Source organism: Eleutherodactylus coqui, chromosome 7 (genome assembly GCF_035609145.1).
Source record: "Eleutherodactylus coqui strain aEleCoq1 chromosome 7, aEleCoq1.hap1, whole genome shotgun sequence".
Lineage (NCBI taxonomy): Eukaryota > Metazoa > Chordata > Amphibia > Anura > Eleutherodactylidae > Eleutherodactylus > Eleutherodactylus coqui.
In genome coordinates, this window is record NC_089843.1 from 72,513,038 (window position 1) to 72,585,126 (window position 72,089).

Below are 72,089 nucleotides of genomic sequence, written 5' to 3' on the forward strand. Positions count from 1 at the left end.
AGTCCCCTACAGGGACATTAAAAATGTAAACAATAGAGATGAGCGAACGTACTCGTCCGAGCTTGATACTCGTTCGAGTATTAGCGTGTTCGAGATGCTCGTTACTCGTAACGAGTACCACGCGATGTTCGGGTTACTTTCACTTTCATCTCTGAGACGTTAGCGCGCTTTTCTGGCCAATTGAAAGACAGGGAAGGCATTACAACTTCCCCCTGCGACGTTCAAGCCCTATACCACCCCCCTGCAGTGAGTGGCTGGCGAGATCAGGTGTCACCCGAGTATAAAAATCGGCCCCTCCCGCGGCTCGCCACAGATGCATTCTGACAGAGATCAGGGACAGTGCTATCTTGTTGGAGCTGCTATAGGGAGAGCGTTAGGAGTATTTTAGGCTTCAAGAACCCCAATGGTCCTTCTTAGGGCCACATCTAACTGTGTGCAGTACTGTGGAGGCTGCTTTTTGCAGTGTTGCACTTTTTTTTTTTTTGGTATATCGGCCGTGCAGAGCATTGCGCCCTGCAGTAATACTCCAGGGCCAGAAGTGCTTAGGCAGGGACAGAAGACATACTATTGATTGAATATAGGCAGTGGGCCTTTGCAAAAAAATTTGTGGGAAAAAATCTATTTGGCCTGCCTGTGACTGTGCTCAGTGTTCTGGGTCTGTCTGTGCTGGGTGTAGTAGTTCTACAAAATCATACGCAGCCAGCTAAGTGTTACAGCAGGCTTGCGCCAAATTATTTCCTGGCTCTGTCTGGGCTCTGAAATCACCGCTGTGTTGCAGTTCACAGTGCAACACTCTGCAGTTCTGTGACATACTCCAGGGACAGAAGTGCTTAGGCAGGGACAGAAGACATATTATTGATTGAATATAGGCAGTGGGCCTTTGCAAAAAAATTTGTGGGAAAAAATCTATTTGGCCTGCCTGTGACTGTGCTCAATGTTCTGGGTCTGTCTGTGCTGGGTGTAGTAGTTCTACAAAATCATACGCAGCCAGCTAAGTGTTACAGCAGGCTTGCGCCAAATTATTTCCTGGCTCTGTCTGGGCTCTGAAATCACCGCTGTGTTGCAGTTCACAGTGCAACACTCTGCAGTTCTGTGACATACTCCAGGGACAGAAGTGCTTAGGCAGGGACAGAAGACATATTATTGATTGAATATAGGCAGTGGGCCTTTGCAAAAAAATTTGTGGGAAAAAATCTATTTGGCCTGCCTGTGACTGTGCTCAGTGTTCTGGGTCTGTCTGTGCTGGGTGTAGTAGTTCTACAAATTCATACGCAGCCAGCTAAGTGTTACAGCAGGCTTGCGCAAAATTATTTCCTGGCTCTGTCTGGGCTGTGAAATCACTGCTGTATTGCAGTCCACAGTGCAACACTGTGCAGTTCTGTGACATACTCCAGGGACAGAAGTGCGTAGGCAGGGACAGAAGACATATTGATTGAATATAGGCAGTGGGCCTTTGCTAAAAAATTTGGGGCAAAAAATCTATTTGGCCTGCCTGTGACTGTGCTCAGTGTTCTGGGTCTGTCTGTGCTGGGTGTAGTAGTTCTACAAAATCAAACGGAGCCAGCTATGTGTTACAGCAGGCTTGCGCCAAATTATTTCCTGGCGTTCCGTAAGCGAAGTCAGCCTCCAACCACAGGCCAATAAGCGGCACATTTAAATACAGCGTTCTGTTTCTGCATTACTGGTAATACAGCATGCTGATGGGTAGGGGTAGGCCTAGAGGACGTGGACGCGGCCGAGGACGCGGAGGCCCAAGTCAGGGTGTGGGCACAGGCCGAGCTCCTGATCCAGGTGTATTGCAGCCGACTGCTGCGGGATTAGGAGAGAGGCACGTTTCTGGCGTCCCCACATTCATCGCACAATTAATGGGTCCACGCGGTAGACCTTTATTAGAAAATGAGCAGTGTGAGCAGGTCCTGTTGTGGATGGCAGAAAGTGCTTCCAGCAATCTATCGTCCACCCACAGTTCTGCGCCGTCCACTGCTGCAACTCTGAATCCTCTGGCTGCTGCTCCTCCTTCCTCCCAGCCTCCTCACTCCATGAAAATGACACATTCTGAGGAGCGGGCATACACCCAGGAACTGTTCTCGGGCCCATGCTCAGATTGGGCAGCAGTGGTTCCTCTCCCACCAGAGGAGTTTATCGTGACTGATGCCCAACCATTGGAAAGTTCCCGGGGTCCGGGGGATGAGGCTGGGGACTTCCGGCAACTGTCTCAAGACCTTTCAGTGGGTGAGGAGGCCGATGACGATGAGACACAGTTGTCTATCAGTGAGGTAGTAGGAAGGGCAGTAAGTCCGAGGGAGGAGCGCACAGAGGATTCAGAGGAAGAGCAGCAGGACAATGAGGTGACTGACCCCACCTGGTTTGCTACGCCTTTTGTCGCGCCAAGATCAGCCGGGGAGCCACCACCACCAGCCTCACCACCACCAGCATGCGCAGACATATGATGGCCAAGCACCCCACAAGGTGGGACGAAGGTCGTTCACCGCCTCCGGTTTGCACCGCTGCCTCTCCCCCTGTGCCCCAACCTGCCACTGAGATCCAACCCCGCTCTGAGGACACAGGCACTACCGTCTCCTGGCCTGCACCCACACCCTCACCTCCACTGTCCTCGGCCCCATCCACCAATGTCTGTCAGCGCAGCGTCCAGCCGTCGCTAGCGCAAGTGTTTGAGCGCAAGCGCAAGTACGCCGCCACGCACCCGCACGCTCAAGCGTTAAACGTGCACCTAGCCAAGTTTATCAGCATGGAGATGCTGCCGTATAGGGTTGTGGAAACGGAGTCCTTCAAAAGTATGAGGGCGGCGGCGGCCCCGCGCTACTCAGTTCCCAGTCGCCACTACTTTTCACGATGTGCCGTCCCAGCCCTGCACGACCACGTCTCCCGCAACATTGTACGCGCCCTCACCAACGCGGTTACTGCCAAGGTCCACTTAACAACGGACACGTGGACAAGCACAGGCGGGCAGGGCCACTATATCTCCCTGACGGCACATTGGGTGAATTTAGTGGAGGATGGGACAGAGTCAGAGCCTGGGACCGCTCACGTCCTACCCACCCCCAGAATTGCGGGCCCCAGCTCGGTGGTGGTATCTGTGGCGGTGTATGCTTCCTCCACTAAAGCACCCTCCTCCTCCTCCTCCTCCTCCAACGCAACCTCTGTCTCGCAATCAAGATGTGTCAGCAGCAGCAGCACGTCGCCAGCAGTCGGTGTCGCGCGGCGTGGCAGCACAGCGGTGGGCAAGCGTCAGCAGGCCGTGCTGAAACTACTCAGCTTAGGAGAGAAGAGGCACACGGCCCACGAACTGCTGCAGGGTTTGACAGAGCAGACCGACCGCTGGCTTGCGCCACTGAGCCTCCAACCGGGCATGGTCGTGTGTGACAACGGCCGTAACCTGGTGGCGGCTCTGCAGCTCGGCAGCCTCACGCACGTGCCATGCCTGGCCCACGTCTTTAATTTGGTGGTTCAGCGCTTTCTGAAAAGCTACCCACGCTTGTCAGACCTGCTCGGAAAGGTGCGCCGGCTCCGGCACATTTCCGCAAGTCCCACACGGATGCTGCCACCCTGCGCACCCTGCAACATCGGTTTAATCTGCCAGTGCACCGACTGCTGTGCGATGTGCCCACACGGTGGAACTCTACGCTCCACATGTTGGCCAGGCTCTATGAGCAGCGTAGAGCTATAGTGGAATACCAACTCCAACATGGGCGGCGCAGTGGGAGTCAGCCTCCTCAATTCTTTTCAGAAGAGTGGGCCTGGTTGGCAGACATCTGCCAGGTCCTTGGAAAGTTTGAGGAGTCTACCCAGGTGGTGAGCGGCGATGCTGCAATCATTAGCGTCACCATTCCTCTGCTATGCCTCTTGAGAAGTTCCCTGCAAAGCATAAAGGCAGACGCTTTGCGCTCGGAAACAGAGCCGGGGGAAGACAGTATGTCGCTGGATAGTCAGAGCACCCTCCTGTCTATATCTCAGCGTGGTGAGGAGGAGGAGGAGGAAGATGAGGAGGAGGGGGAAGAGACAGCTTGGCCCACTGCTGAGGGTACACATGCTGCTTGCCTGTCATCCTTTCAGCGTGTATGGCCTGAGGAGGAGGAGGATCCTGAAAGTGATCTTCCTAGTGAGGACAGCCATGTGTTGCGTACAGATACCCAGGCACACATGGCTGACTTCATGTTAGGATGCCTTTCTCATGACCCTCGCGTTACACGCATTCTGGCCACTACGGATTACTGGGTGTTCACACTGCTCGACCCACGGTATAAGGAGAACCTTTCCACTCTCATACCCGAAGAGGAAAGGGGTTCGAGAGTGTTGCTATACCACAGGACCCTGGCGGACAAACTGATGGTAAAATTCCCATACGACAGCGCTAGTGGCCTAAGGCGCAGTTCCGAGGGTCAGGTAGCAGGGGAGGCGCAGAGATCAGGCAGCATGTACAGCACAGGCAGGGCAACACTCTCCAAGGCCCTTGACAGCTTTATGGCTCCCCAGCAAGACTGTGTCACCGCTCCCCAGTCACGGCTGAGTCGGCGGGAGCACTGTAAAAGGATGGTGAGGGAGTACGTAGCCCCTACAACTACTGGGTGTCGAAGCTGGACACGTGGCCTGAACTCGCGCTGTATGCCCTGGAGGTGCTTGCTTGTCCTGCGGCTAGCGTCTTGTCAGAGAGGGTGTTTAGTGCGGCTGGGGGAATCATCACAGATAAGTGTACCCGCCTGTCAACCGACAGTGCCGACAGGCTTACACTCATCAAGATGAACAAAGCCTGGATTTCCCCAGACTTCTCTTCTCCACCAGCGGACAGCAGCGATACCTAAACAATACGTAGGCTGCACCCGTGGATGGAAGCATCGTTCTCTATCCCCATCAAAAACCGGGACCTTTTTGCTTCATCAATCTGTGTATAATATTCCTCCTCCTCCTCCTGCTCCTCCTCCTGAAACCTCACATAATTACGCCGAACGGGCAATTTTTCTTAGGCCCACAAGGCTCAGTCATATAATTTTTCTAAACAATTTTTAGACGTTTCAATGCTCATTAAAGCGTTGAAACTTTCACCTCAACCAATTTTTATTTTAACTGGGCTGCCTCCTGGCCTAGTTACCAATTAAGCCACATTAACCAAAGCGATTAATGGGTTTCACCTGCCCTCTTGGTTGGGCATGGGCAATTTTTCTGAGGTACATTAGTACTGTTGGTACACCAATTTTTGGGGGCCCTCGCCTACAGTGTAATCAAATTAATTTTTAGCCCACCTGCATTACAGCTGACGTTACATCAGCTGCGTTGGGCACTGCAATGGGATGTATTTATGTACCGCCGGTGGGTTCCGGGGAGCCACCCATGCTGTGGGTCCACAGGGAGTTGTAACTGCATCTGTCCACTTCTAAAGAACCCCAGTCTGACTGGGGCATGCAGTGTGGGCCGAAGCCCACTGCATTAAACATGAATTTATTACCTCAGCTGTGATGGGCAATGCAATGGGATATATTTATGTACCGCCGGTGGCTTCCTAGCACCCACCCATGCTGTCGATGCACACGGAGTTGTAACTACATGTGTCCACTTCTAAAGAACCCCAGTCTGACTGGGGCATGCAGTGTGGGCCGAAGCCCACCTGCATTAAACATGACATTATTACCTCAGCTGTGATGGGCACTGCAATGGGATATATTTATGTACCGCTGGTGGGTTCCAGGGAGCCACCCATGCTATGGGTCCACAGGGAGTTGTAACTGCATCTGTCCACTTCTAAAGAACCCCAGTCTGACTGGGGCATGCAGTGTGGGCCGAAGCCCACCTGCATTAAACATGACATTACCTCAGCTGTGATGGGCACTGCAATGGGATATATTTATGTACCGCCGGTGGCTTCCTGGCACCTACCCATGCTGTCGGTCCACACGGAGTTGTAACTACATGTGTCCACTTCTAAAGAACCCCAGTCTGACTGGGGCATGCAGTGTGGGCCGAAGCCCACCTGCATTAAACATGACATTATTACCTCAGCTGTGATGGGCAATGCAATGGGATATATTTATGTACCGCCGGTGGGTTCCAGGGAGCCACCCATGCTGTGGGTCCACAGGGAGTTGTAACTACATGTGTCCACTTCTAAAGAACCCCAATCTGACTGGGGCATGCAGTGTGGGCCGAAGCCCACCTGCATTAAACATGACACTACCTCAGCTGTGATGGGCAATGCAATGGGATATATTTATGTACCGCCGGTGGGTTCCAGGGAGCCACCCATGCTGTGGGTCCACAGGGAGTTGTAACTGCATCTGTCCATTTCTAAAGAACCCCAGTCTGACTGGGGCATGCAGTGTGGGCCGAAGCCCACCTGCATTAAACATGACATTACCTCAGCTGTGATGGGCACTGCAATGGGATATATTTATGTACCGCCGGTGGCTTCCTGGCACCCACCCATGCTGTCGGTCCACAGGGACTTCACAATAGGGAGTTGTACCTGCCTGTGTCTATGAATTAAAAACCTTGGTCCGGTTGGGGCATGCAGTGTGGGCCGAAGCCCACCTGCATTTAATCTGACGTTAGCTCTGCTGTCCAGGGCACTGCAATGGGATACATTTATGTACAGCTGGTGGGTTCCAGGGAGCCACCCATGCTGTGGGTGCACACGGAATTCCCATTGCGGAGTTGGACCTGCCTGTGACTATTTATAAAAAACCGCGGTCTGACTGGGACATGCAGACACCTTGACAGAATGAATAGTGTGTGGCACATAGGTTCCCCATTGCTATGCCCACGTGTGCAGCTCCAGATGGAGGTGGCACAGGATTGGATTTCTCATTGCTTCTGTACAGCATTGTGGACTATCGCCCCGCCCCTTTTAAAGAGGGTCGCTGCCGAGCCGTGCCAACCCTCTGCAGTGTGTGCCTGCGGTTCCTCTGGCAGACGCACTTATAAATAGACATGAGGGTGGCGTGGCATGAGGGCAGCTGAAGGCTGGGCAGGGACAGTTCGGTGTGCGCTGTGGACACTGCGTCGTGGGGGGGGGGGGGGGTTGGGCAGCATGTTACCTAGGAGAAGTGGCTGCGGAGTGTCATGCAGGCAGTGATTGTGCTTTGTTGGAGATAGTGTGGTGCTTAGCAAAGGTATGCATTGCTAATGAGGGCTTTTCAGAAGTAAAATTTGTTGGGAGGGGGGGGGGCCCACTCTTGCCGCTATTGTGGCTTAATAGTGGGACCTGGGAACTTGAGATGCAGCCCAACATGTAGCCCCTCTCCTGCCCTATCCGTTGCTGTGTCGTTCCCATCACTTTCTTGAATTGCCCAGATTTTCACAAACGAAAACCTTAGCGAGCATCAGCGATATACAAAAATGCTCGGGTCGCCCATTGACTTCAATGGGGTTCGTTATTCGAAACGAACCCTCGAGCATCGCGAAAAGTTCGTCTCGAGTAACGAGCACCCGAGTATTTTGGTGCTCGCTCATCTCTAGTAAAAAATAAAATAAAATTTAAAAAAAATCATAAAATGTAAAAAAAATTGTGCGCACTTTCAATTCAGCGATTCAGCCTCACCCTGTGGTGCAAATATAATTGGCTATTTGTAGCCCTCCATTTTATTGTTATCATTTATTCATTTGTATTAATAAATTGTATTGTATCAACCCACTTGTCCTTCTTTAAAGCCGTATCCAAACTAGTTGCCTTTCCAGTTGGCAAAACACGCCCACGTACATATCACTTAGGAAATTAGTGGCTTTCAGTCAACCATTGATTTAGTTCACCTCAAAATCATAGTTGTAGATCTACCATATAACCGTATTCTAAATATCTGCCATGACCTATAGGTTTGGGGGTCCGAAGGATGCCATTAGATTTATAGTGCAACTATACATTTCAAGACGGTGGAAACTGTTTACCGGCCTTTTCATTAGATTGCTTTTGCTATCTTTATTGACACTATACGGTAAGAAATTTCATATGCGAGCTGTTATCGTGTAAACCATAATTCATTATAACCTTTCCCCTTTCAAAGGACGAATATAGTTAATTAAACCATATCTCAGACTAGACAATGAGTGAGTAACAGCTATGATTAATGGCTTGTGTGTTTATTGTCACTTCACAAACGCAGCCACTTCAGTCATATTTTAGGGTTTGTTTTGGCTTGTCAGTCGTTAACGCCGTTTTTTTAATGACTATATCGTCTCTGGTTAACAAGTTGCCATCAGAGCTGGACATTCACAAATTATTGGAGCGCTAATTAGTTTCTGAATAATTGTTGATCCGGCTGCAACACTGAATGTGACATTTATCAAAAATACAACATATCTCCCTCCTGAAATTCACTGACCACCGACCATGTTGATTTGGTTCAAAGGGAAGTAAAATGCAAATGCTGATGTTTTTATTCCCTTTAATTAGCTGTATGTGTAACCCTTCCACTAATACACCTTATTTTTTTGCCTTGGTATGAACTAATGAAGAACTGCTCTGTTTGTCAAGACAGCAGTGTAATACTAATTTGTCTAAGGACTATTAGAGACAGAAGCAAAGTATTTGTGTACTGAGCTACTTAATATTTTATGAAAACAGTGATAAATTTTGCTTTAGCCTTTTTCCGTTCACTGCGAGTCTCTAATTAGACCTTACTAAGTATTTATAAGGAGTCTGCTACTATTAAACTTTGAAATGAATTCCGATAGGGGTGCATAATACGGGTTTAGGAACTACATTTTAGGAATTTCTTGAAGTAATAAGTACTACTAATAAGTATTAGTTTATGTAATGTATAGTATATACTGTACATCATTAAAATAAAACATTGCTACAGGTTTATTCAGGGGTTTCTGGACTAGGGACGATGTCTACTCTCTATGCCATAATAGAACATAGGGACAAAGGATGTCTTTGTGAGACAACACTTTTAATAGTTGTATGAGATTAGAAAAAAGTTTCTGCTTATTCTCTCAAGCTTGCATGTGTATTTCACTGGTAGAGGAGTATATTTCCAGCAGAAATAAAGGATGGGGCATGTTGCTTACTGACATACCAGATCCCTCTTTCTACTAGCATTTGCCATCAGGAGAAGTGGAACCACACGGCAGGACAGATAGCTGGCACAGAGGTGAAGAGTGAGCAAAATGCAGTGACTTGGTACAAGGAGTGGGAATAGGCCTTACCGTGAACTCAGATGGACTAGGTGTCCCTGTCCTGGAGATACTCCTGAAGGTGGGGAGGTCCAGGCCGCCTTACCTAACCCTAACTCTTAGACCTCCCTACCTACCTGGCGAGGATGGGAATTCAGGGTCACATGTACCGAGCCGCGCAGATATGCAGGGGTGCACGTAAGGTGGAAACGGAGATAATCCTGTGCAGAGATTCCAGATACAGGGAGTAGACATACAACCAAAATCCAGCAGCAAAGCATACAGGGAACTGGGAAGACACCAAGAAACAGCATAAACTAGTAAAGGTTACATAGAGAACTGAATACAGACGAGAAGACTGCACCAGCAGCTTGAATGCAGTCATACAGGAAATGACAACACCAGAGCACCCTGGGAATGGTCTGAGGGGTTTAATAGGAGGATAATTGGAAATTACTTTCAGCTGAATGGAGAAATCAGACAACGTAACCGTGTAGATGCTGGAATAAAGTGAAGCAGACTCAGGAGGCAGGACGATGCCCACGTCTACCAAACCTGACATTAGGACTTACGTTGTTTTGTATTGTTCTTCACTTTGAAGTACAAAAAGAGTACCATCCCTTATAATGAAAGTGTGCGCTGAAGTCGGATGCGTTTCTCTCGCGAGAGCAAGACTACAGTATATAAGGAAGGTTATGGGCCTACAGCCTGAGTAATGGTAGTGGTAGCTGGCCGAGGAGAAGTTAAGAGCTTGAGTGAGATACGCAAGTGGCTGTGGAAATTCCTCATTGGTCTCCAGCCCACATGATTGAAGATTAAGCCTCACATTCACATGGCAGAAAGTGAACCCTTTATGAGGGAATAAGGCTAAGCAACAAAATGCTGAGCAGGCAGGTAGAGAGAACTCCAAGAGAAAAGCTCCCTGCTTGCTCATCTGAGCCCTGGTTCGTCACATTGGCGCTGTTGCAATAATGTAAATTGCCAGTGTATGTGGTCATATGGGCATCTATGTATAAGAAGGACACTGCGCAACTAGAGCAGTTGTAGTGGAGGATGATCAAGGTAAGTGGTGAATGTAATAGTAAGAAAAGTTCTTGAAGCTGCAACTATTCAGTTTAGAAAAAAGACACCTTAATAGTGATGTACTCTATAACTGGGCGGTACAGAGATATTTCTTAGGATCTATTTAATAATAGGCCTGTAACCATGACAAGTGGTTACAACTATGAAAGTACTCTTTCCTGTAAGAGTAGTGAGACCTTGGAATTCACTAAATACATTCAAGAGGGACCTGGATGCCTTTTTTTGAAAAATATAATATTAAACATTGTGGCTACTAGATATCTGGAGACGAGACCTTGATCTTAGATATTTATGCTGATCGCCAGATGTGAAGCTGGGAAGGAATTTTCAACCTAACATTGGGGGCAACTGGCATTTGCCTCATGTTTTTTTTTTTTGGCCTTCCTCTGGGTCAGCACTGTAGAATTATAGGTTGAACTTGATGGACCTGTGCCTATTTTTCAACCTTATCAATTATGAAAGCATAACTCAGAATTCCTATGGTGCGCCACATAGCCAGGGATCACAAGACACATGTGGCTCCTGAATTACTGGTTGGGGAGCACTGCATTCTATCATTTGTTAATTCCACCCTTTATGTCTGATGTCTGTAGCAGTGAGATGTGTGTCCCCTGAACTGTTGCCCCTGTTTACCAGTGTGCGTCTGCTTCCTTGGTATTCTGTCTGTGTTAAGATGTGGAGGAGGTAATGATAGAGGAAGCATCTCTTAGAAGACCGTGGCAGTTGGTGATGAGCCATTCTGAGTGATGAGGAGCTCCTAGTGACACAGTGTGTAGTTAATCCCTGAGTACAGTTGTTTTTTCTTGACAGCACTATTGTTTCTTAGCTCTTTGTAGTGTGTGAGAATACCTGACCCCAGTTGTAGATGACTTACTTGGTTCATGTGCCCTGAAGTCTGTAAAAGCTTCCAAATAAAATAAGAACAAAGGCTATCTTGTTTGTGACCTTATCATATTCTCAGCAAACCCTGGTTACAAATAGCCAAAGCTGTAAAAAGGACTGTATCTACAATTCCAGTTGTCAAATGATAACTCCATGATGTATTAATTTGTGACCCCAGTGACTATATATGTATATTTTATATACATCTGCATTACTAGTCAAAAGTTTTAGAACACTTACATTTTTCCAGTTTCTCTTGATATTTACACAGTTTAATATCTCACATGTACTTTGAATTGAAAGCATAGAACAAATAAGTTAAAATGAATTAAAATAATCAATTACCTTTGGTTTACCAGATTGAATCTAGATTTTTGCCTGTTGAATCAAAGGTCACCAAAGAAGTGACTTCTAAACATTCATTTTTTCTCTCCCCCCCCCCCCCCCCCCGCAGGCCAATACGGATGGCCAAAGTCATAGCTTCATCAAGAGTCTTAGGAATGGAAAGCTGAATAATTAAATCCTTAATTTTATCAGATAGCCCAAAACAAAAATGGATTTTTAGCGCTGGCTCATTCTATTGGGTTTCTATGGCCTCCTGGTGCAACTCTTAACTTTCTAATTTTACTTCCAGCAAGAGAGATCCTATCAGGATCATCATATAGGAAGCCTAATGCAGAAAAACAAAATTGTCCACCAATGACAGTGCCTCAGAGGATGACCGTAAAGAAAAAGCCCAAGGTCCTCTTCTAAGCAAGAGTTAATAATCCCCACCCTTTGGGACTCAGCATCCCTTGTCCTCAGTTACCTGAGGACAAGGGACGCAGCTTAAAATACATTAACATTGTTCATGCAGTAGTCTGCCAAAATAAAGAGTGCCTTCTAGCTAATGGTAACCACTTTGAGCACCTAATGTAATTGTGGAAGTCAAGCATGATTTGCATATATCCTCTGATGTCTATATACATCTAGTAATAAAGCTTTTATGCAGATATTTTTCATGTTGTAGTGTGGATACATTTCTTAGACATATAGTACACACACAATGTCCTTCCTACTAACTGCACCGCTACCCTATGGTCTACATTTAATTAAAAAAAATGGATGAATTCATGCCCATTTTCCCCTATGTTAGATTTCTCAAAATGTTACAGGTCCTTGATCATTTTTGACAAATTATGACTTTTTACAAAGAATGTAGCCTAAATTAATAAATGTGGGCCAATATCTAAACAACATAAATGTTCTACTTCTACAGACCCTGATCATTTGTAAGGGCTCTAACAAGACTATTTTATCCAATATAGTAGTGCCTAATGTAATTTTTAAAAATTTATAACCTATTATATCCCATCACTATGTAAAAAATCTACCACATTGGATTTTGGTGACATTTGTACCTGCATTGACATTGGCCTAGAATATTACTGAACAAGTGCATTCAGTCTTGCTTAGACTACTGTATGTTTTCATTAATGTCTTCTAATAAGACGTAAAGCTCTCATGGTTCTTGAGCAATGTTCAAGTCATTATTCCCTATAATTATAAAACAAATACATATTAAAAGCTATATTGATCACTACTTGGGGAAAGACACTAGAAATATATGTATACATTGTAGATGACATGTCCTAGGCACTACAGCTCAACAGGAGAGCAGCACTGTGGTTATTAACCATGTCTGTGTGTAGAAAGAAGGATAATTATTACCATGCTTTGATACTACCTACTGACATTAGTCAAGTAAAAATGAAATATGTCAAAGAACACAACTAATTAATGAAACTTTTGACATTGACCGCGATTTATGTTCTTCTAAAATATGGCTAGATTGTAATAAGAGAACTCATTCATCAGTAATATAATGCAAAGTACCGTGTATGTTTGTAATATATCCTCTTTATTCCCATTACTAATGAAAATATGCTAAATTTATGTAATCCTTAGTGGGAATTGGAAAAAAAAAACGATTTCTTCTTCATATCTAATTCTCTTTTAAATGCCCTACTAAGCTTTCACAGTCTGTGATTTTCCGTGCCTTGTTCATTTTCACATGGGTAGAAAAACTAGGTAGAACTTATTAACTAACGGGTCTCTTGTGTAAGTGTGCCAAGGCTTAAAGATTCAGAAGGGATTGAAGTAGTGGGATGCCGCAGAGCAACAGCATGCCCTATCACTTTTACTATTCTGGCAATGACAAATTTCAGCTTCACATTTCTATGTCTTCATGCTCTTATCTTATAATAACATGTTTAGATCATACTGTTTTATAGTGTTTAGAACTTTTTCAAATGATATTACTTATAGCTATGGCTCCCAGGCATGATGTGTATTAACGCCAGCTTTCCCGTGCAATTGTAGCTGCATTAATTAATCTTCACAAGATGCACATTGTCCTTCTTAAGTCATACTGTGATCACAGGTCTGACTACAATATTTGCCCCAATGCCCCTGAGGACACCAGATTTACAGCAAAACGTGTCAGGAGAGAGGACTTTGGTTTCATGTTTTAATAACGACAAGTGGTTATGTGAACTGGATGACAAAGTGACGCAGACCGAAATGCACTTTACTTTATTCACGTCTAATATAGCAATTCCAATATAGAGATTGACAACAGCACACACCGTGCCTTCAATCATCAAAGGGAGGAAGTTCACTCAGGGTGAAATATGCATGCTCCTGACCCCGGTTCTGGATCCAAAGTACCAGTCCAATGTAGACCAAGAGATGTAAGCATGGAGCAGCACCCAGGGAAATTCTTTATACAGCAAACTTTATTATGCCCAGAGCATGGTGAACAACGTTTCGACCACGAGACACTGTGGTCTTTGTCAAGTCAATTAGACAAATGCACACACACATCCAAATGAACCCAGCGGACACACCCCCATCACCAATAAAAACGGACCTTACAAAAGTGATTAGCACAATGCAGGGACAATACACAAATAGACTAGTCGATTGGTAGGATCGGGAATGGATTCCAGGTGTATTAATCCTCACTTATTCCTGGGCAGACCCCCGCTGCCGTCTCGCATGTGTGTCAGCGTCCCATTGGGGATACTGCGCATGCGCAGGAGTCACCGATCATCCTGCGATATCCCCAGTGGTTACGTAGGCAGGGTAATCCCTCCCCGAATGTGATGTATGGTGCGCTTGCGCAGCTAGCCTATGGCCTATAGCAAGTACGCTCAGTCGTCCCTGAGGGCACATCGGCATGGCAACGGACGGCCGCCAGTGCATGCGCAATTCCCCCACTAACGCTACCATGAGCCTAATTGATGGCACCTGCGGGACTCGGCCCAAACAACTGTCTGGAGTCCTCATACCAAATTAACCCCATGACCACTGCATGAAAGTGTAATCCTCACAGGAATGAATGTAGCAGAGGTACATTCATTCCTGCGAGAGGCACAATGGGGTGACCTGGTGGGCATTCTAGGTTTTTATGTATTTTGGGCAAAGTGTAAAAATGTGGCATAATCGGATGAGAAGGTAAGAGGAAATCGTACAGATGTTTGTCAATTAAACCAGAAGGTAATGCATCTTCTAATGCGACCCTCAGTTCGTCCTTCGACTGACTGGTGGGGTTCTGTGATAGACGTTCATAGACCACCTCATCCTCTAATTGTGTCATAATTTCGTCATGATAGTATGACGTGTCTATTATCACGATCGCCCCACCCTTATCGGCCATACGAATTGTCAACTCCTCATCCTTGCTCAAAGCTTTGACCTCACGTAGTTCAGTCATATTAATGTTGGTTCTGTCTTTATGAGAGAAATGGCGAGATCTTAATTGAGATACATCACGATTCACCAACCTAGTAAACGTATCAACAGAATGGTCGGTATTGGGGGGCTGAAACGTACTGCTGTTGCGCAGGCCCACCTCCTCTGATGTGAACATCTCCAGGGACCGGGGCTGCGCATCAGCAGAAACGGTGCTATCAATGGTAGAATGATCGCCAAAATATGTCCTTAATTTCAACCTCCTGAAGAACAACTGACAATCGATGTCTAGCCGAAACCAATCAATGTTGGGTGCAGGTACAAAAGACAATCCCTTAGCTAGAGCCCATAATTGGGTCGGAGTCAATAACTTTGATGAAATATTCATAACTGATGTTTCGGTCATCTCCTCATCGCGGTGTTCAACCGGGTCTGGATTCTCCGTGTGCCTTTTCCTGGATCGGTGGTGTTTCCTTCCACCTTGCCTGCGTCTTCCCTTAACCGGTGGTGCATGTTGGGATTCCTTGATGGTCTTTGTCCTAAAAAAGAAGATGAAGAGTTGCCCCCACCATGGAGGGGCTCCCTTCTCCGCTGAATCCGATCCGGCCGAGAACCATCTGAGTCTTGGCCTCCCCCAACGGGGTCTCCTTTTGAAATTTCTCTTTGGGGTGGAACGGCCATGTTGGATCTCTTTGCTTTTCTGCCAGCTGTAAACGCAACCCGACCGGTAATCCTGTTCATGGCGTGTCCACTTGTTCCGTTTTGTGGATTCAACCTCGTCTTTGAACTTTTGTGAGGCAATCCTTATCCTTTCCGATTGTGCATTCCACTCAGCGTCTGATAACAGCATGGATTTCCTGCTCCAATGTAGTTATATTCGTGGAAGTCAGTGAGATCTCCTCCTGTAAAAACTCCAAGTTCAGCAAAATTAAATCAAATTCGAATTTGTTTGAGATGCAAATAAACTTCTGGAGAAATGCCTCATTGTCTGAAAATAGTGTAGGGCGAATATTCGGTCTCAGACCTCTAGGTATTCTATTCGCCGTAAAGTACTCTCGCAGAGTGATAGAATGAAGTTTCAAAGAGATCAAATGCTTGCTCATGCTTTCATACTTGTGTAAGTGTACCTTGACATCTCATGTCTAATATAGTGGTATATGACGTATTTTCATTTTATGCTGCCATCGTGCCAAGTTTCAAACTTTCAATTGGATTGCACAAGGAACACAACTCTATCTGGTCTTTAATTCACATTCATGCTCTTTAATGTAGACCAAGTATAACACAGCACATGGGGCCTCATAATAGCCTATAAGGCTAACAAACAATTTCTCGAAAATAGGACATGCAATATGCCGGGTCCGTAGAGATCGGACATTACAAGGACAGGTGTCCATGTGATGTCTGATGCCAGTTATGCCCAAGCTTCCCATGTGCATCCAGCCTTAGTCTATTGGGAAAGAAGATTTTCTAGGTGAAAATCCTCATCTGCCAGGCCTTTCTTCTTTATTACAACTAAAATCATTAGAAGTATCCAAAAGAGAATATTCCGCAAGACATTACACATTTACGTGCAATTACTGAGCAATTGCTGAAAGGAGATCACTTTGTTATCTTATGACTAATTAATCTCTTCACACATCGGTACAAGTGTATTGGTAACAACTCCAGTACATGCTGATGAGAATGATCAAACTTAGCATATAATCATTCTGCCGAAAGGTTTGCCAAGATTATTTAGTAATGTTCCTCCTCTGCACACTTGGAAGTGATTGTAAGATCCTGTATATGATTGCATATAAAGTGCTTTTTTCAATTATTGGTTTCCCACTTCCTTGCTAATGCTGGACGCTTAAATGATAACATTTTTTTTCTTTCTCACAAAGATGTCCATAGCTTGTAACGTTGGCACTGTTTCCATGTAGCAGGACTGAACTTGCTATTTAACTCCTTGGAAATGTACTAAATAACTCAACCACCTCTGCACAAAATATAAAAATACTTTTAAGAAAAGCTATGTCTTCCTCGGTCTAAGCCTAAAACTGTAAGAACTACATTGGGCATGAGCTACTGTACGAGCGCTTCTCTTCAATATTAGTGACAATGCTGGATCGGTTTTCAGGCACCCAACAACACATCTTCGGTTACTGCAAATTAATTGTCCTAATGGTGCAAAACACAGTACTATGAGATACCAATAGCGCCAACTATAAAGATGGAGCATGAGGGGCAATTGCTCTGGAAATGCGTCTTGATGCCTTCAGCATCTGCATCACTGAAAACAGAACTGTGTGAGTATACGAGTACATTCGTGATCTTTTTTCTTATGTACAACATAATAATAGTTGAGGCATGAGAACCATTTTGCCACGCCAATGTTTTCAATAGGGCCAGCGTCAGCATCACGATGCAAGGTTTCCCATTGAAAACAATAGTAGACACTCCACGATCCTGGGATAGCAACTTCCCCGAAGTGATGCAAGGAGGTTTTGATATAAAAAAGGCCTTTATCCACAGGGAAATCGCATGTTGATGAACGCAATAGCAGGCTGTGATTCACGGCCCAATATCCTAATCGCCTTAGCCTAAACAGGCTGCACTAGCGCATATAAGCTGGTGATGACGTCATCAGCTCCTTTGCTCAGGCAAACAAGAATCGTGCATTTCTCTTTGTGCATAAAAGGGCCAATATCCCATAAAATCATGTTAACTTCGACCAGGATGACGCCTGCTTTACTATTGACCCTGCTTGTGAGGATACAACAATCACCGCAGTGTACAATCCTTAATTTTTGGGTAACTATATGTTCTATTGTGAAATTCCTTTGGGTATGAAGATATTTTGCAGTTAAGGAAAAAAAGTACTCCTGCAGCTCATTAATCGTCAGGAGAAACTGCAATTCGTCATTGTAGACATATTTCTTCCACGAGGGAGAGAACCCACTTCTTTCATTCTCCTTGTTTAACTTGCAGTAACAGTCCCACACTGACCTCCATCGATTCTTCATGTCCTCTTATGCAATGAATGGAAATATTTATTGTAAAAAATTAGTCCTTTTTATAAAACAACAGTCATGTTAGTACAAAGATTGCTTGTGAATCATTGAAACATTCAAGCTAAAAGCTGATAGAAAAGCAAAACCCCATTTCTCGGTAAATCATAATGTGAATATACAATTTATTGCTGGTCAGCAGTGCATATTGCCGTTACCACAGAGGAAAGGCTGCAAACTAAAGTAAAAAGTTCCAAACTAAGTGACCTTTGACAGAACCATTCTTCATCCATGAAAACAAAAGCCTTACTACAAAATCCCAAGTGGCAATATTAGCATGAAACAATCAGCCTCACTGTATGGTAAAAAACAATATACTGTAGTCATTACTGTGGACAGTTCAGCCCTTTCTATAGAGAGTGATGTGCTGGTCATTACCGGTAGTGCTTGGTGTCTTTTGCTTGGGACAATGATGGGCATGAGCATTCATATGAAAGCTTGCTTGCCTATATCGGCCAATGCGAAAATGTTTGTGATCAGCCAACAGGTAAGCACTTGATTATTGGCTGCTTGCATTACGTAAGGTATGCTCACATAGAGGGAAATATTTTGGGATGCTGCAGCATTTCCGCATCTAAAACGAAGTCAATCTGCATCATCGGTGTGGAATTTGACTGGAAATCAACTGCGTTTCAGCAGCCACCTCACCTCCAAATTTTTCATGCTGCCTCTAGTGGCCTCTAGTGAGTGCAGCGCCCCTGATCAGGTAATGCCACTTCTGCACTTGTCCGTAAAGGCTGCCAGGTACCATGAGAAAGGCTGTACTGACAGCACAAAACATTGAGAGGTGATGGGCGCTGTGACAGCTGAAATTTCTACTCCAATTCTGCACCGATGGTGTGGATTTTGATCTGTTTTGGATGAAGAGATGCTGCGCAATTTCTGCCCCAAAGGAACACACCATTAGGGTGGACACCCACTGGCGTTTTTATTTCTTGCGTTGCGAGAGTGAGTGAAAACACTCGCCTCGCTGCACAAGAAAAACACTGCAATATCGCCAGTGTTTTCAATGGGGCCAGCGGCAGCAGCACTAGCCCTATTGAAAACATATAGGAGTATACTGCGGATTTCTGCCACAGCTGTCACAGCTGTTGCAGCTGTGGCAGAACTCCAGGATGCTATCCCATTGCTTTCAATGGGGTCGGCGCTGCTGCCGGCCCCATTGAAAGCAGTGTTTTTGTGGCAACCCCCTCAGGCCTTAGTCAGACGGGCGTTTTTTCACGCGATTTGCGGATCGCATGACGGATTCGCATCCGCAAATCGTGTGACCGGGGACCGAAAATCGCCCACAAATCTGCTCCTAGCCGCGTTTCATTAGAAACGGGCCGGAGCTGTCCAGCGCATTGCATTCAATGGAGCCGGCAATACAGCTGGCTCCATTGAAAGCAATGCGCTGCGGGCGAGTGTGGGATGAATTGTCGGGAAGGTCTTAAATATATAAGCCCTTCCCTGCAATTCATCCAGAAAAGTGTTGCCGGCAGCCCATTGCTTTCAATGGAGCCGGCTGTATTGCCGGCTCCATTGAATTCAATGGGCAAACATCGTTCTTCTCTGCCACAGCTGTTACAGCTGTGAAAGAGAAGAATGATTTGTCTTCTATATGTTCTCAATGGGGTCGGCGCTGCTGCCGCCAGCCCCATTGAGCACATATAGAGAAGAGAACAGGAATCGCAGCTGGCAGATAGGTGCGATCTGCGATTTCTGTTCTATAATTTATCGGAACAGCGCATAAAAAGCGCTCATGTGTCCGATACCATTGCAAAGCAATGGTTTTAAAAAATCGCCGGACGCATGCGTAAATCGGGCGAAAAAACGCCTGTCTGACTAAGGCCTCAGGATGATTTTCGGGGAAGGGCTTGAAATATAAGCCCTTCCCTGGAAATCATCCCTAGCTAGTTAAAAAAAAAAAATATTTACTCACCTCTCCACCGCTCAGACGTGTCCTCCAGCTGGATCCCCTGCACTGCTGTCCAGCTCTTTCAGCAGGCAGGGATTTAAAAGTCCCTGCCTTCTGAAAGGGCTGTGCCGATTGGCTGAGCACTCAGCCAATTACAGGCAGCGCTTAGCTATTCATGAATGCTGAAAGTGCTGAACAGCAGTGCGGGGGAAGAAGCCGGAGGACGCGTCTGAGCGGCGGGGGAGCGAGTAAATTTTTTTTTTTTTTTTTTTTTTTCAACCAGCTAGGGATGATATTTTTATTGTTTAACGGGATGCATATTTTTAGGCTATTTAAGAGAATAATTTATATTTTATATAGTCATATTGTTAGATGAAGTAATATTAATACAGGGAGGAATGTATGTAAAGTCCTCCCAAAGTAATCACCTATCTTCCATTCCCTGACCTCAGAATGGGGCAGTGGGCAGCTGCTGGCAGCTGTACCAGCTTCCTTCACTTCACTTTCAACTGGGCTGATGTCAAGTACAGGCATCAGCATGGTTCTAGACTACCTTAGCAGGACCACCATCAGAATGGTGGACAGTGCATCTATTAGCACACTGCGCCATAGTATTTACTGGGTACTGGTGTATCTTGTCAACACCGGAAGTATGGTTTGGGCTGCCTGAGCTAAAGCTAACACCAACAACACTTTTCATTAGCTGGCGGAAACACACCTTCTGGCCAGTCACACACACAACACTTCTCATTGGCTGCCAGAAACACAACTTCAGTTTGTAAGTTCCCTCTATATTTGTATGTTTCTTCCATGTATTCTGGTTTTCTTCCATACTCCAAAGAATTAGGGGAATTTAGATTGTAATCTCCAATGTAAGTGATGATGCAGCTCTGTACAGCTCCAAATGAGAAGAAGAAACAATGTCTTTACAGCGCAACCTATTTAAAGGTAGCAACCCTGCAAGGTAATGTGTGACCTCTTAACAGACCTAATAACAAGACAAAGGCAGAGTCTTCTTCAGAAGGAAAAAGATAATTATGTACAGGCTGTTTCAGGGTTTTCACAGCTCATCAGTTTACAGTAGGCTGCTGGATGAGAGGCGGATCAGAAGGCGTAATATTTCTCCTTAGGGAGGGCACCTAGTAGGTGTGAGGAGACTTATAAAGCAATGCATACTCCTCTGGGAAATTTATGCAAATTGGAAGATGGAACAATACCCTAAACAGTATGTATGTGGTTATCTTTTCCTTCTGGAGAACACTGGCTTATATTTCTAGTCATTGTTACAAGACTGTTAAGAGGTCAGACATTGACTTGCAGGAATGCTGCCTTCTTATAGGGGCACTGTTGAGAGGCATTGATCCATCTTCCTATTTGCATAAATTTCCCAGACTAGCATGCATGACCTTGTAAGTCTCCTCAATTGATGCTCACCCTAAGGAGAAACTGTACAGCTCAATACATGAAGTTATCTAGTAAGTACTATCAAACGTCACTTAGCATGTGAGACTGATGCACCCCAAGACTTGCCCCAGCAGGGAGACCTCAGGGCTCTTCAGCTCAGACGTCACTGTGGTTTTGGCTAAAATAACACACAACAAAAATGGCAATAAAACTGTAATTTTCACTATTATATCCCCATAACAATTTTACTAAAAATGAGCCTGAAAGTGTACAAAATAAAATGAGCACATTTAAAGGTGTTTTACTGTTCTTTGTCACCATTTCACCACATTTTCTTGAAGTGTAGTAGATAATGTGACAGATTGAAAATTGTTTGCTTCAGCTGCAATCTAGTCAGTGAATGCATGCATTGTATAATATAGGAGTGGTTGTGATTATATGACATTCATACAATAAATGTGCAAGCTTTCTCCACATAGGGGTCTCTATTAGCTCAGCATGATGCCAATAGAAAGTCAGCAAGAAGTAGCTTTGCATTTAGTTTTGCAGAAGTGAATTAATTTTCACATTCTCTGCCATGCAAGCTGTTTCTGCTGAGTCAGCTGTCTTCATCTATGTGACCTGGTTTTGTAATCCTTTTATTAATATTATGAAAATAGCTTTCCTCTACCATTTGAAGAGATCAATAGGAAACCACAGAACAGAAAATACATTAGCTCTCAGAGGTCTCTGTTAGGATTATTTGCATCAATACAAAATGAATTAATCATGGAGTCATTTGAATAATCAGTCACACGCTTGCATTCTGTCTTCGTTCATAGCTACGCTTCATTTCTTCTGTAGAGTCCTTTGTTCTTCGTGTCTACAACACATTGAGCAATGCCGATTTCAGAATTTGCCTTCTCGGACTTGTTTTGCCAGTTATCTATTAATTTATTTTTGAACTTTTATTTTTAGAGAGTTTTTGCCTTTCACTTTGTGTTTGTCAGATCCGAGTTCATGAGTCGTACCTGTTCTACAAGATATGAAGGTCGCAGAGAATGTCTGTTTGACTAAAAGCAATTGGGAGAATATATAAAAAAAATTGAGTAACGTTTTTGTTTTTCTTAGAGCTCGTTCACATCTGCGTTTTGGTTTATGGAAATGAATGCAAAGCATAGTTTTTTTTTTTTTTAACTGATCCATTTAAAGGGCGCTGTAGTTCTCATTCAGTTGTATGTTAACATTTGTAAAAAGATTCCAAAAAATATACTTACAACTGGACTCTCTGCACCAGAACTCTCTATGTGCTACAGAAATACTTATATCATTTTAAGGCTGTTTCCACAAGGGCAATACGATATGGATGCAAAAAAAATCGCATCGGTGGTCCAGTCAGCTCCGGCGCGTCTTGTTCACGGCCGTTGTCTTCAGGCATTTCGCCCTGGTCAGGGATTTGTAAATCCCCATCCTCCAGGAAGCGCTGCTTCTGAGCCATAGTGCTCAGCCACTCAGAGCCAGCGTTCGATAAACCAATTGCAGCCATTTCTTGAATCATTGAATGGCTGTGATTGATTTATCAAGCGCTGGCTCTGATTAGCTAAGCCATGGTGCTCGAGAGTCAACTAGAGGAAGCGCTTCCTGGAGGCGGGGATTTCCAAATTCCTGACCAGGGAGAAATGCCTGAAGGCAAAGACCAGGTACGGGTTAGAAGACGCCCTGCAGCTAACAGTGCTTCTTAGGTGATGTATGTGTTTGATTTTTTGATGTAGCTAGGGTGTATTTTAGTGCTTTTGCAGTAGGATTTCCTACTGTAAAAGTTGCATTGCGCCGCACGAAAACTGTGTTTTTGTGTGATGCGATGCAACACATAGGATGGCTCCATAGGGAAACATGGGCTATAAAAAAAAAACGCAAATAGCGGCTGTATAGTGCATACCGCGATTTTGTAGTCTCGCAATGTTGCAGGCTACAAAACATCCCTCGTGTGGAAGAACCCATAGGAAAGTATGGGCTCTAGATACATGTGATTTGTAGCACTGTTGCATTGCAACAGAATCGCCCATGTGGAAGCGGACTTAATACAATCCAAGTACAAAACCGGTTCAACGGCAAATTGTAAAAAATTGAAATGAAGATTAAACATTCAGAAAGTACATCAAATGTCTGCTTTCAACATAATGATCAACCATTGCACCCTCAAGATGGATGCAAGCTTGGAGATGATGTTCACATGCATGCCTACATATTGGACCTGAAAGATTATTGATTTCCTCCGCAATAGCAAGCTTCAATTCATTGACTGGTGAAATGGGATGAGTGGGGTAGTTCTATCAGTTTTAATGTGATGCAACTACTGTAAAAAACAAGTTGAAGAACAGTGCTCTGGATAAGGGGTGATTACATGGTTTATGCTTAGTAAGAGTTTTGACAAGTTTATGGGTCTAGCAACTCGATCAGTAATGTAAAAACAAAATGGCGCCTTGGCAATTACCTCTTCAGCAGTATGTGCAAAGTATTTGGCTTTATTTAATTACAAACAATTACAGGGAAGTTAAAAGGCAGATGTCACATGAGTATGAACCTCCTCGACCTTTGTTGGTAGTAATCACTAACTTGAACAAAAGTTTTGATGCAACTGCCAAAACATGACCAAAGTTGTGGACATGACCAAAACATGCAACCACCGAGGAACACAAGCAAAGTGTGGTGAATGAACTTTGGCAAGATGGTCAAAAAAATCTAAGCCTCAACGACGACTATGAAAGAAACTGAACATTTCAAAGCAGCCACTACTGAGGATTTTGACAGATTTACACTTATGACCCTAAACAAATGAAACCAGGATGACCCAGAAAGGAAGTTGCTGATACCTGGCTTGGAAAACGTGAAAGTCATGCAGAGTTGCAATGACGAGTGTGGTGGACTGATGAGGCCAAGTTCCATGTGTCCTGAGGCATTAACAGACACAACTGTGTTCATTGGTGACCTGAAAACCCAGGAGTGACAATTGAGATGGATAACAGAAGTCCAGGTGTGATGGTCGTATCAGGAAATTCGTATCAGGGATTGATAAGGATCTGTGTGACTGGAAACAGTCACTTGGATCAGCTTTAGCACACAGTTTATCCCATCATCCAGGACTGGGATATTTTCACCAACATTTAGTGTCAGCAGGATAAGGCCCCAACTTATTATGCACTCTGGGTTTATGACTGGCTAGATGAGATGTTTCCAGAGCATTGGATAGGCAGATGTGGGACAGTGAACTGATTATAACTAATTTCCTGGATTTTATCCCACCTGACCTTTTCTTTTGGGGCGTCCAGGAATAGTAATAATGTAATATAGGCCAAATATCTGATAGAAAGAGAACACATCCATGACATAATAATCAACAGCCATCAGTTTACTATAACAAGACCAAAGTGCCCACGACTCTACATCACTAAGAAGAGGCCATGTCTGGAAGTAGTTTATTAAAATGGGGTGACTGCTAATGCCAATTCAATATTTGAATTTATAATAACCTACTTCTGTTTTGTCTTACAGTGAAAAGACTCATAACGGTCATAGTATTTTAGCAAGCAAGGCTTAACTGTTATAACTCCAGTAAGAAAGCAAATGTAGGAGATGTCCACCATGGGTTGGTGATCTCAATAGGCTCATTTATGAGTTCTTTATGAGATTAGAGGGCTGTGTTTCAGGTGGGCATAACAACCAGATTCATCCACTGAAGGAGTTGGTGTTGACTGTTCAGGCACCACAGTTTGCAAGTATCTGTCGTGAGTCTCCTGCCGTGAACAGATCTAGAATCATAGAATGGTAGAGTTGGAAAGGATCTCCAGGGTCATTGGGTCCAAATCTCTGCTCAATGCATCTTATGACATCTGAGTAGCGGTATACTTTTCTGAAACAATGAAAGGAAAGCAAAAACCAAAAAAGTGAAGAAAAGGTGTTAAAAAATGGATCTGTTTACAATTTAACAAGACGGAAGGTAAATGACAATGAATGGAAAGCATAGCCTCCTTTAAAAAAAAAGGTTCCATTAAAAAGAAGGAAACTATGCTTTCTAATCATTTACATTTGCCTATCTGATCCATTGCAACAAAAAGGATCTTTTTTTAAATGGAAGCAGAGATGTGAACAAGCCCTTCTGTTTCTAGCCAGATAATCTGCAATCAATTTTAGGTTGCTGTTTAAGTGTTGTTTTCTTGCATCTATTTTGCGATGCTGTAAAGCCATTAATTTACATTGTCACATGGGTCCTAGTGCTACCGGTAGATGACCATATAAATATTTACATTTTCTAAAATTGAGTGTCGGTAAAGTTACCTTTATGAAGTGAAACTGTCATTCAGATAGTCACTCAGAAAAGTTGGTGAAGCATGTAAATTACAGTCATTTATTTGCTCACACCACACAGAGCGATGATTGTTAGTTGTTTACCGATATATCGTTCATAGAGGGAATCTCCATGCAAATTCCTTCACAAGCCGTTCAATTATGAACTGTGACTTTACATCAAATGATTTTTGATCAACCAGTCAGTGCCATATTGAACAACTATCGCTTGACGTTGCTCTTTCGAGCGATTGTAATGCCAATAGTCATCCCTTCCAGAGATATTTTATCAAAAAGGAGCATGACACAATCTTAAAGACACTAAACACGTCAGAATCAATAGATGTATACATTTCCCTGCATGACTTAAATATTGTACTACAACTTTGTTTCTGATAAATAATGATTCATTGAGGAAGTTATCCGAAAATGTTTTCGGAAATCTGCCCTCGATGGTTGGGAAGCATAGAAAAAGTCATACTCAACTCAATGATCCCCAACAACTCCCTGATCCTTCACTACACCATCTCCTGCAGCAGCATTAATAATGACACCCTGGCACAAGGTCATGTAAGCTACGAAGTTAATCACTAGCCAAAATGAGCCCCAGTGATTGGCTGCAGTGGTTGAACGCCCCTGTATTGGTAACATCACTGCTACAGCAAGAGGGAAAATTTCGGGACTTCTGCAGAATGTGAGCAGTGGAGGATCAGGTGAGGAATGACTTTTTTATGTTTTCATACCACGTTGGACATGTTTTAAAAAAATTAAGGTGGTTATTAACTTCTTAACGACAGTAACTGTTCAACAGGACTGAGGCATATGACTGACTGGTCTTGGCAAACCATAAACCACAACGTACGTTGTAATGTCATAGACTTATTCTTCATAGGCATATGGAACTATTCCACATAAAAGCTTGGTACAAACAAAATCTGAAGCATTGCACCACATTTGACAACTGTGAACACTTCTTTTCAATTAATTTATGAATGACCTTGCAAAGTAAAACTTCATTATCTGCAGATGATAGAAAGCTCTGAAGAGTATGGCTAATTTCACACGGCAGTATATTGCATCAGTATTTGTAAGCCACAACCAAAATCCGGTCCAAAATACAAAAGAGATGCAAATCTTTCCATTATATTTTTCCTCTATTTATGTTCCATTCCTGGTTTTGGCATACAAATACTGATGCAAATTACTGACTGAAATACCGCCATGTAAAAGTGGCCTAATTCGCAGAAAAGAGGATAACATTTTATTACAGAGGGATTTAGAGCACTAGAGTTGGAGACTTAGATGGAGAAGTGACAAGTAAAGTTTAATGTGGAAAAATGTAACAGTAAATTGCCTAAAACTGACATTTAAAGGGATTTGGAGTCATTGGTGGTTAGTAAACAAAACCTTGGTGATCGTCTGTTATTACAGGGTTATTACAGGCATTAGTGCCTCTACATTTTCCTTGGAGTATTACATGGGTCCCAAGAAACCATCTCTATTCTGTGTAATCGAAGGATGTACATAGTGGAAGCTTCCGCCTGATATAAATATGTCATAACTTGATTGGTCAACTCCTTTAACTTTAACAACAAGTTTTATTTTTTTCCACCTTTACTTACAGAGACCAATTAATATTTGCTTAGTTATGAATGAACCATAACAATAATGGTGCATCCACACGATACGGAAAAATCCGCATGCATAACATGCAGATTTTACAGCAAATTTCAGCCCTTTACATTGACAGGGATGAAAATCCACAATAAACGTTGACATGATGCTGATTTAAAAATCTGCACATTTGATTTAATTGGTTTTGTTTTCACTATCAGTATTCTCCCTTGGTAATAGTATGCGTGAGAAAAGATAGGATTTGCCCTACCTTTCTCGCACGTAATTTTACTGCATATGAGAAATACAGGGCAGGACCTATCTTCCCACACTTTTTTAAACTCACAGGCAATAGCACAGAGTATGCATAGTCCAAAAAAACCAAACCCTGGTTCATGTGCTAATACGTCCCATAGCGGCGACCTTATTAGCACATATGGCCATGTGTTTTTGCCCTAAGGTCAATTTCTGTATAGAAAAATTCCGCATAATGTGAATTAGCTTTGTTTCAGTGTTACTTACATGTCAAGTACTTAATCCACTTTGGATTGCACATGTACATTTCACACCATTTCATAGACTCATAGAACGGTAGAGTTCTATGCAGCAGCCCCAGCCCCATTGAAAACAATGGGATAGTATCGGCGTCCTCTGCCACAGCTGTGGCAAGGGATTCTTTTGTCCCCACTGCAGTTGCCTCATCACTGAACACCGTGACAGTGCTGTCACAGTGTTCAGTGATGAGGGGACTCCCCGCAGGGATTAACGGAACCCTCCGGAAGTCCCTTCATCCCTGCGGGGACTAAAGGGTTAACAGTGGGACATTTAAAAGGTGCTTCTAGCCCTGCTGTAAGCAGAGGGGAATCTATTCCATGCGTAGGAGTTTCCATTAACATCTGCTCCCATAGGAGTCAATGAAAACTCCTGCAAAATGCGCACCTATGTCCTATCTTTTTTAGGTGAGTGCTGTTTTGCGCTTCAAATTCTGCGCATATAGGAACCTATTGGTTCTTTTAGAAGCGTGCATTATGCGGTCGCAAAACACAGGCTTGTCTGAATGAGGCCTTAATCAGTTATTTAGCCTCTTAACAACACAATATATACAGCTACATCCTGGGTGTTCGGGATTTGTATGGAGGAAGATCAGGAGCTGATCCTGCTCCATACAATGTATGTGTCGTTTTTTTCTCAAAGCTGACATTTGCCCACAGCTGTCAACCCTGTAAATGCTATTGTACTTCTGAAAGCAACATTTAAATCCCCCAATCTGTTTTTTGGGTCCACGATCAGTTCCCCTGTGATGGCAGCCTGGGACCTTCTGAAGGCTTCCCCAGCAATGCCATGGCTAATTGCCCCTGAAACCATGCCTGTGGCCTGGCTTGATAGAATGCCTGTCAGATTGCAGTGTGATATAAGACTATGAGGACTAAAAGAAAGTGTAATAATGAGTTTAAGAAAGCTGTATTAATTATTAGAAAAAATAAGATTAAAACTTAAAACACCCTTTTCCCCATATTTTTAACAAAAAAGGACATATTTGATACTGCTGCATCTGTAAAAGTCTAGTCTATCAAAGTAACACATTATTTGTCCCAGACAGTGAACGCTGTCCAGAAAAAAAAATACACAACACCAGAATTGCATTTTTTTGGTCACCCTATCCCAAGAAAAATTGTGATAAAAAGCAATCAAAAAGTCGTATGTATTCTAGAGTAAAATGAATAAAAATTATGAGATGTTTTGCTAAAAATGCACCCTCACACAACTATGTTGATGGAAAAATAAAAACAGTTATTGCTGTCAGAATTATTTTATGTTTTCCAAGGTTATGGAGTAGTACAGCAAAAAAAAAAATAAATAAATAAATATATATATATATATATATAAATTTGACATCATTGTAATTGTACTGACCCATAGAATAAAGTTATGCCATTTTTGATGCAGTGTGGACACCATAAAAACAAGACCTCCTCCCCAAAAATGGTGGAATTATTTTTTCATTTCACTCCACTTGGAATTTTTTAAAAGTTTTTCAGTACATTAAATAGTACTATTTAAAAATACAATTCGCCCCGCAAAACACAAGCCCTCCTACAGCTATGTTGATGGATAAATAAAATAGTTATTAGTTTTGAAAGTAGGCAGGAAAAGCAAAAGCAACAATTAAAAAAGGTCTGTCCTTAAGGGGGTATTGTGTTGAAAACACCCCAAATAACTAAATCGGAGCAACATACAAGAGTTATTTTAGTCCATGTATCACCCTCTTACCTCTTTGGACACAGTCTTGTATTTTTTTATGATTTTGTGTAATTGGAACATAAGTTTGAATTTCCCTTTCCACAGTAATACAGAACTACCCGCAGAAAAAGCAAATAATAGGGAAGCAAGGCGAGCAGACAGATGTTTAAAATAGTAGTAATAATAATCAGTAAATGGAAGCACAAGTCATACCGGAACATTATCATGCAATATAACATTATGAAGGTCCTGAATAAAATCGCAGCCCTGTTCCTCATAGTCATTATATATGGGTTATTTAAACAGTACATGTTATTGTGCTCCATGGGGAACACTAAAGAGGTGTAACTATATAAAGGTCAAACAGATGAAAATATAGAGGGAGAGAAGGCTGAAAGCTGATCACCAGTGTTAAAGTATCTTATTTTCTACAACATTTATTTTGGATTATTAAAAGCCTTTGAAATGTCACCAAGTTAAATTTTTCTCACTTTTCCTTCTACCGTTAAAAAGCTCTTAAGAGCAACAGCACTCAGATTTTCGAAATAAATCAGTTTCTGGGAAAGCCAATAGGATTTAGTGCAACTTTTTTTCTTCCAAACTACTATACATTATTGTTATGGAGTATAACGGAGAGGAATTCTTCTCAGGACTGATTAATCTACAACCACAAACCACTAAATAATGTTCCTCATCAATGATGAACTGATGCCACAAATGATTCTGGACAGTTTGCCTCCTCTAGTAAAACCAATATTGTCCTCTCCTGTGTAAAACATTTATACTGTCAGATAAACCTTCAGACTCGCCGCTGTCTTCCCGCAACTTCATTCTGATTTGTTTTCATGTCATAAACATGCGGTTATTTATTAAACTGGACTTTTTAAGCTCTTGACAGGCACATAGAGATTGACTAAGAAGTCCTTATGCCCATAGTGTAGTTTAGTTAATAGGGTTTTCCCATAAATATACATGCTCATAAAAAATCTCTACTCTAAAAAATAAAAATATTTTTAATTTACTTTTTTTTAGAAATTTTGCGCTGTTCTTGAGATGCCTAATTACCGACACTTCATGCGGCCAAAACATAAATAGTCTAGTATGTGTAATCTTTATCCTGCTGCTCTCTTTGGATTCCTTGGTTGAGTCTATGTAGTTGGCCCCACTTTTTTCTCACCTGGGTGTCGCTTTCCCAACTTTGGCACCTGCTTGGAAAATAGATATCTGTCTGCTCCCGAGATACTCAACAACTTCAATAAACTTCTATGGGTTCCAATGACATCAGTGGAGCCCTTACCATATAGCATTAGGCCAGGCAAGTGCAGTGAAATGAGCTTTCCTCCCAGAGATGCCCACTTACTGCACATCCTATGTAGGACATCCCTCTACAGGAGCTGCAATATTAAATGATTAAATAATGGCCCAAGGTTCCTGGACAGTGCATTGAGGCCCTTGAGAGGAAAACCCAATCTCATAATAGGCGGGCCCTATTTGATCTATGATATGGGGATCCCTTTCTTTTTTGTACACCACTGGCAACTTGGACATGTCCTGACTAGAGATTAGCCTGTTTTTCACTTGGTTCTACTTTTTCCAATTCACTGTCTATTTTTATACGTTGTGTAAATCAAATTTCCAGGTTTAAGATTTATTCTATGAATGTTTAATGTGACCTGATATAGTGTGATACATAGATGAGCCTGCAGTGAGGGGTTTATTGCAAGGACAGGCATCTACATTGCGGCTCACCTCAGACCTCAGGAAGACCCATTGATCCAATTGGACCAGACCGATAATTTAAGGGTGGTCAACAATCAGCTATGGCATGACCAGCGATGATGTAACTTCCTTAATTGTTTTTCCTGTCACCCAAAGTGTGCATAGCACACTTGTTTTATACACTCTGATTCTTGTGGGACTTGACCCTGGGCTGCATCCCCACACCTGTGCCTTAAAGAGTTAGCGTAAAAAAATCACATCACACATAACTACATGGGTCAGGAAGGGTGTAGCTTCTCCTTACAGAGAGCACCTAGGAGGTGTGAGGAGACTTATAAGGCCATACATGCTCCCCTGGAAAATATACAAATGGAGGACTAAACAATGCATGGTTATCTTTTCCTTCTGGAGACGATTCTGTTTTTGGCTTATATTCCCAGGCACAATAACAAGGCATATTAGGGACCTTTCACGCAGCAGGACAGAATATACCTCCTTGCAGAATATGTAGCCCCCAAATCCACACTGCTAACATGTGGAATTTGGTACAGAATTGAAAATAGAAGTATCCTAACAGCAATTCTGCATCAGAGTGCTAAGGCAGCAGAAATGCAGTCCTAAGTGAAAGGTTGCAAGTTCAATCCTCACATGGTTCATGTTGACTCAGCCTTCCATCCTTCCAAGGTCGGTAAAATGAGTACCCAGCTTGGTGGGAGGGTAATAAATAAAATACTTGAAAGCACTACAGAATATTCTGTCCCTTAAAAGTTCTGACATTGACCTATAGGTGCTGCTATAGAGGCATTGCTCCTTCTTCCCATGTGCGTATTTCCTAGAGGAGCATATATAGCCTTATAAGCTCTAGGTATTTACCATACCCTTCCTGACCAATGTCTATAGGCCTCTCATTAACCATACCATAAATCTACTGCACGCTGATGAGGGGCAATTACCCTGAAATAGTCTGTGCATGGTTCTCTTTTCCTTCTAGAGAAGATACTGGCTTTGGCTCATAATAAGGTATGTTAAAACCAATAGATGGCTGTAGAGACATCAATGTTGGAACACAGCTGAGCCACCGACTACACCTCCATGCAAATTCTGAAAATCAAGTTTTGGCCAAGATACGATGGCCAACCAACCACCAAAGGTATTCTTGACGTATGCAGAGAGATTGACTGTGTTCCCTACCGCAGTACTGCTGTTTGAAAGCTGGGCAGCAGGAGTGTAATAGAGAAGATCCATGCAAATTTAAATAGGGATAAGATAGGCATTATCTTCTTAGTAGTCACATATACTTGTGTGTGTGTGTGTGTGTGGGGGGGGGGGGGGGTTGTGAAGCTAAATCATCAGGGTCACTCAAAGGGTCACTTTAAAAGAATTAGGCCAATCAATGTTCCTACTTGGTGAATTATGTGAAACAATTTCCCATCGCTGGTCAAAATATTTCTTCTGTAAAAAATTCAAAGGGCATGACCAGTTTAATAAGTACGGGAATGAGCGGAAACAAATTGCCATGTGATTTTCAATTTTTTTTACAACTGCAGAAAAGACTACACGGGAGCCCTTTCATTTTACTGACTGACCCTGCAGAGTATTATTTTTTTTGTAAGTCCATTTTTGTGTTAGAACTGAAAATTATCGCTTCATAGAGGAAATGGCATTATGAAAGCCACCAGATTTGTATTGTTGACATAGAACACATTGACCTGGCATAAATGCATGAAAAATGTTACAATTCAATGTACTGTATAGTAAGTAAGAGTCATTATCAGCGCTGTGTAATACAAAGCTTCTGCAATAGTAGCAGTCGCTGAAAGGCTCAGTTTAAGATCCATTAAAGATATTACTTACTAGTCCATTAATTTACATTAAGCAAATTAGATGTATTTAATACTAACTAAATATCTTGTTAAAATAACTTAATGAAATGGCTCGGTGAATAAGATTGATTTCTATGTGCTGCTTTCTCAGCGAATATCATTCCAGTTAATTCCTGCGTTGTAAAAACTAGATCTGTTCGCTATCACGGTCCTTCTTGGATAATAAGTTATATTGCGATCTTGATATTTTATTCTATTTTTTATTTTATTTTTAGAAGTTACAGTATTTAAAAATAATTTTGTCTAAATACTCTATACAGTAATTGAACAGAGTAAGGGTGAAGTCACACGAACGTACATCGGCTCAGTTTTTACGCTGAGCCGATATACGTTGTCCTCGTGTGCAGGGGGGGGAGGATGGAAGAGCCAGGAGAAGGAACTGAGCTCCCGTCCCCCTCTCCGCCCCTCTGCACTATTTGCAATGGGAAGAGGTGGGGCGGGGCTAAGTTCCGAGAATTAGCCCCGCCCCCGTCCCACCTCTCCCCATTGCAAATAGTGCAGAGGGGCGGAGAGGAGGCAGAGAGGGGGGCGGGAGCTCAGTTCCTGCTCCTGGCTCTTCCATCCCCCCCCCCCCTGCACACGAGGACAACGTATATCGGCTCGGCGTAAAAACCGATATACGTTCGTGTGACTTCACCCTAAATCAGATGTTACATTATTAACCCCTTAATGACCCGCCCCTTTTTTTTCATTTTTGTTTGTTTGTTCATCAACGTAGTTGTATATGGGCTTGTTTTTTACGGAACGAGTCATATTTTTCAATGATGCTATTTAATGTACCATATAATGTACGGAAAAACGTAGAAAAAAAGTGGAGTAAGATAAAAAAAAAAAGACATTCCGCCATCTTTCAGTGCGTCTTGTTTCTTACAACAAAAATGACATGATAACTTTATTCTATGGGGCAGTACGGTTAGTACGATACCAAACATATAGTTTGTTTTTTTTGCTGTACTACTTTTTTTGTTTTTTTAATTATTTTCTGCCGCCATCTTCTGCGCGCAACAGCTTATTTATTTTTTTATCAACGTAGTTGTATGAAAGCTCATTTTTTGCGGGATGCCCTGTAATTTACATTGGTACTATTTGGAATACATATAACTTTTTGATCACTTTTTATTGCATTTTTTTCAGAGAAACAGGGTGACTGAAAAAGTGCATTTCTGGCGTTCTATAACTTTTTTTTTTGGACGACGTTCACCGTGCGGGGTAAATAATGTGCTACTTTGATAGGACTTTAACGGATGGAACGATACCAAATATGAATTTTTGTTTCATGATTTAGATTTTTTTTTTATTATAGATATGGCAAAAGGGGGGTGATTTTAAACTTTTAACACTTTTTTTTTACAATTAGTAAAATTTTATTGATCTGATTTTTACCTTTATTTTTAGCCCCCCTTGGGGACTACAACTAGTGATGCTTTGATCACTCCTGCAGTATGATGTAATACCATAGCATTACATCATACTGTAATCTGGCAGGCAGTCTATCAAGCCGTCCCCACAGGGACGGCTTGCTAGATGGTCTGCTAAGGCAGCCCTGGGGCCTTTCAGAAGGCCTCCAGCTGCCATGACATCTGCATGGCTCCCTGCCATCTCATGCGGGGGGCGTACGGGACCCCTGAACATCATCAGGGATTTTGACAGCGGCATTTAAAGGGTTAATAGCCGTGATCACCCACAAGGCCGATTGCAGCTATTGCCTGTGGGTGTCAGCTGTAATAGGCAGCTGACGCCCATGCTGTATGAAGAGCGGTCGCCCCGCGATCTCTCTTCAAACATACCCCTACGCTGCATCATGTAAATGTACATCATATAGCAGGAAGGGTTTAAGCTTATAAAACAATTTAAACAATAGTAGTGAAGGCCCTGCTCATAAGGGCTTACAATCCATGAGGCAGTAGGGGTAACATGAGGTAAAAGTGCTTGTTCTGTAAAATAGCGCAGTCATCTTTTTCTAAATAGGGCAATACATAAAGAATGTGATAGCCTATCCCTAAAAGGATGTTTGTTTAAGGTAGGCTTAAAACTGTGAATATTGATTAACCTGACGGTCCAGGTTAACACGTTCCAAAGAACTGGTGCAGCTCAGGAAAAGTCTTGGACTGGGAGGTTTGGATTATGAAGGGATTTAGTCTAAGATCATTAGTACAACGGTGAACACAGGTAAGACGATAGACAGATGAGGAGGACATATAGGGTGATGCAGCACTGTGGAGAGCTTTATGGATGAGTACAAAATGTATTCTATATTCAACGGGAAACCAGGGCAGTGACCGGTGCAGAATACAGACTTCAGTGTAGCGACTGGACAGAAAGATGAGCTTGGCTGCATTCAGGATACTGTAGATTGGAGAGGGGAGTATTTAGTCAGGAAAAAACAGATTAGCGATGAGTTACAATAAGGAATGGAATGAATTAGGTCAATAATAAGTTTTTGCTGTTTCTGGAGATTTTTTTGAGAATGCAAGCAATTGAATATTGATAGTACAATTTGAGACTCTTTTCATGGCAACACTAGTAAACCATTTCTTCCCACATTCCAAAAATGTACTGATAAATTATGTTGCTTTCTATAGAATTAACCTCAGTATATATCTGTCTCATACAATGAGATCAGATAGAACCTCAATGAAGACAGGGATTGATGTGAATTGTAACACTATGTGAAAACAGTGGCATAACTATACGGGTACTGAGGTAGCAGTTGCCCTGGTAGACAGTAAAAGATAGCAGTATTATAGATGGCATGTGGTAGGTGGGGGTCCTGTTAAAGATTTTGTGCATTTGAGTTGTGCAGGAAGCTGCAGCTTAGGCCCATTCCCTTGAATAATGGAGATGTGTTATAGTTTCTTGCAACGAAAACCAACCCTGGCTTTGGGGAAAAGTTTTGTAGCAGTCAGAATGAAGAGAAGTTTGAAAAACAATGAAAAAGTTTAAGGAAAATTAATTAAAATAATAGTCTAGCCACATCATAAAATTGATGTCATATAATATCTTTACTCATACTTCCCAGAAGCAGAAGAAATGCTTAATATGCAGCATAGAGTCTGTTAAGATTGTCCGTCTATAGTTACATAAGCCCTATCTACTGTATCTCTGCATTGACTTTGCAAGCACTGTGTATTCCCTGTCCATGGTGCTTAAAGCATCTGGAGTCCACATAATTTATCCATGCCAAGTTGACATTTTTGATGTTAAAAAGAAGAAAGAAGGTTTCTAATGTAATGTTTCCTTAGGAAGAGCTCTACCTGTCACTGATTTGTCTTGCCCTGAAGAGATTAAATTTTTATGCTTTGAACATATGAAACTGCCCATGGCCATCACTGGAGAAAGCTGGATTTGTAGTGGTTTTTAATGCAATTAGCATCATTTAATTAACCCGTCCTTTGTTGCTGTGTTACACGGGAGATGGCACAAGATGAGTTCCATAAATAACTTGTTTGTAGCTTTAAATCTGAAGAAAACGATAGGTTGGCAACTCACTGAGCTGGGGATTGAGAGCAATGACTAGAGGCATAGAACATTTGTATTTTCATCTATTTACAAAGTGTGCTAATGGTTAAATCTTCCATCCTCTAGATGTAATGGATGACTTCATCCTATCTAAGGATCAATAGACATATTCTGCATATTTGGAGAATATACTGCTTGGATGTAACCTAACTAGAAAGTAGTAGGCAAACTAGTAAATGAACATAAGGGTCCATCTAAATTTAAAAACATAAACATCAAAGTGAGCATCAACTTAACCTTTAATAATACAGTTAAAAGAGAAACTCTGTCACAGTCTTATAATTTTCCTACCTGAGTGGGGTATCCGCCCTGACAGGAACGACCCCACTTTCCAACCTCTTCCTAAAAAACTCAACACTGTAATGTAGGAATTCGGGAGTAACCTAACTGGCAATGTATAAATACAGAAAGAAATCAATCCCAATACTGCAACCACCAATTCACAGATGTTTTTTTTCTTGTATAGTTGCTGCAGCTCTAAAGTGTTTCTCATACAATAGTGATCAAAACTGTGCACAATATTAAATGTGTGGTATGAGTAGTGTTTAACATAAAGATACAATGATGCTATCCTCAGTCACATCTAGGGTTGATTTGATGCATCCCATGTATCTATCTGCCTTGGTAGCAGCTAACTGGCATTTTGTGAAGGTATTTGGCACTCAGTATGGCGAAAAATAATATTCCAGTTCTTCTAAAGATATGACACTGATCAGTTCCTGCCTGCCAATATATTGAGGTGGCTCATCCCCGGTAATGCAGGGAAATAAAACCTCTGGTCAGGAAGTGCTTACATTAATAAGCAGTACATTTTGACATATTAATTCTATGTATAATTAGCCATTTATTGCCCTAGACTACTGCAGTATTTTGGCTTCCTATTGAGTCCTTGATTTGCAGATCATAATACAGAGCTAATGTAAATCTATGTATCTTTTCACATGGTTGTATTTTACACTGTTGTTTTTTTTTTAATGCAACGTGACCTATTTTTTGCCTTGCTGGTATTTTCTCTTAGGCAAATACAGATCAGTATTTGTGCAGCAAAAAGAGATGAAATACTGATGACATGCAGTTTTAATGTCATTTGTAACACATCTGTATTATGAACCTTTATTACATGTTACTAGAGATGAGCGAACGTACTCGGTAAAGCACTACTCGTCCGAGTAATGCGCTTTATCCGAGTACCTCCCCGCTCGTCCTGAAAGATTCAGGGAGCGCCGCTGCTGACAGGTGAGTTGCGGCGGGGAGCAGGGGAGAGCGGGCGGGAGAGAAGGAGAGAGAGATCTCCCCTCCGTTCCTCCCCGCTCTCCCCTGCAGCTCCCCGCTCCGCAGCGCGTCCCGAATCTTTCAGGACGAGCGGGGAGGTACTCGGATAAAGCGCATTACTCGGACGAGTAGTGCTTATCCGAGTACGTTCGCTCATCTCTACATGTTACAATATGCTCGTTAATCAGCCCTAGCGCTTGTTCACATGGGCATATTTGTGCAGCGTATTACGCACAGATCTTTTACATGCATAATAGGCTGTGTTGCATCCTCATGATTTACATTGGAGTAATCAGAAGAGCGTATTTTTGAAAAATGCATGGCATGACATGTTTTGGTGCACTTACATGTCAAAATAGGCTAGAAAAGGCAATGGAACTGCAGAAATATACAGGAAACCTGCATATTCACAGCGCATTTACATTGGAAAATAATGGGGTTTGTGGCTTTTTTTTTGTGCACGTATTTACGCACTATTTACGAAATTAAAAAAACACCAAAACCCTCGTGACACGCAATGACTACTGTGAGCTTCACTCTGTTAATACGCTGTGTATTTATGTATAGAAGCTGGCATACAACTGCGTGAACTCACCTAAAGCTATGGTAACATGCAACACATTAGGATTTTTTAGTGTAGAATTTGTGATCGTACTTTTCCAAAGCTCCATACTCGCTGTGAAAAACACATTCAGATTGGAGATAAGTCAAATTCACTGGGTATTAACCCTTTCCAATCCACTGTCTGACGTCTAAAGACATTCTGATTGAAGGCAGTACAGCTCCGATGTTGGAAGACGTCCAGCAGGGTATTTTTACTGTATATTACTGGCCGCTCTGTTGTCAGCATGTCAAATACCGCAGTACTGGCTCTAGCCGGAAGGTGGCGCCACTGTATAATGGCAGAAAGAGAAAACCTCCTAGGAAACCCTGAATACAAAATTGGATTGCAAAGGGTTAATCTCTAACACACTACAGACCTCCAAGCATCAACCCATAACCAACCTATGAATATTATCATCAATCACTCTGCTACTCTAGACCGCTGGAGATATTGGGTAACATTGGCTGAACCACTCTTTACCACTAGGGATATAAAAAGGCATACAACTGCTAAACCCAAACCCCCCTACATGTGTAAAGATCTGTGATGTAGTACTGCAGAAAGTTGGCAAAGTAAGTGTAATAGGGGGCCTTTTGCCATCTCGCCGAGGGCACTAACAAAATTGGAAACCCCCTTTAAAAATCTTCCGTATGCCCTTGATAGTGAAATGCTTTACAACTGGATTAAGGGATGCTAAGCCAAGGACGCCTCATGCATATGAAACAGATGTTAAAGTAAATTATTGACTAGAAGGTTTTGTCGTTCTTTGAAGAGGTTACCAAATTTCAGAGCAGAAAATGCAATGCTGTCCTAGAAAATGTGTCATTATCGAACTCTGCTAAACATACCTGCTGCACATAACAAACCGGGTATGATAAATCAATATATAGGAGTATATATACATAGATATAGAATTGTTTTATGGGAGTTCATGAATACGAAACACAACCATTAATAGCGTCTTCTAATTAACGCACTTTGTTGTAGACCTGCCGTCTTGCCTCGCATGGTTGTTATGCTGCTCTGCATATTTCTCAATCCCTTGAAAAAGCAATCTGTACAAATTTCTACATCTGTCATTTGGCAAGGTGCACTTTTGTACCTTCCTTAGCAGATTGCTTCCTTTCATTCTCAAGTATTAATAAAGTAAAAAGCGAAAACGGGAAATAAAAAACAGGTTATTTTTGGAACAAAAAATGAAATTGATTTGCTAAGAGTAAATAATATGCTGTTCCACTTTATCGAAAGGACAAAGATAATTGTTGTTTCTTTTAGTTCTCTTGCCATATGTACTTGCTATTATTTTTGTGCATGAGCAATGCAAGGACTGAGCAGTTCAGATGAACTTCATGCTCTTCTGTAGCTCGAATCCTGCTTAGCGCAAGAACAAAGGTGTGTGACGAGCCCGAAGACGGTGTATGGTATGTATATTTGCTGGAGTCAGTAAGAGTCTCGGTGCACATATGAAAAATGTATTGTGTGCTTTTGCTCTTTTCTTGTGATGTTGGTCGCCGAGACAGCTGAAAAAGACTGTTATATCAAGAAAGGCACTGCTGACCTCTACTGGTCTTTACTGCAAAGTCATGTGTGGCGTATCATCAAAGTGAAATAAAACTTGTACGATTCCGTATGAAATATACATTTCCATCTCCAGTCAGCTATTATCGCTGTACGTTTACAAGAGTGAATAGAATATAGTAAACTTCAGTTCTAAAAAGCTTCAAAATATTAAAATTAGGCAGAGTCAACAAACCTGCAATATAACCTTTAACGGGAATCGGTCAGCGAGGTTGAGCCCTATAAGCTAAGCTGAGTGAGAGGATGTAAGTTTTATACTTGCCTTCCACTGAATGTATTGAGCTGTGCGCTAAGTAGTCCTCCCATTCTACGCGTAGAATGGGAGGACTACTTAGTGCGTACCTCAGTGCATTGCACCAGTGGGTTTGAACGCTAACAAAGGGGGAACAGCAGGAAAAGTAAGTATAAAAGTTCCCCGAACTAAGCGGGTCAGCTACTTTAAGCCCATAAACTTAGCTTATAGGGCTCAAACTAGCTGACAGTCTCTTTAAGGTCTGATGTATATGTAGAGAGCACCAATCCTCTGGGTCCAGGCTGCAGTCCTTCTAAGTCTCATTCTTTCTACAATGTCTCTGCTTATAGGGTTTGTCTAATTAAAAACGAGAACATCTGCTGCAAGGTCTGGCTTCTAAGATATCCGGCAAACTACTTTCCATATAGTAGTTGCTGTTAGAGATGAGCGAACGTACTCGTCCGAGCTTGATACTCGTTCGAGTATTAGCGTGTTCAAGATGCTCGTTACTCGTAACGAGTACCACGCGATGTTCGAGTTACTTTCACTTTCATCTCTGAGACGTTAGCGCGCTGTTCTGGCCAATAGAAAGACAGGAAAGGCATTACAACTTCCCCCTGTGACGTTCAAGCCCTATACCACCCCCCTGCAGTGAGTGTCTGGCGAGATCAGGTGTCACCCGAGTATAAAAATCGGCCCCTCCCGCGGCTCGCCACAGATGCATTCTGACCTAGAGGAGGAAAAGTGCTGTTGGTGCCGGAGCCGCTATAGGGAGAGTGTTAGGAGTATTTTAGGCTTCAAGAACCCCAACGGTCCTTCTTAGGGCCACATCTAACTGTGTGCAATAGTGTGGAGGCTGCTTTTTGCAGTGTTGCACATTTTTTTTTTTTGTATATCGGCCGTGCAGAGCATTGCGCCCTGCAGTAATTATACATACTCCAGGGCCAGTAGTGGTGGTGAGGCAGGGACAGAAGACATATATTTATTGAATATAGGCAGTGGGCCTTTCCAAAAACATTTGGGGAAAAAAATCTATTTGGGCTGCCTGTGACTGTCCTCAGTGTACTGGGTCTCTGCTGGGGGTAGTTGTCCTAATTCATACGCAGCCAGCTAAGTGTTACAGCAGGCTTGCGCAAAATTATTTCCTGGCTCTGCTGTGTGTTCGGTAAGCGAAGTGAGCCTCCAACCACAGGCCAATAAGCGTCACATTTAATTACAGCGTTCTGTTTCTGCACTACTGGTAATACACCATGCTGAGGGGTAGGGGTAGGCCTATAGGACGTGGATGTGGGCGAGGACGCGGAGGCCCAAGTCAGGGTGTGGGCACAGGCCGAGCCAGTGCGGTGGCCAGGGGTAGAGGCAGGGCCAGACCGAATAATCCAACAACTGTTTCCCAAGGCACCCCCTCGCGCCATGCCACCCTGCAGAGGTCAAGGTGCTCTACGGTGTGGCAGTTTTTCACAGAAACGCCTGACGACCGACGAACAGTGGTGTGCAACCTTTGTCGCGCCAAGATCAGCTGGGGAGCCACCACCACCAGCATGCGCAGGCATATGATGGCCAAGCACCCCACAAGGTGGGACGAAGGCCGTTCACCGCCTCCAGTTTGCACCACTGCCTCTCCCCCTGTGCCCCAACCTGCCACTGAGATCCAACCCCCCTCTGAGGACACAGGCACTACCGTCTCCTGGCCTGCACCCACACCCTCACCTCCGCTGTCCTCGGCCCCATCCAGCAATGTCTCTCAGCGCAGCGTCCCGACGTCGCTAGCGCCAGTGTTTGAGTGCAAGCGCAAGTACGCCGCCACGCACCCGCACGCTGAAGCGTTAAACGTGCACATTGCCAAATTGATCAGCCTGGAGATGCTGCCGTATAGGCTTGTGGAAACGGAGGCTTTCAAAAGCATGATGGCAGCGGCGGCCCCGCGCTACTCGGTTCCCAGTTGCCACTACTTTTCCCAATGTGCCGTCCCAGTCCTGCACGACCACGTCTCCCGCAGCATTGTACGCGCCCTCACCAACCTGGTGGTGGCTCTGCAGCTCGGCAGCCTCAAGCACGTGCCATGCCTGGCCCACGTCTTTAATTTGGTGGTTCAGCGCTTTCTGAAAAGCTACCCACGCTTGTCAGACCTGCTCGGAAAGGTGCGCCGGCTCTGCACACATTTCCGCAAGTCCCACACGGACGCTGCCACCCTGCGCACCCTGCAACATCGGTTTAATCTGCCAGTGCACCGACTGCTGTGCGACGTGCCCACACGGTGGAACTCTACACTCCACATGTTGGCCAGGCTCTATGAGCAGCGTAGAGCTATAGTGGAATACCAACTCCAACATGGGCGGCATAGTGGGAGTCATCCTCCTCAATTCTTTACAGAAGAGTGGGCCTGGTTGGCAGACATCTGCCAGGTCCTTGGAAACTTTGAGGAGTCTACCCAGATGGTGAGCGGGGATGCTGCAATCATTAGCGTCACCATTCCTCTGCTATGCCTCTTGAGAAGTTCCCTGCAAAAGCATAAAGGCAGACGCTTTGCACTCGGAAACGGAGGCGTGGGAAGACAGTATGTCGCTGGATAGTCAGAGCACCCTCATGTCTATATCTCAGCGCGTTGAGGAGGAGGAGGGGGAGGAGCATGAGGAGGAGGGGGAAGAGACAGCTTGGCCCACTGCTGAGGGTACACATGCTGCTTGCCTGTCATCCTTTCAGCATGTATGGCCGGAGGAGGAGGAGGAGGATCCTGAAAGTGATCTTCCTAGTGAGGACAGTCATGTGTTGCGTACAGGTACCCTGGCACACATGGCTGACTTCATGTTAGGATGCCTTTCTCGTGACCCTCGCGTTTCACGCATTCTGGCCACTACGGATTACTGGGTGTACACACTGCTCAACCCACGGTATAAGGAGAACCTTTCCACTCTCATTCCCGAAGAGGAAAGGGGTTCGAGAATGATGCTATACCACAGGGCGCTGGTGGACAAACTGATGGTAAACTTCCCATCCGACAGCGCTAGTGGCCGAAGGCGCAGTTCCGAGGGCCAGGTAGCAGGGGAGGTGCGGAGATCGAGCAGCATGTACAGCCCAGGCAGTGCAACAGTCTTTAAGGGCCTGGACAGCTTTATGGCTCCCCAGCAAGACTGTGTCACCGCTCCCCAGTCAAGGCTGAGTTGGCGGGAGCACTGTAAAAGGATGGTGAGGGAGTACGTAGCCAATCGCACGACCGTCCTCGGTGACGCCTCTGCCCCCTACAACTACTGGGTGTTGAAGCTGGACACGTGGCCTGAACTCGCGCTGTATGCCCTGGAGGTGCTTGCTTGTCCTGCGGCTAGCGTCTTGTCAGAGAGGGTGTTTAGTGCGGCTGGGGGAATCATCACGGATAAGCGTACCCGCCTGTCAACCGACAGTGCCGAGAGGCTTACACTCATCAAGATGAACAAAGCCTGGATTTCCCCAGACTTCTCTTCTTCACCAGCGGACAGCAGCGATACCTAAACAATACGTAGGCTGCACCCGCGGATGGAAGCATTGTTCTCTATCACCATCAAAAACGTGGACCTTTTAGCTTCATCAATCTGTGTATAATATTCCTCCTCCTCCTGCTCCTCCTCCTGAAACCTCACGTAATCACGCCGAACGGGCAATTTTTCTTAGGCCCACAAGGCTCAGTCATATAATTTTTGTAAACAATTTTTATATGTTTCAATGCTCATTAAAGCGTTGAAACTTGCACCTGAACCAATTTTTATTTTAACTGGGCTGCCTCCAGGCCTAGTTACCAATAAAGCCACATTAACCAATTCACCAATTTTTTGGGGCCCTCGCCTACAGTGTAATCCAATTAATTTTTTGCTCACCTGCATTACAGCTGACGTTACATCAGCTGTGCTGGGCACTGCAATGGGATATATTTATGTACCGCCGGTGGGTTCCAGGGAGCCACCCATGCTGTGGGTGCACACGGAATTCCCATTGCGGAGTTGTACCTGCCTGTGACTATTTATAAAAAAAACGCGGTCTGACTGGGGCATGCAGACACCTTGACAGAATGAATAGTGTGTGGCACGTAGGTTCCCCATTGCTATGCCCACGTATGCAGCTCCTGATGGCGGTGGCACAGGATTATATTTCTCATTGCTTCTGTACAGCATTGTGGGCTGTCGCCCCGCCCCTTTTAAAGAGGGTTGCTGCCTATCCGTGCCAACCCTCTGCAGTGTGTGCCTGCGGTTCCTCCTCATGGCAGACGCACTTATAAATAGACATGAGGGTGGCGTGGCATGAGTGCAGCTGAAGGCTGCGCAGGGACACTTTGGTGTGCGCTGTGGACACTGCGTCGTGCGGGAAGGGGGGGTGTTGGGCAGCATGTAACCCAGGAGAAGTGGCAGCGGAGTGTCATGCAGGCAGTGATTGTGCTTTGTTGGAGGTAGTGTGGTGCTTAGCTAAGGTATGCATTGCTAATGAGGATTTTTCAGAAGTAAAAATTGTTGGGAAGTACTCGAAAATGGCGGTACTCGGGTGCGTAAGTACTCATTACGAGTACATTCGCTCATCTCTAGTGCTCGCTCATCTCTAGTTGCTGTGGATTACATGGGACAGCATTCAAATGAATTTACATCTAGACAGTGCATAGACCACCCAAGTCCACCACAGCAAGAGACGTTGCTCGCGGTGACTCTGCTTTTGCTTATGGAGCAGCTCAAGCGAGAGACCTTCCAGTATGATGTCCATATGCCCTAATAGGGGTTGCAATGGTGCTTACATTCTACAATAATACACTGTTATAATCTTTAAAGCCAGGAAATATGATTCTTACATTGATTTTTATATTAACTGTGTTACTCCAAAAGAAAAGTAACAAAGGTAACGAAAAACAATATTATATAAGGGAGTGATGGGCCGGCCGGATGGGGGTGGTAGTGTGGGCATCACATGTAAGGGCATGGAACTAGCAAGACTGACTTTGATGGTGGATTGTGCACCTGGGCTCTTCCCATAAAAATATATATATATACATTCCAGTAATAATGGGCTTCACCGGAGGGGACAACGTAATAACGAAGCAACACATTGTATTAATACTCGTAACTGGAAATTTACTCTCTTCTTTGGTTACCAGAGTTATTTTACTCATGCAGAACACAGATTCTCTCATATAGGGTGAGGAACCAGGGAGTCAAGGCAGCGGTTTGTCAGTGGAGTATTTGCAGTACTTCCAACTTTGAGGAGCAGGATGTGCAGATGGTGTCTCCAGTCTCCCTTTAGTCATCCTCTTAGAGGTATTCCACATCTACTTAAGGGTCAGGGATGATGAAGCTCGTGAGTCAGAAACTGTCGGCGGAGTATGCAGGGCCCATTCGCTGAGCGCCAGGAGGGAAGGACAGCAGAGTATATGTTGGACCTATCAGCAGAAGCGCTGGATAGCATGCTCTGGTCTCTTTCACTGTTCCTTCCTCTACAACCTGGAACAGGATGCTGGGTGTGACTTTGTGCAGGTCATGCTGTCCTAATTCCAACAGTTTACGAACCTAAAGGTACAGAAGTGCTCGGTAAATAGATTAAACAAAATTAGAACCATACCAATAAACTTGACAAGGGACATATTGTGCAGATGTTCCCACCCCTCGTCTGCTACAATTACACTGAAGAAAAAGTTACTTTATATTAGATCAAAGGGTGCCCTGTTGCTCGGACATCCAGTAATCAAGTATAGTCTTTGGGATACCCAACAGCTAGTGTTCAATTTCCCTGCAATACTTTAGTAGAGAAAATGAAGAAATACATGATTACGATTGAAGCATAGATATGTTGCATCCTGCAAAGCAAGAAATTCTCTCTGCCCTGCTTTTGTGGCTTCTTGTACCCTGAACATTAGGTTATGTCCCCTTCCCTAAAGTATGGGACCTCCACACATCCTGTCCTCTTGTCTGATTGCTTTTCCTCTGCTCCCTGGCTCCTCTTCATCCCTTCTCAGCAGCAGGGTGTTGTCTTTGAAGATAAGGAAAAATTACAGCACTATCTTAATGGGAACTTGCCATCAATTTTGAGTCCCATCAACTATGTTATGGGGCTCAAAGGTGAGGAAACAGGGAGCCCGGGGAGCTGTGTTTTATACACACCGGGTGCCCTTTTCCACTGCTGTGTCCCTGTTAAGTTGTCATGTGCACACAGTGTGACTCTTTCCAGAAGGTTTTGTGTGCATACTCTTCCATAGAGATGAATGGAAGATTGTGTGTGTGTGTGTGTGACAACTTCACGGGGGCCAGCACTGTAACAGGGCACCTGGTGAGTATGAAATACAGCCCCCTGTTCCCTTGCCTTTTAGCCTCATAACATAGTTTATGGAGCTTAAAGGTAAAGATAGGTTTCCTTTAAATCTTGCAATCGAAGGGCATGAAGGCAGCTGTACATAGACCAAGGTCTAAGGAAGTACAGAGGAATCATGATTCTTCCCATTTGTTATCTCACTTGTGGGAAGCCATGGCAGCATAAAACAACTATCATGTACAGAATTGGGTAAATAAACCTACTTCTTCCATATGGTGGCATCATCTGTTGAGCATTCAGAAGCTTATAGATGCTTTACTGTATAATTAATGAGCCCGGAAAACCTGTCCAATGCATTGGGGAACATTTATCAAGTCCGATGCAGTTATCCTGTTCATACTTCTGAAAATGCTTTGTTGTGTGTGCTGCACTCTCTTAGGACTCTCTCAGGACCAAGAGGCAGGTACTAAATAAGTGGGATCACGTAACAAGGCTGATAATATTGCAAAGGTACTGTCCCAGACTCCATGGCTCAATAGTGAGACCCACTGACTGGAGAGCAGGAGGTCCCTGGTTTGATTCTTGACGGTAGTACAGCTGACATCATCAGATAGTGCCAAGAGGCAGAAGAGGCTGGGTTACTGCCATGATGTCTTCCTTTGGAGGTATTACAGTGTAGCCTCTTGTACAGGAGGTGGGACATTTTCATATTGCACGCAGAAAATATAAAGTAAGAATTTCCTTTACTGCTAAATGTCTTTTTTTGGGTGCAAGCATGTGTGGGCTGCTTATGTTATATTGCATTACACTATCGTGGTGACTTTAAAACTAATTTTCGAGTGACAGACTCCCTGTAACATATACCGTCATTATATACAGAATCCCATGGCTAATTACGTATTGTGAAAATGTAGATTTTCTAAAATACAAATGCCAAGAAATGAATAAGCAGCCTTGCTACTATTTTGCAGAATAACCACCAAGCTAACTAGACCCACAGCATACACTTCATCTGCATCACATTTCTATTTCCTCACATCCTAGGAAATATTCCTGTGTTCATATTAACTAAACATGTCATGAAAGTGTTACATTTTGTCAAAATCCACACTTGAAGCATTACGGCAATCCAAAATCCCACAGAGAAGTATAAAACGTGACTTGAAACTTCAGTTAATGCAACGCTGGAGATTAAAATGTTGCAGCCCACAGAGAGAAAATCTACAGGAATTAATTCTTCAGTAATTTAGAGGGTTTATTACATTGGGATTTCTTCTCATATTAAGAATTGATAATCTGCTGGCAATTACAGTCATCACTTGTAGCGTTTGAAGAAAATTGTTGATCTGTGGGATGAATATTGCACACAAAGGGATTTTCTTCAGCTTTTGACCTCAGCAATAAGTCAAGAATTCTTCCAAATAAGAGACTTGATACTATTGACTTGTCCTTGCTTATCACCAAGGCGTTATAACCTGACATGTAAACAACTGCACCGGCTTGATAATGCTCTTGTAATACTGTTTTGCTCCTTCTTCGTACGTGCAGGACATCCTTATGCTCAGATGTGTTTTGACTTAGCGGTTTCAATATATAGCACAGCTCTCAGTCGAACATCAGCGAGAAAAATGATCCAGCAGACCTATTTAGGCAATGTCTTCTGTGGCCAGATACATTGCAAATATTAGATATCACATTGACCATTTTGTCTCTTTCTATTCTTTCGTCTGTCAAGTTTACAACCTTCAATACCACTTAAAAATCAGTATAACCTCTATTAAATGCTTTAATGCTATTTTTTATTTCCATGGCATTACAGCAACACCATTTCTCTAGCAAATTACCCAAATGTATGTGTAATATAATAGCTTCCCAAATTCTCGATGTCTTTTATTGTCAGTAACTCACTATTGAGTAGTTTACACAATGTCTGCTTCCTAAATAGGATGTCCTGTCAGGAGAGTAATTTCTTAAAGGAAATGTATAGTCAGAAAATGGCATTATTATAATCTAGTTTGTATTATTAACCCTTTGCAATCCAACTTTGGATTCAGGGTTTCGTAGGGGGCTTTCTCTTTCTGCCATTACACAATGTCGCCATCTGCTGGCTAGAGCCAGTACTGCGGTATGTGACATGCTGGAGAGGCCCCCGACAACAGAGCGGCCAGTAATCTACAGTATGAATACCCTGCCAGACATCTTCCGACATCGGAGCTGTACAGCCTTCAATCAGAATGTCTTTAGACGTCAGACAGTGGATTGGAAAGGGTTAAAGGGAATGTGTCATTAAAAAATAACTTATTGTTTAAATCAAGTAAGTTCAACATATTTTTAAGGACTTTAATTATTTTCAAAGTCACAATTTGCATTGACCACTAAGCCTAATAATAGTCTGAGACTTCTCGTTCTGTAGAGAGAACTTTTCAGCAGTCATCTCATTATCCTCACAGGCAGGATTACAATGAAATGTAACATATATAACAAGAGGGCATCCTCTACATCTAAAGGAAAGAAGGTTTCATCACCAACACAGAAGGGGGTTCTTTACTGCAAGAGCAATGAGACTGTGGAACTCTCTGCCTGAGGACGTGGTGATGCCAAAATCCATAGAGGAATTTAAGAGGGGACTAGACGTCTTTTTAGAGCACTGTGATATTACAGGATATAGACATTAAATAAACAGTGGGGTTGTTGATCTGAGTCTTGGAATCAGGTAGGAACTTTCAAACGTTGATCCAGGGATTATTCTGACTGCCATTATGGAGTCAGGAGGGAATTTTTTTCCCCCAAAATGGACTTCTGCCTCATTGGGGGGTTTTGCCTCTAGATCAACAAGGGGAGGGGGTGGAAACAGGCTGAACTATATGGACATTGCCTTCTTTAAGCTTAACATACTATGTTACTATGTAACAAGGGAGCGAGGGGCATGGATAGCAGCACATAGCAGTGGCTGGGTGATAGCACAGCTCCGGTATATGTTGGCTTCTCAGTGGCACGTTGCCTGTTTTTCTACCCTGCCCACTGGATTATCTCCTGCAGATAAGAGTGGCAGTATGGTGTATGGTAGCTTACTAAGTTCTTCCCTGTGCCAAAGCCTCCACAACATGGTGCTGATTGGGCTGAGGTGTGGACAACCTTAGCGCTCTCTACTCCAATCAAAAATATCGTGCAGTAGTCGAGTAGCTACCTGCCTTATTCCAGATTCACTGCTCTACCTGGAATCGTCCTTGGAGAGCCCAATATCAGCAAGATCCCAGCCTGAAGCAGCGTACGAGGCTCCAGAGAGATTGCCTGAAGTATCCTTAGCTGGTTCTCCACTTCACTCACGATGTAACCCTGCTTCATCCTCAATCATTTCTTCAGGCACATTAGCTTATTAACAGCCTGAAGTAGCAGTACCTTCTATTTGTACATTCAATTTAACCCCTTCAGCCTCCAAGCTTCTGACTGAGGCTACTATGAGAAGACTAATGGCAGAGCTTAAGGCATCCATCCAGTCTGATCTAAAGCAAGTTTTCATAATATACAGTCTGAAATGAAAGTATTAGGAGATTGTACTTCGCATATCGAAAACAAAGTGCAAGAATTTACATCGGACCATAACAGTCTTGTTGATGCTTCCAACATTCTGGAAGAAGAATTGGAAACTCTTAAGCTTAAAGGGGTTGTCCCGCGATAGCAAGTGGGGTTATACACTTCTGTATGGCCATATTAATGCACTTTGTAATATACATCGTGCATTAAATATGAGCCATACAGAAGTTATTCACTTACCTGCTCCGTTGCTGGCGTCCCCGTTGCCATGGTGCCGTCTAATTTCAGTGTCTAATCGCCCGATTAGACGCGCTTGCGCAGAAGGGTCTTCTGCCTTCGGCTCGGTCCGGCACGAGCGGTGTTCTGGCTCCGCCCCTTCTACGCGTCATCGTGTAGCTCCGCCCTGTCACGTGTGCCGATTCCAGCCAATACCCCCACTTGCTATCGCGGGACAATCCCTTTAAATTGGTGGAAATGCAGGATAGATCTTGCAGAAATAACATTTGTTTTAGGGGCATTCCGGAAACAGTTAAAACAGATGATGATCTAAAGAAGTTCTTAGTGGATTTGTTTGTCTGCCTCAGCCCTGACACTTCAGAAAGGTAACTGATAGATCATGCTTATCATCTGCTTAAACTTAAAACTCTTCCACCCTCCACTTTATGGTATGTTATTGCCAGGGTACACTTTTTCACATGAAAGAGAAGCTTATGGCTGCTTCTAGAAAATCTCTGAGTCTGCCCGATTGGTTTCAGAATGCCTGCCTCTATGTAGATCTACCTGCAACTACATTAGCCGGCAGAAAAGCTTTCCCAAATTCTACTAAAGTCTCGTGTGACAATGGCATTCAGTACACATAGGGCTTTCCAGTGAAGCTCATGATCACCAGAAATGGCTCCAAAATAATAGCTTCTACTCCTAATTATGAAAAGAGATGCACAGTTTGAACTTTTGTTCCAGCATTGGATTAGCTTATGTCTTTTAAGATATGCTACAGTTTGCACTTCCATTATGGCAACATACGAGGGCTTTTATAGCACATGCCGATACTAGTGCATGATTTCCTGGTTACCCTTATTTCCCCTTTTTGTATTTCTGAACCAGGTCCCCAAGAATAGCTTTAATTATGCTGCTATTTCTTATATTATATGTTATTTGGTTTGTAAGTTACACTTCCTTAACTGCAATTTGATCCTAATGGTGGTGTCATGCACTATTTTACCTTCATAATTGGTGTTAAAATACTATCTATGTGATGGATACTCCAACTTCACTGTGGGTAAGATTTAGATGGCTCAGCACTAGAGATGAGCGAGCACCAAAATGCTCGGGTGCTCGTTACTCGGGACGAAATTTTCGCGATGCTCAAGGGTTCGTTTCGAGTAACGAACCCCATTGAAGTCAATGGGCGACCCGAGCATTTTTGTATATCGCCGATGCTCGCTAAGGTTTTCATTTGTGAAAATCGGGGCAATTCAAGAAAGTGATGGGAACGACACAGCAACGGATAGGGCAGGCGAGGGACTACATGTTGGGCTGCATCTCAAGTTCCCAGGTCCCACTATTAAGCCACAATAGCGGCAAGAGTGCCCCCCCCCCCGCACTGTCAGCATAAAGATCGTTCTTCTCTGCCGCAGCAGTAACAGCTGTGGCAGAGAAGAACGATGTTAGTCCATTGAATTCAATGGAGCCAGCAATACAGCCGACTCCATTGAATTCAATGGGCTAACATCGTTCTTCTCTGCCACAGCTGTTACAGCTGTGGCAGAGAAGAATGATTTGTCTTCTATATGTTCTCAATGGGGTCGGCGCTGCTGCCGCCGGCCCCATTGAGCGCATATAGAGAAGAGAACAGGAATCGCAGATAGGTGCGATCTGCGATTTCTGTTCTATAATTTATCGGACAAGCGCATAAAAAGCGCTCATGTGTCCGATAAAAATTCGCCGGACGCATGCGCAAATCGCGCGAAAAACGCCCGTCTGACTAAGGCCTTAGTCAGACAGGCGTTTTTTCGCGCGATTTGTGGATCGCATGACGGATGCGCATCCGCAAATCGCGTGACCGATGCCCGAAAATCGCCCGAAAATCGGGCGGAGCTGTCCAGCGCATTGCATTCAATGGAGCCAGCAATACAGCCCGCTCCATTGAAAGCAATGCGCTGCGGGCGAGTGTGGGATGAATTGTCGGGAAGGGCTTAAATATATAAGCCCTTCCCCTGCAATTCATCCAGAAAAGTGTTAAACTAAAAAATATATATATACTGACCTGCTACCGGCAGCCGGAGTTCCGCGCGGCCGTCCTGCAGTGGGTGTGAAGGGGGTGTGAGTCAGACCTGCCCCCTGATTGGCTCAGCGCTGAAGGACTGCAGGACGGCCGCGCGGAACTCTGGCTGCCGGTAGCAGGTCAGTATATATATATTTTTTAGTTTAACACTTTTCTGGATGAATTGCAGGGAAGGGCTTATATATTTAACCCCTTCCCGACAATTCATCCCGCGATCGCCGGCAGCCCATTGATTTCAATGGAGTCGGCTGTATTGCCGGCTCCATTGAATTCAATGGGCAAACATCGTTCTTCTCTGCCACAGCTGTTACAGCTGTGGCAGAGAAGAATGATTTCTCTTCTATATGTTCTCAATGGGGTCGGCGCTGCTGCCGCCGGCCCCATTGAGCGCATATAGAGAAGAAGGACCGTTGGGGTTCTTGAAGCCTAAAATCACTCCTAAAACTCTCCCTATAGCAGCCCCGGCAGCAACAGCACTTTCCCTCAGCTAAGTGAGAACGCATCTGTGGCGAACCGCGGGCCGGCAGATTTCAATACTCGGGTGACACCTAATCTCGCCAGCCACTCACTGCAGGGGGGTGGTATAGGGCTTGAACGTTACAGGGGGAAGTTGTAATGCCTTCCCTGTCTTTCTATTGGCCAGAAAAGCGCGCAAATTTCTCAGGGAAGAAGATGAAAGTAACTCGATCATCGCGTGGTACTCGTTACGAGTAACGAGCATCTCGAACACCCTAATACTCGAACGAGTATCAAGCTCGGACGAGTATGCTCGCTCATCTCTACTCAGCACTGATATTCTTTTTTTGTTATAGTATTTAAGATTCTCTCCTTGAATGCTAAGGGCTTAAACTCCCCAAACATAAATGGTCCCAAATTTTGAATAAGGCTGCCTCTTAAAATGCTGGCATAATATGTATCCTAGAAACTCATCTGAATGACGTAGATTTGGGGCGGCTGAAAAACAAAAATTTTCCTCGTATATATTCATCACCCGATATCTGTTGCCTTCTCTCTGACTAAGAGTTTATATGATGCTGATGGTCATTATGTCATTCTAGTGTGTTCCATAATGAACCATTCAATTGTGTATCCACTTATCCTGCTTGGAGATTAATGAAGTTCTTTGGCAATCTATGGATTCCCCATCTACATCTGAGGATGATGCTTCTTCTCTTATTCCCATATTACACAAGCACGAATTATATGATGTGGAGGATAAAGCACCCTTCAGAGTGGGACTTCACATTCTACTCTAATACGCAAAAAGTATACACCAGGATTGATTATTTTCTGGTTGATAGATTCCTTCTACCTAAAATACACTCTACTCAAATTAGTAGCATAATCTGGTCCGATCATGGTCCCATTTGTACGTCCATACATGAGAAATACAATCACCCCCACCTTCCCTGTATATACTATACTACAAAGTACCCAAAATACTCTAATCGTACTTTTGAGAGCTTGCAGGAATTTTTTGTATAGCGACAACCAACAGGTTAGTGATGTTACATTGTGGTGCGCACATAAGGCTAACATTCAAGGACAATTTATTCAACATTCCTCATATGACAATAAACAATTTAACTTACAACTACAGGCATGATCAACTTATCAGCTTGCATAGACGCAACAAATCCTCTTTTTCTGCTGATAGGGCGGTGAAAATATTATCTAAACTACTTCATAAACTTAATGTGTATAAATACGATTGTGTTCTTCGCAGGCTGAAGATGAATTATTACTGGCTTAGTAAAAAACGAAGTGCAGCATTAGCTAGGCAGCTGAAAGGCCAATGGGCCAAATTTCGACTCCTTTACATGTGCAATGCGAATAAAGTAAAAAAAAAGTGATAGACCCTAAGGGCACAGCTGACACCTTTGTTAATTATTATTCAACTCTTTGTAATTTAAAACTAGATGCACAAACACCACAAACTCAGCGCTTTGAAATACTGGCATTTTTAGACAAACTTGCACTTCCAAGGCTTTTCACTGATTAAGTACAGACTTTACTCCCGCTGCTTGCCCCTGAATAAGTAAAGAACGCTATCGGCTCTCTTAAAAATAACAAGTCCCCGTGACCTGATGGTATAACAAATGAATATTATAAATCCCATAGAGATATTCTAGTACTTTATCTCATTAAACTGTTTAATGAAGTCAGAGAGAAAGGGAGCTCTTCTCCCGAAGTGCTAAAAGCGTTAGTTGTGACCCAAACCAAAACTCAGGAAATCATCGGATACTCTCTCTAACTTTAGACCTATTTAATTACCTAATATGGATCTTAAAATTCAAAAATTCTAGCTAGCAGGTTAATAGATATCACTTCATAAACCTTATTTCGTATGTTAGTGCCCAGCGAATGCCTTCTCTGCTCCTTACTTTGGATGTGCAGAAGGCTTTTGATTGAGTTTTTTTTTTTTTGATGGAAGCTCTTTGTAAGTTTGGGTTTCATCAGCATATTTTATCATCAATTAGGGCATTATACTCGTTCCCTCAAGTTTATTCATAGAGAAAAAGAAAAAAAAAGAAAAAAATAGGGCTCCTGCGCTACTTTGTATGGAACAAAGACCGATTCTTTTTCAAGGAGAATTGCAGCGGTCAGTAGTGATTAATAATAAAAACATTTATTAAACGTAACAAATTAAGGTCACAGCCTTATATAAAAAGTATATAAATACTTGCAATACGAAATATGCGACATGTTTCGACGTGCTAGACGTCTTTCTCAAGCATACATGAATACCGATCAAGCCAGGTATATATAGCACCATGATTGATTACATACCTTTCCCTGAAAGGTCACCGGTGTTGTACATCGTTCCGGTGTGCGGCGCCATCTTGGGCCATCAATGATGACGTTCTCACAACTAATCTATGGGGCTCCTCTCTGGGAGCCGACGTACGGGGTTTCATCACATGACTCCTAATACGGAGCTACGCTGTATGGATGACACGCAGCGCTGCGTTCCATACACCGGTGGTTTGCCGGGGGCGGCATCTGAAGGCCGTACCCCGTCACATGACCCAACACATGGAGCCGCGCTACGTAGGTGGCACGCAGCGCTGCGTTCCATGTAGAGGTAACGAGCCGGGGGCGGCATCCAAGAGCCGTACCACGTGACAGCTCGCTACTAAATTAAAGCCGTGTCACGTGACTCATATCCGGAAGCCTACTGTGTAAAGGAAAACTTCCTTTATCTACCGATTAGGGTGCTGACCTCAATATATAACAAACAGCTATTTTAAATACACCAATATGTTGAAAAACTATTAAAGATATATAAAAAAAGGACCCTATGACTGATGTTTTACATGTAAATAGCTATTGGTTCTACCATTGTATTGATGAATTTATTTGAATAAATCTTTTACTCAGTACACTAATTATAGCTATATTGGGCATGAAAAAAGGAGTAATGGGGAGGGAGGAGGAGGGAACTAAATAGGGGAGGGAGAGAAAAAAAAAAAAAAAGGGGGGGGAATACTTTTTCAGATTATTCACATACACGATTATAGCACTATAAAAATAAATACATATAAATATAAAATTCATTACTGACCCAATATGTACAAAATGTGAATTCATAAATACCAATAAATACTCGTCTAGAACTATTACTTTTAAGAAAAATGACAAAGAAGTGACTCTATCCTTCACAGAAGATACCGGTTTATCTAGTTATCAAAAAATCTTTTCCAGAGATTCATTCAAACCTCTTGGATAGAGGGTGTCCATACGGAATATCCAGAACATTTCTCTCGTTTTGAGATGAGAAAATGACCTAGAAGTGATACATTCTACAGGAGTGACTCTTAATAGTGAAGCATTCTTTTGATGCTTCTCTAAAAAGTGTCGTGAGACGCTATGTTTTTGGAAACCCTTTACAATATTATACCTGTGTTGGTTTATTCTAGTTCTGAGTGTTTTGGTGGTGCGTCCAATATATTGTAGGCCACACGGGCATTCCAAGAGATAAACAAGAAAAGATGAACCACAGTTCAAAAATTGGTCAAATGCTAACCGTTTTTTCTCCCGATTTAAAAATATATCCTTCTTGCCCTGTGTTATTACTGGGCAACACTTACAGCGAGCCTTTAGGCATTTATATGTGCCGACTACTGTATTGGCATATCCAGAATTACGTTCTTTTAGATGGTATTTATCAGGGTTTGAGGGGGCCAATATATTTTGCAGGGTCCTATTTTTGCGGTAAACGATTTTTGGTTTGCTGGGAATATTGTCCTGAAGGAACGGATCTTGTTTTAGTATCATCCAATGTTTTACTATAATATTTTCAATTTTCTTATGTTGGACATTATATTTAGTAATAAACAATGTTTTTTTATTATTAACACTATTCTCAAAGGTAGTTATATGCGTCCTACTCTTCCTGGAAATGTCATCCAAAAGTGGGTCCTGTAAATTTTTTTCATACGCAGAACGAATTAATTCAGAGAGATAACCTTTTTCCTGAAACCTAGTCATGAGAACTTTCGATTGATGTTCATAGTTTCCTACTGTAGAGCAGTTTCTTTTAATTCGCCTAAACTGCCCATGAGGTATATTCACCTTCCAGCTCTTTTGATGGCAACTACCAAAGTTTAGGTAGCTGTTGCAGTCGGTAGGTTTAAAGTGTGTCTTTGTTTTAATAGAGCCCTTTTCAGATGAAAGAATTAGATCCAGAAAAATTATTTCTATTTTGCTAATGTGACTTGTGAATTTAAGGTTAAAATCATTACGATTTAACTCTATAATGAACTGTTCCAAGTCCTCTATTTCACCCTCCCAAATTAACAGGATGTCGTCAATAAAACGTCGATATAAAATAATGCGATCATCAATAAAAGCCCTTTCTTCAAAGAAACCCATCAATAAATTTGCGTAACTCGGCGCAAATTTGGTACCCATTGCGGTGCCGTTAATCTGCTGAAAAAAGTTACCGTTATATGTAAAGTAATTGTTCGTGAGTATGAAATATATTGCGTCAAGTATAAACAACCTTTGTTGCACTGGCATCAAAGGGTCTTGTTCCAAAAAGTACCTCACTGCCTTGATCCCTTGATGATGGTGAATATTAGAATATAAGGAGGTCACATCCAAGCTACACCAAATATAGTGGTCTTTCCATGGCGTTTGCTTGATTATTGACAAGATGTGTCCCGTATCTTTAATATATGATTTAATATATTTATTCATCAGGTACTTTGTCGAAACCCTTCCCAATTATTAATGAAATGCATCAGGGGTGTCCTTTTTTCCCTATGACTTTTGCATTAATGATGGAACCCCCATTGCTCAAGCTATCAAAATGTCTCCAAATATCCGTGATATTAAAATTGGTCCTACAGACTACCGGATTGGCCAATTCGCCGATGATATTATCCTTTGTTTCTCTTCTCTAGAAGCATCTTTATCCCACATTATTAAAACTATTACAGAGTTTAGCAATATAAGCTATTATAAGGCAATTTTTTATTAAATGTCTCCAAACCTCAAATTCTTAACAAGGGGATCACTTCAGATATTCAGACATTTTTAGAGCAGAAATATCCCTTTAACCCTTTCCAATCCACTGTCTGACCTCTGAAGACATTATGATTTAAGGCTGTACAGCTCCGATGTTGGAAGACATCCGTCGGGGTTCTCTTACTGTATATTGCCAGCCTCTCTGCTGTTGGAGCCTATCCAACATGTCACCTCATGCAGTACTGGCTTTAGCCAGCATATAGTGCCACTGTATAGCGGCAGAAAAGGAGTAATCCCCCTAGGAAAACCAGGATACAAATTGGATTGGAAAGGGTTAAATGATCTAATGGCTCTATCCCATACTTGGAAGTTACACTCACAATCCCCTTGGATCACTTAAGCTCAACTACTTATAATGCTCTCATTAAATTGTTATAAAAAGATGCCACCAATTATACTAAACTGTCTTTCATGAATAGGCCAAATCTCTGCCAGAAAAATGCTACCTCTCCATAAGATTTTGACAAATATTTTATTGGGTTTTTCAAAAGAAATACAAATATACAGTAAATATATATATATAAAGAACATAATCCACAACATGAGAGGAGTTGAAGGCAAATGGTTGTGGGATGCTCACCGGATCAATATTTAGTGCAGGCAATGTTAGCGAACATTAGGTATAATTGAGAACAGTTAGGAAGAGTGTCCATTATATCTTGCAATAAAGTCTGTGGAAGCCTGTTGCAGACATGTAGTTGCGGAGGTCAAGATGTACAATGAAATTTCTGCAAGAGCTAAGTTGCAAGTCATTTGTAATGATCATCGCTCATATATTGTGGATATAAAATGGGTAAAGAATTACAGAGAAATAAAAACTACAACTAAGAACAGTACATGAAAAGAAAACTGATCAGAAGTGAGCGTTCTTCCTTCAAAAAGAAGAAAGGGGAAAAAAATATACACAGGTTGGCTGCGCTGATTTGTTTAGTAAAGTACATTAATAGAATCAGTAATTTGTTTATCTATACTAGTATATCCTTTTCCATACCCAATATTTATTGAATACGTAGGATTTAACATGCATATCCAAATACTTCAATTAAGGAATGAATAACTGAACTTCTCCGTTTTCTAGCTATGGATGTTTGGGGTAGCCATTAGAACATGAGATTTATCAGTTCGCTTTCACACAGCCAAGAAAATCGCGTGAGATCGGTGCGTTGCGACACACACAAATCTTGCACGAAAATGAACCTGATTCTTTTGAATGGTGTCATATACATGAACATAGCATTGCAGTGCAGGAAAAAAACATTGGCATGTCCTATCATTTGGTGTTTCCTCGGAACGCCTCACTCATTGTTTTCAATAGGCTCAGCAAAAACATTGTGTGGCGTGTGAGCTGCACACAAGTGCCATGTGAGGTTTCCCCTTCAAGAATGGAAAACATTTGTTGATCCTGCGATGTGGCTGAAAGCCACCACAGAGAATCACTACTTCCCTAAAGTGATGGGGGGCATTTTGACCCAAAAACAAGGCATGTTCCCAAGTGTGATATCACAGCCCTATATTGCATTCACCTGTGTGAAATTAGCCTTAAAGAGGTCAGCAGAATTATAGCCATCTATACCTAATAATAAGAGAGCTATACTTGGACCCCAACTGTGTTTGGCCTGTAGAATCAAGCATAGTGCTTGGTGCACCTGATCCTACAATGGTTTAAGGAGTTCATATGACCACCAGATGTGTATCAATGAGCCAATTTGGTTATGGCATCTCCAGCAAATTCTAGAGTGTTGTGTTGAGATTTTAGCAAGATGATAGGGGTCAGAAACCATCTATACAAAAGTTTCTTGTTGGTTTCCAAATGATTTATACAGTGGGAGGTCTTAAGATTCCCAAGCTTAATTAGTGTTTTCTCATCCATTCACACGCCTGGGTGGGACGTTTTGTTGAAAAATGCGCTGCTGATCGGAATTCCCTCGGTCGGCAGAAATCCTCCTAATGACTTTCTAATAAGAGGCACCTGTCATCTTTTCCCAGTGTTGCACACAGCTGAACTCCCTCCCCCTTCTTTTTTCTTGCAGTTCCCATAGGAGTCTATGGAGGCTCCAGCGTTTTCCAGTCCAAAGATAGGGCAAGACCTATATTTTTCAGCAGCAGAAAATTTCTGTCGCCGATGTGCTATATTTTTCAGTCCAATATTTTTGTGTGGCTAAAAATCTTTAGTCTGAATGAATACAATGGAAACCATTGGTTCTGAGGGTCGCTAACTTAGCCACGCAAAAACGCTCATGTGAATGAGGCCTGAGAGAGGAAAAAATATGGGGGAATTGTTTGTGTGCTAACCTGAAGATATCTTTGTTATTTAATTGCATTTCTTGAACACATATGATATCAGCACCTGCTCTGCAGGCTTCCTTCCATACTATTCACTTTTTAAAGGGCAGGTTTAGGCTCTTAGCATTAACCCATTCCAATCCAATTTATATCCTGGTTTTCCTAGGGGGCTTACTCTTTTTCTGCCATTATACAACAGTGCTATATGCTGGCTAAAGCCAGAATTGCATGAGGTGACACGTTGCATAGGCTCCAACAGCAGAGAGGCTGGCAATATATAGTAAGAGAACCCCGACAGACGTCTTCCAACATTGGAGCTGCAAAGCCTTTAATCATAATGTCGTCAGACAGTGGATTGGAAAGGGTTAATAGAGATTATTTTAAATACCATAATGGAAAAAATAAATCTGTTCTCACTAGGAAGGGACATGGAGGGCCCTCCAGGTCCCCCCCACCCCCAGCACAGCCAACTATATATCAGTGTAACTTAGACCAGTTTAAAAAGACAGGAATATAAAAGAAATAAACCAAATAATGAGCCCTAAGCCACTAAGCCACCTAGAGTAAATGTTATCCATATTACCATAGTCCTGGTAAGGAACTGGATTTAATAGTTTCCAGTAAATCATGCGCCAGGTTCGGCTAAGTAAGAAAGAATGTTGGTTTTTGCAACATTCCATAAGTTCATCTATTGGTGAAGCAAACTTTCCTGGGGTGATGCTGGCACAAGAGAACGACACCTGTGCACAGTCAGCTTCCTGATGGGTCGAGGTTTGTTTTCAGCAATCACTTTTATTATAGTGTACAAAAAGTATGATGTAATCAGCAGAGGCGTAACTTGAAGCTTCTGGGCCCCGATGCAAAACCTGTAACAGGGCCCCCACCTATAATGCTTTATTCATAGTACTGGGTTCCCTATATGGAGAAGAGAGGCCTTATGGGCCCCCTGAGGCTCCTGGGCCCGGGTGCAATCACATCCCCTGCATCCACTATAGTTACACCCCTGGTAATCAGTGTTAGTGATATAAGAAGGTAAAAAAAATCTTCATTTGCAGCACAGTAACAAAGAATACAATTACCTGGTAAGAAACCATGCAAGAAGGGAAAACAAAACATGGGCCTAATTTTTACCAGGCCAACTGCAGTAATTTTAATACAAGCAAAGTGAATTCGTAAGGACAGTCATAAAAGGGAGACTGCACACAGCTTTCATTTTTCGTGAACTGCAAGTTGAACTGGTTGACTTGCTCCTTTCTTCTGCCTACACATATAAGATAATTCAGTTCAGTTCTCCAGTAGAAGGTAAAGCCTGATACTTCAGTGACATGGATGCCTTAAAAACTGGTACAAACACAACCATAGCCATGAACCTCGTGGTAGAATCATGTTTTGTGCCTGAATGATCTATTTTCATGCATAGTGTCCATCATGTCACTGAAGGTACAGTCAGATATAATATGGAGAAGTACTTTGTAATTTAGTTAAATGAAACCATTTGCAAAGCAATCGTTGCTTCAGACACAGGAAGTCCTCTTATCTACCGTAAGTATAAACAGTCATTGATTTTGGGGCAATTGCACAAGTACATTTTTTTTTCTAATGCTTAGCACTTTCAAAGATGTATAAATGCAGATTGTTAATATGCAATTTGCAGGCTACAGGCCAATAATTTGGATTTATGATTTGTACTTATGGGGAATAGCAAACCATATCAAAGAGCTTGTCCAGTTACCAGACAACCCAACTTCAATAGGGTTGTCTGAGGTAAGATAATAAATTGAGCTGTACTTATCTCTCTGCCACCGCCGGGATTCAGCACTGCAGTCCCGCAGTGGTCCCAGTGTTTGCTGCGATAGCTGCCAAGGAAAGGCTGCCGCGTCCCATTCCTGAACTCCTATAAAGAGCTCTGGCAGCAAAGGGTGATGTGTTTGCAATAACCCAAATCTGGGCTTCTTAATTCCATCATGGTCAATGCAAAACAGCAAACGAAAGATACAACGTTTCGGTTGTAATAGCCTTTGTCAAGCTGATTTAGGCTAATACAAGAGTGACTGTATATGTTGTATCCTCTATCCCTCACACCAGTGTGCAACCAATAAAAACATTACATACATATGCAAATAACCTTACCAGCTGCAGTGGATTAAGGCGCCTGATGTAGAGTGCAAGAGTTGGGCACATCTGCCCTTACGCCACACACACTGAGAGGCACGCTAGGTGTGGACGCTGGACAATTTAAGCAAACTATTGGATCAGGTTGTGCCTTAATCTGCTTTAATATTTTGTAAAAACTTCAAATTTCAAAAAACAGTCCTTTACATGCTTAATAAAATTTGAGTCCAAACCAAAAAACGAGGTATAAGAAAGCCCCATAGCAACCTGGGCTTGAAAAACCACCTTCCAGACCATTGCTGGCATGGAAAGTAAACTTCACGCCATGAAATATATGGCTTACCGCCTACACCCCCCCCCCCCACACCTGCCAACAACAACACCGCCTCCAACCCATCTTGTAGCCTGGACAAGAAAATGTCCAGCCCTATCTCGCTTAGATGAACCCCGTCTCCCCTATGCATGCCCCCTTCTCTATTCTCTACCTCCCAATGGCATACTGCCAACCCTCCCAATGACTAAACAAATTTAGACATTTTAAAACTAACCCCCCTCCTAGCTCTGTCTATTGCCTCATGATCTCTCGCCCCACTCCCAACTCACCTAGCCACTATGTCTGACCAAACGATAATCACCCAACTGAAAAACTCTCTAAAGCATAAGATGTCCTGTTTCATCAGGGCTGACAGCTCGCCCACTTTTACTTTCCCCAGGTCATTTGCACGGGCGTGGATGAGAAGAATCACATTCCTCGGAGTCAGGCTGCTGGGCCACTTCATGTAGCAGCCTGGACCACCGCAGACCTCTAATCTCATTCCACCATACTGTCACATTCTGCAATCCTAAATTTTCTCTCATGGACCCCATTCTTGCTCTTTTCTTTGCCCAGTAAATGAATGAATGCCCGATCAGCCACATGTTCCATTCCACACCGGCTTTAACAAAAAAACTAAATGGGCAACCAAAACAAAAAACTCAACAACGAAAACTAAACACTCTGCCAAGGCTTACTTACTACCCTTAAACTACTCTCAAGTCCGTCCGTACATACGCTACGCGTCCTATTTCCATCTACCCAAATGCTTAACATCCTCTGCATTCAAGCCGTACGAATATGCCATTGTGGCTGCTCCAATTCTAAATTCTTCGGGTCCAAACCCAGGTTTCTTTACTCAAGACTGCCACAAACTGATAACTCATAACTAGGGATCCCGATGCATGCACCAAAAATTGACCCTCCACGGATGCTACACTAAACAAGCATGCAGCAGCCCAACCAGACACCACTCCGACTACATGGATTTTATACACAACCACTCTCCCCTGCCATACACATCGGTTTTGGACTTCCTAACACATACCTTTACTACATCATCCTTCACCAAAACATCCTTAAATCACAACTCCCCCGGTTTAAACCCAAGGGCAGCAAAAAAAACGCTAATGAAAAACCAATGCAAAAAAGCAATGTCTCTTGTTCATCAGTGCACACCTCTTCCAAAATATTTAACATCCCGCCTAGCAACGTGAAAGTAATAGGCCGTCTGACGTCCAATCGCATGCTTTTTTCTCCAACCCTTCAGGATCTGTCTAAAAACTAAATCCTTGGACATGTCCAACCGGCCGTGCAGATGTAGTAAAAAAAAGCAATGCCGATAGATGTTTTTTAGCTAACCCTACTGAGGCCCCTCTTCTGTGCAATCCCGTCAGTAGATCCAGAGTCACTGACTGTGCCTGTACTCCTTCCGGAAAAAGGCCTCTGACAGAAGACAACCAAGATGACCAAATGTTATTATAACTCTTCCAAGTAGCCTCTGCCACTGATGCTTGAACCAAACTCAGAAGCTCTCTTCTACCAGTTTCCATAAAGAAGAAGGGCAACGTACCCCCTCGACATGCACCATCGGTTGGATTTCACTGAATGACCTCATCTGAAAACCAGAAAGAGTGTCAGCCACTCTGTTCTGGCATCCCAGAACATGCTTTGACCTAAACTTTACATTGTATTGCAGGCACCACAACACTAAGTGCCTCAACATAGCTAGTATCATGGGTGAGGAGGCAGATTGCCTGTTGATCACAGGAACCACCATCTCGTTGTCTGATCAAAAACATATGTACATCTCATACGTAAGAATTAGAGATGAGCGAGCACCAAAATGCTCGGGTGCTCGTTACTCGGGACGAACTTTTCGCGATGCTCGAGGGTTCGTTTCGAGTAACGAACCCCATTGAAGTCAATGGGCGACCCGAGCATTTTTGTATATCGCCGATGCTCGCTAAGGTTTTCATTTGTGAAAATCTGGGCAATTCAAGAAAGTGATGGGAACGACACAGGAACGGATAGGGCAGGCGAGGGGCTACATGTTGGGCTGCATCTCAAGTTCCCAGGTCCCACTATTAAGCCACAATAGCGGCAAGAGTGCCCCCCCCCCTCCCAACAACGTTTACTTCTGAAAAGCCCTCATTAGCAATGCATACCTTAGCTAAGCACCACACTACCTCCAACAAAGCACAATCACTGCCTGCATGACACTCCGCTGCCACTTCTCCTGGGTTACATGCTGCCCAACAGGGTGCAGGTACAACTCCACTATGGGAAGTTTGTGTGCACCCACAGCATGGGTGGCTCCCTGGAACCCACCGGCTGTACATTAATGTATCCCATTGCAGTGCCCATCACAGCTGAGGTAACGTCCGATTAAATGCAGGTGGGCTTCGGCCCACACTGCATGCCCCAACCTGACCGCGGTTTTTAATTCATAGACACAGGCAGGTACAACTCCCTATTGTGAAGTCCGTGTGGACCCACAGCATGAGTGGGTGCCAGGAAGCCACCGGCGGTACATAAATATATCCCATTGCATTGCCCATCACAGCTGAGGTAATGTCATGTTTAATGCAGGTGGGCTTCGGCCCACACTGCATGCCCCAGTCAGACTGGGGTTCTTTAGAAGTGGACACATGCAGTTACAACTCCCTGTGGACCCATAGCATGGGTGGCTCCCTGGAACCCACCGGCTGTACATAAATGTATCCCATTGCAGTGCCGATCACAGCTGAGGTAACGTCTGATTAAATGCAGGTGGGCTTCGGCCCACACTGCATGCCCCAGTCAGACTGGGGTTCTTTGGAAGTGGACACATGCAGTTACAACTCCCTGTGGACCCACAGCATGAGTGGGTGCCAGGAAGCCACCGGCGGTACATAAATATATCCCATTGCATTGCCCATCACAGCTGAGGTAATGTCATGTTTAATGCAGGTGGGCTTCGGCCCACACTGCATGCCCCAGTCAGACTGGGGTTCTTTAGAAGTGGGCACATGCAGTTACAACTCCCTGTGGACCCATAGCATGGGTGGCTCCCTGGAACCCACCGGCTGTACATAAATGTATCCCATTGCAGTGCCGATCACAGCTGAGGTAACGTCCGATTAAATGCAGGTGGGCTTCGGCCCACACTGCATGCCCCAGTCAGACTGGGGTTCTTTAGAAGTGGACACATGCAGTTACAACTCCCTGTGGACCCACAGCATGGGTGGCTCCCTGGAACCCATCGGCGGTACATAAATATATCCCATTGCAGTGCCCAGCACAGCTGATGTAACGTCAGCTTTAATGCAGGTGGGCAAAAAATTAATTGGATTACACTGTAGGCGAGGGCCCCAGAAAATTGGTGTACCAACAGTACTAATGTACGTCAGAAAAATTGCCCATGCCCAACCAAGAAGGCAGGTGAAACCCATTAATCGCTTTGGTTAATGTGGCTTAATTTGTAACTAGGCCTGGAGGCAGCCCAGTTAAAATAAAAATTGGTTCAGGTGAAAGTTTCAACGCTTTAATGAGCATTGAAACGTATAAAAATTGTTTAGAAAAATTATATGACTAAGCCTTGTGGGCCTAAGAAAAATTGCCCGTTCAGCGTGATTACGTGAGGTTTCAGGAGGAGGAGCAGGAGGAGGAGGAGGAATATTAGACACAGATTGATGAAGCTAAAAGGTCCACGTTTTTGATGGTGATAGAGAACAATGCTTCCATCCGCGGGTGCAGCCTACGTATTGTTTAGATATCGCTGCTGTCCGCTGGTGGAGAAGAGAAGTCTGGGGAAATCCAGGCTTTGTTCATCTTGATGAGTGTAACCCTGTCGGCACTGTCGGTTGACAGGCGGGTACGCTTATCTGTGATGATTCCCCCAGCCACACTAAACACCCTCTCTGACAAGACGCTAGCCGCAGGACAAGCAAGCACCTCCAGGGCATACAGCGCAAGTTCAGGCCACGTGTCCAGCTTCTACACCCAGTAGTTGTAGGGGGCAGAGGCGTCACGGAGGACGGTCGTGCGATCGGCTACGTACTCCCTCACCATCCTTTTACAGTGCTCCCGCCGACTCAGCCTTGACTGGGGAGCGGTGACACAGTCTTGCTGGAGAGCCAGAAAGCTGTCAAAGGCCTTAGAGAGTGTTCCCCTGCCTGTGCTGTACATGCTGCCTTATCTCTGCGCCTCCCCTGCTACCTGGCCCTCGGAACTGCGCCTTCGCCACTAGCGCTGTCGGATGGGAATTTTACCATCAGTTTGTCCGCCAGGGTCCTGTGGTATAGCATCACTCTCGAACCCCTTTCCTCTTCGGGTATGAGAGTGGAAAGGTTCTCCTTATACCGTGGGTCGAGCAGTGTGTACACCCAGTAATCCGTAGTGGCCAGAATGCGTGTAACGCGAGGGTCACGAGAAAGGCATCCTAACATGAAGTCAGCCATGTGTGCCAGGGTACCTGTACGCAACACATGGCTGTCCTCACTAGGAAGATCACTTTCAGGATCCTCCTCCTCCTCCTCAGGCCATACACGCTGAAAGGATGACAGGCAAGCAGCATGTGTACCCTCAGCAGTTGGCCCAGCTGTCTCTTCCCCCTCCTCCTCATCCTCCTCATGCTCCTCCTCCTCCTCCTCAACGCGCTGAGATATAGACAGGAGGGTGCTCTGACTATCCAGCGACATACTGTCTTCCCCCGCCTCTGTTTCCGAGCGCAAACGTCTGCCTTTATGCTTTGCAGGGAACTTCTCAAGAGGCATAGCAGAGGAATGGTGACGCTAATGATTGCAGCATCGCCGCTCACCATCTGGGTAGACTCCTCAAAGTTTCCAAGGACCTGGCAGATGTCTGCCAACCAGGCCCACTCTTCGGTAAAGAATTGAGGAGGCTGACTCCCACTGCGCCGCCCATGTTGGAGTTGGTATTCCACTATAGCTCTACGCTGTTCATAGAGCCTGGCCAACATGTGGAGCGTAGAGTTCCACCGTGTGGGCACGTTGCACAGCAGTCGGTGCACTGGCAGATGAAACCGATGTTGCAGGGTGCACAGGGTGGCAGCGTCCGTGTGGGACTTGCGGAAATGTGCGCAGAGCCGGCGCACCTTTCCGAGCAGGTCTGACAAGCGTGGGTAGCTTTTCAGAAAGCGCTGAACCACCAAATTAAAGACGTGGGCCAGGCATGGTACGTGCATGAGGCTGCCGAGCTGCAGAGCCGCCACCATGTTACAGCCGTTGTCACACACAACCATGCCCAGTTGGAGGCTCAGCGGCGCAAGCCAGCGGTTGATCTGCTCTGTCAGACCCTGCAGCAGTTCGTGGGCCGTGGGCCTCTTCTCTCCTAAGCTGAGTAGTTTCAGCACGGCCTGCTGACGCTTGCCCACCGCTGTGCTGCGCGACACCGACTGCTGGCGATGTGCTGCTGCTGACACATCTTGATTGCGAGACAGAGGTTGCGTAGGAGGAGGAGGGTGGTTTAGTGGAGGAAGCATACACCGCCGCAGATACCACCACCGAGCTGGGGCCCGCAATTCTGGGGGTGGGTAGGACGTGAGAGGTCCCAAGCTCTGACTCTGTCCCAGCCTCCACTAAATTCACCCAATGTGCCGTCAGGGAGATATAGTGGCCCTGCCCACCTGTGCTTGTCCACGTGTCCGTTGTTAAGTGGACCTTGGCAGTAACCGCGTTGGTGAGGGCGCGTACAATGTTGCGGGAGACGTGGTCGTGCAGGGCTGGGACGGCACATCGGGAAAAGTAGTGGCGACTGGGAACTGAGTAGCGCGGGGCCGCCGCCGCCATCATGCCTTTGAAAGCCTCCGTTTCCACAACCCTATACGGCAGCATCTCCAGGCTGATAAATTTGGCTATGTGCACGTTTAACGCTTGAGCTTGCGGGTGCGTGGCGGCGTACTTGCGCTAGCGACGGCTGGACGGTGCGCTGAGAGACATTGCTGGATGGGGCCGAGCACAGCGGAGGTGAGGGTGTGGGTGCAGGCCAGGAGACGGTAGTGCCTGTGTCCTGAGAGGGGGGTTGGATCTCAGTGGCAGGTTGGGGCACAGGGGGAGAGGCAGCAGTGCAAACCGGAGGCGGTGAACAGCCTTCGTCCCACCCTGTGGGGTGCTTGGCCATCATATGTCTGCGCATGCTGGTGGTGGTGAGGCTGGTGGTGGTGGCTCCCCGGCTGATCTTGGCGCGACAAAGGTTGCACACCACGGTACGTCGGTCGTCTACACTCTCAGTGAAAAACTGCCAGACCTTTGAGCACCTCGGCCTCTGCAGGGTGGCATGGCGCGAGGGGGCGCTTTGGGAAACAGTTGGTGGATTATTCGGTCTGGCCCTGCCTCTACCCCTGGCCACCGCACTGCCTCTTCCAACCTGCCCTGCTGCTGCACTTGCCTCCCCCTCTGAAGACCTGTCCTCAGTAGGCGTAGCAAACCAGGTGGGGTCAGTCACCTCATCGTCCTGCTGCTCTTCCTCCGAATCCTCTGTGCGCTCCTCCCTCGGACTTACTCCAATTACTACTACCTGAGTGATAGACAACTGTGTCTCATCGTCATCGTCCTCCTCACCCACTGAAAGCTCTTGAGACAGTTGCCGGAAGTCCCCAGCCTCATCCCCCGGACCCCGGGAACTTTCCAAAGGTTGGGCATCGGTCACGACAAACTCCTCCAAATTTTTATTCTTTGCTCCAATGTATTCCCGGCGTATAAGGTGACAGTTGGGGGGTCGTCTTATACGCCCCGTCGCTTTATACGCCGGTATATACGGTATATATTTTTATTGTAACACATTTCTGGATGAATTGCAGGGAAGGGCTTATATATTTAAGCCCTTCCCGACAATTCATCCCGCGATCGCCGGCAGCCCATTGCTTTCAGTGGAACCTGCTGTATTGCCGGCTCCATTGAATTCAATGGTCAGTGCTCGTTTAATCGAGACGAATACCGCGTGGTGCTCGTCTCGAGTAACGAGCATCTCGAGCACCCTAATACTCGAACGAGCATCAAGCTCAGACGAGTATGCTCGCTCATCTCTAGTGTTAATTTAAAGTCAGCTTTAGATAATGTTGGTTTGGTAAAAGAAAAAGGACTGCAACCAATTGCCAAATGTTTTGACTACCCTCGACTTTTATCTGTTCCCGTTCCAAAAAATGTTCGTTGTCAACCGCAACATTTTCGACCAACAATAAAGACCAAATGTCCCCATGCACACTGTTTTTGATTTTTTTTCAGCTGTCTCCTCCGCCAGCCCAACAGCAAGGAAGGTGACACCACAAAACATCAAATCAGCATATTTTAAAACGGTCAAAAAACAACTCTCTGTTTCGCGAGCTCGCCATCCTCGGTGAGCCACTGGATGCGTGAGAAGAACCTTTACCATTGGGTGGGCCTGTGCCTCCTGGATAACTATAGGACACTGGAAGCCCTTTTTTATTTTTCCAAAACAATTTGCCAGCTACTATAAAATCCCCATCACGATCATCAGCAACCATCACACTTTCCCAAACACTAAGGAATGTGGACTCACAATCCGTTCGACCTCCGGCTCTGCCAAGGAAAGAATCTGCCCGAATGATGAGGACTGACGATGTGCCGAGTACTGCTCCATGTTCCGGGTGTGGGAAGCACCCCGATGTCTGTCGCTCCTTTGCTATGCAGCCCCATAGGCCGAAGGTCCGGCTTCCTTCCCAATCCTATGACGACCATCCCAACTGTCGAAAATGACGATGGCGACTGCTGGCACTGCATGCTGGAAGGCTGTCTTCAATGCCTGTAATGGCCACCGTCGTAGCCTGCCTCCTGCTGTGCCCTCCTCCTGCACTGTTCTTCCTCTTCATGGTGCCTGTCATCCTCTGTTGAGACATACAAAGAAAATCCGAGATCCCTATGCGGAGTATCCCCTTCTCTCATACTGCCTATATCTACTTCCCTCTGTCCTGTCATTAAATCACTTGAGCCAGTTGCCATTACTCTGTAACTACACCCTGTCCTAGGCCTACTCAGCTGGCCTACACTGTGGCTAAGGCTCCCCTCACTAACATCTGGACCCTTAAAACTCTGCTCTCGCACTGAGCGCCGCCCCTTCTCACATTTCTGACCCCATGCATCTAACATGATCCTGTTACTATAGCCTCCCTGCCTATCACATCTAACACTGCTCTGCCTTCAGCTGTCTGTGGACCACGGACCATGCTGCCCATCTTCCCACCGCATACCCGATGCCAGCACCTCTCGCTGACTCACTTCTTCTGTTGCCCATGCCTGCAGTTGCTCCAGGACTCACTCTTCTCCCTCCTCTCTTTGCCGCTGGGCTGGGACTCAGCCGCGCTGAGGGATTCCAGCGCCTCTGCGGCCTACCCCGGACCTCTCCGCTGACGTTTGCACGCCATGCCTTGCTGTCTTTTTCTGCTGCAACCGGTGGGCACCGCATCTCCTCCAAGACCTTCTACAGCCACTGGGAACCCTCATTGCTGACCAACTTTTTGGATCTGCAACAACAGGTTTTCCATGTTTGTTTCTTTCTTCCCCATGCTGCCATCCTCTGTGCTCTTCCTTCTCCCTGAAACAGGAGTGCCACGCTCCTCCTCTTCCTCACTTTCCCTAACTAATTCCTCAAACTTTCCCACTCTGGTCACTCCATCCCACCCATTTCTAACCAACTTCCCAGTCCCCAGCAACTTTGTTATACACTTTACTGCTATGCACTCTTATGGACAGTAGAGTTAAACTATATACAGACTTTACTGGAGAAAACAGTAATACAAACACCAGCCTTGCTTAGATAGTCACTGGGCCTTCAGCCCTTTAAGGGATAGTACACAGTCTCTGGTAGCAACAGCCTCTTGGGGAATTGTTTCTCAAGCAATCACAGTTCAGCAGAAACAGTTAATATTTTCTTCTTGCGGATAGGCACACTTACGCAGCAGATTAGATGCAAATGGTTCCCAGGTGGCTTACTCAATCACAGCTCTCTGCCTCTCACACTGCTTACTCAGTACTCTTGGCATCAGTCCGATTTTTTTTTTTTTTTTTTCATCCCCACTGTCTCAGCTCTGACGTTTCTCAGCTTCTCACATTTTTTCAGACCCCACACAGCCACAATGTAAGTCTGACCCTTCTCAGCTATGCCGGTTATAAAGTTAGTGCTTGCAGCAAGGACACATGGCCATGAAGACTGTGGCACCATTATGCCTCTTGGATACAAACTGATGCATCACACCTGCTTTGCCTTTCTACACAGCACTACTCTCTTAGACCGGCTGCACACGGATGGATTGAATTGCGGAATCTGGGGCGGGTATCCACCTCTGGGTTCCGCAGCAAATATCGTCCATAACATGCTATGGAAAAGCGCTTTTTCTTGCAAACAAGTGGAAATCAATTGTGATTTTCTGTTCGCAGAGGAAAAATAGCAGCATCTTCTATTTTAGTGCGGGCACCACATGGACGGCTCTCATTGAAGTCAATGGAAACAGTCTGACCCGCGGCCCTTACGCAATTGGCATTGAAATTGCCAGGTCAGACCATCCACAGTACAGAAGGCCACCAGCATAGGACAAAAAGGGACAGATACGCTGGGGCACCGGGTCGGATTCTGATGCGGGATCCCGCATCCGGAAT